The sequence below is a fragment of the Zingiber officinale genome, chromosome 11B (genome assembly GCF_018446385.1).
Source record: "Zingiber officinale cultivar Zhangliang chromosome 11B, Zo_v1.1, whole genome shotgun sequence".
NCBI classification, from domain to species: Eukaryota; Viridiplantae; Streptophyta; class Magnoliopsida; order Zingiberales; family Zingiberaceae; genus Zingiber; species Zingiber officinale.
Window position 1 is genome coordinate 38,554,781 of NC_056007.1, and position 72,089 is coordinate 38,626,869.

At 37.5% G+C, this 72,089-nt stretch overlaps 1 protein-coding gene, 1 long non-coding RNA gene and 1 pseudogene across 2 annotated transcripts; all 3 read right to left on the reverse strand.

The window, feature by feature from the left end:
- Positions 1-5,565: 5,565 nt before the first annotated feature.
- LOC122033499 lies at positions 5,566-7,680 on the reverse strand. The gene is made up of 2 exons (XR_006126563.1): positions 7,053-7,680; positions 5,566-6,911 (listed from the first exon to the last, which is right to left on the reverse strand). It is a non-coding gene; the product is annotated as an uncharacterized LOC122033499 (long non-coding RNA).
- A 38,305-nt stretch (positions 7,681-45,985) lies between these two features.
- On the reverse strand, positions 45,986-51,494 carry LOC122034847 (eukaryotic translation initiation factor 3 subunit C-like). The gene is made up of 4 exons (XM_042594212.1): positions 51,297-51,494; positions 50,161-50,213; positions 48,250-50,076; positions 45,986-47,163 (listed from the first exon to the last, which is right to left on the reverse strand). Exons 2-4 carry the CDS (start codon positions 50,182-50,184, stop codon positions 46,189-46,191), a joined length of 2,826 nt encoding a protein of 941 aa, XP_042450146.1. The 5' UTR covers positions 50,185-50,213; positions 51,297-51,494; the 3' UTR covers positions 45,986-46,188.
- A 7,000-nt stretch (positions 51,495-58,494) lies between these two features.
- LOC122035473 lies at positions 58,495-58,612 on the reverse strand (annotated as a pseudogene).
- Positions 58,613-72,089: the final 13,477 nt, after the last annotated feature.

Genomic DNA, 72,089 nt, shown 5'->3' on the forward strand with positions numbered 1-72,089 from the left:
CAGGCCGCCGCAACCAGCCTCCGTCCGACTCAGCCTCCGGACGGGATCAGTATTGATGAAGCGTAAATTGATCTGTACATGCATCACGAAGAAACCTATGAATGTCTTAAAGGCTAGATGCAAGATAGAAGGAAGAACTAAGAAGAAGTCAATTTCTTCTTTTGAAAGAAGAATTTGATCAAGAGACTTATGATCTTTTGAACACACTAAAATTTTTTGTTTTCTTTCCTGCTGCTTTCTCTGCTTAATCTTCTTCTTGTTGGGTATTTCCAAGACTTATGCTTTTAGTCGTTGGAATTATACTTGTTACAACAAGAAAATATTTGGAGTAAGTCTTCTTGCTTTTATGTAAAGAATTCTTGTTAAGAAAAAAAACTCTTCTGCCAATGGGTACAAGACTTCTCCTATTTATACTAGTCTATGCTTCAACTAGTTCTATGTACTTGCAACATACATGTATCTAAAATTAAATGAAATACATGCTTTGATTACTAGTTCATGAATCTTAGTCATGAATCCTATTTATTCTAGACATTCATGCATATGTCTTGTACATTCATTTATGGAAAAGCATTAATCTTCAATACTCCTCCTTAATGTTTTTCCCTTGATCAGATCATGTAATTCGAACATGATTTCGAAGTTGCTCGATTTTTCCTGAGCTTACTGCTTTAGTAAAACCATCCGCTAACTGCTCATTTGTGTTGATGAACTTCAACTGAATTTTTTTTTATCACTTACGAGATCTCGTATGAAATGATGTCGAAGTTCAATATGTTTCGTTCTTGCGTGAAAAACTGGATTCTTTGTCATCGCAATAGTAGAGTTATTATCACATAAAATTGTTGTAGGGGCCTCTTGCTTTTGCTCAACATCACTTAAAATTCTTCTTAGCCAAACATCTTCACAAGCAGCATCGGTGGCTGCAATATATTCGGCTTCTGCTGATGAGAGTGATACCGTCTTCTACTTCTTAGATACCCAAGAAATAATTTTCGAACCCAAGCAAAATATATATCCGGATGTACTTTTGCGGTCATCGAGTGATCCAGCCCAATCGCTATCGGTATATCCAACAAGTTTATTTTCTTTTTTTTTGACATACTTGATACCAAGCTTTCTTGTTCCTTGAAGATATCTCAAAATCCTTTTAGCAGCTGCATAGTGTAGCTTGCTTGGTTCGTGCATAAACCTTGAGATCAAGCTGACAGAATATACAATGTCAGGTCTTGTATTTGTCAAGTAGATCAATGAGCCGACTAAGCTTCTGTATATTTTTGCATCAACTTTTGCTGCTCCATCATCTAGCTGCAACTTCTCATTAGTTGCCAATGGAGTTGAGATTGATTTGCAATTGCTCATTTGAAAATTTCTTAATACTTCGTCAAGATATTTTTCTTGAGACATAAAAATCTCTCCTTTGGATTGTCGAACTTGAATCCCAAGAAAATACTTCATGAGACCCAAGTCTGTCATCTCATATTCTTTCATCATAGCTTCTTTAAATTCTTTCACCATATAAGGATTAGTACCAACATATATCAAGTCGTCGACATAAAGGCACACAATTAGAAAATCTTGCGCACCTTTCTTTACATATAATGATGGCTCATTCCGACTTTGTTCGAATCCTTGTGATCGAAAATAATGGTCAATCTTGCTATTCCAGGCCCTTGGTGCTTGCTTTAAGCCGTATAGTGCTTTCCGAAGCCGGTAAACTTTTTCTTCTTTTCCTTCGATAACATAACCTGCCGGTTGCTCCACATAAACTTCTTCCTTCAAGTCACCATTGAGAAACGCGGATTTTACATCCAATTGATAGATCGGTAACTCCAATTGTGCTGCAACAGCGAGAACAATTCGTATCGTCTCCATGCGAGCAACTGGTGCAAATGTCTCTGTGAAGTCAACTCCAGGTTGTTGAGAATACCCCTTTGCTACTAGACGAGCTTTATGTTTGTGAATTGAGCCATCTTCCTTGAATTTTGTCTTGTAGATCCATTTAACCCCGATCACATTTTTTCCTTTGGGAAGATCTATGAGCTCCCATGTTTTGTTTTTTTCAATGCTGATAATTTCTTCGTTCATTGCCTCGTGCCATACTTCTTGATTTTCAGCTTGCCCATAAGTTTGTGGCTCATATGTAAAAAATGCGACATCACAAGAATCATATATGTCTCTTAAGCTTCGAACTTTTCTTACAGGGCTTTCTGACTCTGGATAGATATCTCTATTACTTGATGTACTTGCACCTTCACTTGTGTTTGATTGATCAATCGTCTTTGGTAAAAAAATAGGCGGTGTTGGCTGAGATACAATCTTCTCTTTATCGCCCCAATTCCACGACTGCATTTCATCAAAAATAACATCTCGAGAAATTATGAGTTTATTTGTCCTTGGGTCCAATAATCGATACCCTTTGGACTCGTCGCTATAACCGACAAAAATAAGTTTTTCTCCTTTTTCATCAAATTTTTCTCTTTGCTGAAATGGAATATGAGAATATGCGATGCAGCCAAAAACTTTAAAATTATTCACCTGTGGCTTCCTCTGAAGCCATGCCTCATATGGAGTCTTATTTGGAACTGCTTTTGTTGGTGACCGGTTCAAAATATACACAGCTGCATTTACAGCTTCTGCCCAAAATGATTTTGGAAGTCCTTTACCCGCCATCATGCTACGAGCCATCTCCACTATGGTGCGATTTTTCCTCTCAGCGACTCCATTTTGTTGCGGGCTGTATCGAACTGTCAACTGCCTTTGGATCCCCTTCTCTTTGCAATAATCCATGAAGGCATTTCCAATAAATTCTCCTCCACGATCTGTGCGAGGAATTTTTATTTTTCTCCCACACTGATTTTCTACAAGTCTCTTGAACTCCAAAAATTTCGGGAATGCTTCTTACTTTTGGTTGAGTATGTAGACCCACATCATCCTGGTGTAGTCATCCACGAATAAGAGAAAATACTTGTAATTGTTGAGAGATGGAGTTTGCGTTGGTCCGCAAATATCTGCATGTACCAACTCGAGAGGGACTTTGGCTCTATAAGATATTTTTGGAAATGGTAGCCGATGCATTTTGCCGAAAATGCATCCTTCACATGGTTTATCTTGGTATGGAAAATTTGGAAGCCCAAATACCATTTTCTTTTTTTTTAGTAAATTTAAACCTTTGTAGCTCAAATGTCCATACCTCAAATGCCAGATCTTATGATCTCCATCCGTCATGCTTTGAAGTGCACCTTTCTCGGCTAATGGCAAGTTTAGAGGAAATACTTTATTCTGACTCATCTTAATTCTTGTCATCGTGAGTTTCTTCTGCTTGTCAATAATGACACAATGATCATTATTGAACTCCACCTTGTAGTTTTTCTGCAAAAGCTGGCCAACACTCAATAAATTTTGAGTTAATTCCGGCACATACAGGACATCTTTAAAGATATTGTCTTTCCCTTCTTTTGTCTAAATAGAAACCGCACCTTTTCCAATAATTTTAAGTGCTTTGTCATCTCCAATCTTTACCTCTGATGAAAATGATTCATCGATATCCACGAACATCTTCTTATTTCCAGACATATGGTTGCTGCAGCCGCTGTCCACATACCAAATATTCTCAAGTTGCTGTTGAGAATTTAAGCATGAATAAAATACCTGATCGGCTTCATTTTTTTCAGAGAAGTTTGTCTCCTTTGTCTCATCCTCATCTTGAAACCAACAGTCTTTTTTTGAGTTATTTGCATTTCTGCACCTTTTGCATCTATTCCAACAACTTTGAGTGTCATGACCATTTCTTCGGCATATGCGACAATAAGAATCTGAATCTTGATTCTTGAATCGCGAGCTAGAGTTACCTCTTCCTCCTCTACCTTAACCACGAGTATTAGAATTTTGAAATCTGCCACGACCTCTTCCTTGCGATGCTCTTTGTGCCGATATATTCTTCTTCTCTTGCGGGTTGTCTTTCTCTTTTTGAGAAACATTCATTTTTCCTTGAAAAGCTTGTTCCAAGGTTTGAGTAGAGAATCTGTTCATCCTCTTTTCATGGGCTTCAAGAGAACCCATGAGTTCATCCAAAGACAATTTTGATAGATCTTTGGATTCTTCGATCGCTGCAACTATATGCTCAAATTTCGCTGGCAAACATCGTAGGACTTTCTCTATAATCTTTTTCTCTTCTAGAGTATCTCTATATCCTCGAATTTGATTTATAACTGTTAAAACTCTGGAGAGAAAGTCTTGCACATTTTCGGAATCCTTCATGCCCAAATTATCGAAATCTCGCCATAGATTTTGCAATTTAATTGTAATTACCTTCTCATGGCCTCCGAACTGATTTTTTAGAATTTGCCAAGCCTCTTTTGCGGTCTTAGCACTCGTAATGCGCGGAAGAATTGATCGGCTCACCCCTTGATGCATAAAGGACAAGGCTTTTGCATCCTTCGTCTTGTTCTCTTTATGCTCTTTTTTCTGCGCATTTGTAAATGCCGCAACCTCCTCCGGAGTATGAGCAATATACCCCTCATCAATAACATCCCATAATTCGTGAGACACGAATACGGTCCTCATAAGCACGTTCCATAATTCAAAATCTTGACCAACAAAGATGGGGATACCTTGTTGGGAATATGTGAACGCGAGTTCTTGGTTGCTTGTAGACGCCATTGATAAATATGCGAGAGATATTTAGAACAAAAACCTTTAGCTCTGATACCACAAAATATGTTGGGTATTTCCAAGACTTATGCTTCTAGTCGTTGGAATTATACTTGTTACAACAAGAAAATATTTGGAGTAAGTCTTCTTGCTTTTATGTAAAGAATTCTTGTTAAGAAAAAAACTCTTCTGCCAATGGGTACAAGACTTCTCCTATTTATACTAGTCTATGCTTCAACTAGTTCTATGTACTTGCAACATACATGTATCTAAAATTAAATGAAATACATGCTTTGATTACTAGTTCATGAATCTTAGTCATGAATCCTATTTATTCTAGACATTCATGCATATGTCTTGTACATTCATTTATGGAAAAGCATTAATCTTCAATACTTCTGAGCTGTACAAGTTGCAAGTATTGCAAGACTTGTCACTAAGGGCAAAACTAATTACAAAAAATGTATACAAAAGCAACTTATAGTATTAAACAAGCCTCGTTATAGCTGCTCTTACACCTTGACTGAAGCATCTGTGCGATATCTACAGACAATAGTAGTAGAATTTGTTCTCCAACATTCATTAACTACCAGAAAATATATATGGATGAAAAAATGCAACAAAAGAAAAAGGATGATCAAATAATCAATTATCTTTATGTATCAGAAGATAAGGCAATTATCACTTTGGTAGATTCAAACTTCTATTTACATGGAGGGTAAATGGACAATGGATGTTCAAACATAAAGAGAGTGTATAATCACAAACATGTTAGCTGATAAAGAAATGTTCTAGTATTTACAAACTACATGAAATGCCTTTTATTTCATGTACAATAATTATTTAAAAGAGTTAAATCACCCTCATGTCTCACATAACTGGGATTAAAGGACTAAAAAAATTGAGAATTAATACCTTGACCATTATTATAAGACATATCATTTGCTGAAGCATGGGGAGCATCTGAACTTTTATTTGCTTCAACTGACTTTGACACGAGTAAAATCATTTTTCTTGTGCATATGTAATGGCTAAAAAGCTTCATATAGTAAATTTGAGTAAAGAATAACTGAGCCAATAACTAGAGATAGAGTCAGCGATGCAAGAAAAAAATCAGGCAACTGTTTTACTTGAAAATATCTAAGGAAAGCTACTCCCCTGGTATCAACAAAAAGTAAAAGATTCAGTTACCAAAACAAGAGTCAAAAAATGTAAGTAATGATGCAAACCATTTCAAAGCAGAAAAAAATTAATCCTCGGGCAAACTCTTGAGGCCAATGTTGATACACATGCATGAAATAGTTTAGGGATAAGTACCAGTAATGACTTTACAGAGAACTATATAGAAGAGGGAATCTCTTATGAACACTTCTAAGATGATGAAACAAACACTATAAAACCTTGTAAGAAGATGAAACAATTTTTCCAGCCATGCCTGAGGTATATTAGTGTAATTATGGATCCACCCCCGTTGAAAAGGGAACGAAGGTGGATTGTTCAGATGCAGGCGAGCCTGACACATGTTCAAACCCTGGCATTGGTTCATGAAGAACAAATCATGAGGGGATGATGGAAAGATGAAGCTATTTATTGCACCTAACTGGAACCATGCCAGTTACCAGCCAAACTACAGCTGTCATAACCATGCCAGTCAAGCTATTTATTGCACCTAACTGGAAAGAAACCATGAGGGGATGATGGAAAGATGAAGGTCGATTTGCTTGGTAGGAACCCATGTTAGAATCAGCTGTCATCTCTACCAGCCAAACTCCAAAGCAACAACCTTTCACACTTTATGATCTTATCATAACATACTCCACGTTAGCAAGTTATGCAAATAACAAATCTAAATAGTACTATGTGCATGACATTGGTATAAAGATGTACTGCAGAGTGATATCCTTATTCATCAAGCTAATATATATCATCAAATAGAAGAAAGACAAGCCATAAGTCAAACCTGAAAGATAAAGATGTATCACACTAGGCTTAGTTTGTTAAAGAAACATACCAAAGAATTATATCATACTTCTCTGTGCATCCTTGCAAACTCTCAACAAAATTTTTCCAACGAAAAGAAACTCTCTTGAAAAGTTCTTCAACAGGAAGATGGGACTCAAAATCATATGCTTTTACATTTGAAGGATCATCTCTAATCAAATGGTCTACATGTATTGAATCATGTGTTCTCGAAGCATCCTTGGATTTATTATGACCATATGTCGTTCGAGCTAATTATCCTACTTGCCATCCTTCTCCTTGTCAATCAAGAAGGAAAATAAGTAAAAAAAAGTAAGAAAAGAGCAGTGAAATTGGGGGAAAAGGGATCTGATTGGAAGGTAGCTCATATTTGAAGGGATAAGCTGACCCATTAGAGTAATCGGAATCACCCAACTTACCATCCTTCTCCTTACCAATCAAGCTCAAACTCCTCCTAAATCTAGGCACTGCCACATCAGACCAAACCTTGAATCCCACCTCCTCAGCTCCCCTTTCACCGACATCCTCAGGAGACACCACCTTGGAGGCCCTCTGCACCAGATCATCGAAGACCTAGAACCTTCTATCCAAGTCCACCACGACCATTGCGTCCCTCCATTATTCCCGGTCCTGCAACAGTGCTTGGTTTATCCTCGCCTCTTACAAGATGAAGAAGAGCTCCTCAGAGAAGTCGGGGGGATTTTGGTGGCAGCGAGGTGGTGGCAAAGCTGGAGGAGGGGCGGGAGGCCACTGGCGATGGCGAGGCTATGGGAGAGGGCTTCGGTGGTGGCATGTGGGGCGAGGAAAAGAATGCAGAGGGGAAGCTCTCCCCCTCCCAGTTCATCAAAATGCAAAGAGCTAGGCGAAGAGAGCATAGGTTAGATGGAGACGTGTTTTTCTACTTAAGGTTCGGGAAGACGTTTAGGCATAGGTTTAGGATGGAAAACACAAAGGCGTTTGAGGGGTTCGCCTGCATAGATGAGGTTCACTAGTGTGAAGAGATCAAGAAAGAAAAATGTGAAGTAGGTGAAGAGATCGTAGGTTGGATGAAAATGCTTAGGGATTGAGAAGGTAAAGGGGGATGCGGCGGTAAAAAATTTCGAGGAGAGGGAATGAAAAAATGTGGCAGCAAAAAGTGGCGAAGAGGAAAAAGGTGAAGGAAAAAAAATAATGATATTCAACAACACTTAATAGACAACGGTTTTCAAAAATCATTGTCGTAATTCCAAAAAAAACTACATAGACAACAGTTTTCAAAAACTGTTGTCATAGCCTTTAAAAATCATTGTCATAATCCCAAAAATGTATAAATAGACAATGATTTTTAAAAATCATTGTCGTAGGCAAAAAAAAATGCTAAAAGACAATGATTTTTGTTAACCTCGTTGTTAAAAGAAAAAAAAACAATGATTTGGCATAAAACCGTTGTCATTTGAGTATTGTTGAATGAGGATTTTCTTGTAGTGTTTTTGTGAAAGATTTTCCAAAAATCTAGATAAAAGTCTTTTATAGTGATAAAAATTTTCAATTTTTTTTCTCAATGATTAAAGTTAATTTTAAAATTAATTTTATCAAATCTGGTCTTTTTTAATAATTAAAGTTTTTTTAAAAAAAAAGGTATTACCTTATTTTTAATGTGATCAAAGGAGGAGAATTAAGGTTAAGTCCAAGGGGAGTTAACAATGTTGTTATTGGGTTATTTGCATATTCTTTCACTTGCATTTAATTGTTTTATTTTACTATTTTTTTACCCCAACTGAACTTGGGTTGGTCACATAAAAAAGGAAGAGATTATAAGTACTCTGTGGTAGTTTTGGTGTGATCAACTAAGTCAAATTAGATCATATGTATTTGATCTTTGTGTCTAAGTGAGTAGAAACTTAGGAGCACAAGAAGTCGAGTGAAAGACATAGCTAGCGAGAAGGATAGCACGGAAGAGAGTCGACAGGCTCGATGCGTCCGAGGGATAAGATGCTGTGGAAAAGTACGTTGCAGATGAGAAGGAAGAGCGCAACGTTTCTGAGAGATGAGAAGCTAGAGCGAAAGATTGCTCGAGGAGAGAAGGTCGGAGTTGGATTCAGGTGAGCTTAATTCTGGAAGGCCAGAGGATCACCCAAGCGACCGGAGAAGGAGGCGATGACTAGAGAAGGCATCGGAGGTCAGCACATGGCTGACCTATCCAGTCACCCAAGCCACTTTGGTGCCAACCAAGGTGCCTCGTCAAGTGGATCATCATTAGGTCCACATTAGCGGTTGCCCGAGTGCCTAGAGCAAGTCGGGGGCCCGGGAGTGGATAAAAAGTTATCTTTGCACCGTTGGGAAGGTTGTTGCGTGGAGATAGACTTTGCCACACTGGGGGTGCCCAAATAGGGTCCAAGCGCTCAGATCGTGCCACATCAGTAAATGGTCAGATTTGACTAATAGGCTATAAATAGAGCTCTGGTCTTAGTAGTTTGAAACAACACACTTCTATACTTCGAATTTCATTCTGCTTTTCATTTTTGAGCTTTATTTTCATGTACAAGGCTCCTCTGCCTCCTACATTTTATTCGAGAAGGAGATCTTCATAGTGAGCCTACTTTCCTTAGAGTAGCAATCTTCTAATTGGAAACTAAGTAAATTTATTTGTCTCGTAATCTTCTTATTTCTATTATCTTTTTGTTAAGTGTGTAATTATTTCACCCCAATTGTTTGAGACAAGTGTGAGTTTTCTTTGTAGGACAATTCACCCCCTCTTGCCTGTCGTACATGACCTACACAATGGACTCCGTCTTATACACCACAACATAATGGTGTATTTGAAAGGTGAAACTGGACTTTGTTGGACATGGTTAGGTCAATGATGAATCATGCACGTCTTTCCAAATACTTTTGGAGTTATGCACTCAAGACAAGACAGCTGTTTACTTGCTAAACCAAGTCTCGACTAAGGCAATCTTTGCTACTCCATATGAAATATGGACTAGTAAGAAACCTCATCTATCTCATTTGAATATATGGGGTTTCCCTATTTATGTGAAGAACACTGTGTCAGAAAAACTAGATGCTAAGTCTAATAAGTGTCTATTTGTTGGTTACCCTAAGGAAACAAAGGGTTATCAATTTTATAATCCCTTGGAACAAAAAGTATTTGTTTCTGTTGGTCCTTTGCGGCCAGCTAGAGGAGGTGAATATCCTGAAATCAAAAACCAGAAATACCTTTCTCAATCTTTATAAGCTTTATTAAACACTTGCATAAATAGAATTAAAAAGCTAATGAAAAAGAGAAAGAGGCACAGATTTTTTACTTGGTTTGCAATCAGTGGATTGCTAATTCAAGATGTTGAAAGCTCACTAAAGTCTCCTTTAGGTGGAGAAGTCTCTTACAAAAATTAAAGCACCAAATTACAAAGCTAATCTCAAAGTAGATTGTTTACAAGTATTGTATTTAGCTTCTAGGATCAGGGTTATTTTATAGCCCTGATCGGGGCACCTGGAAGTGTTCCAGGCGCCTGGACGTTGATAGAATTTTATCCTCTTTATAATGGATCGCACCATATCAAGTTTCGATAAGGTTTTTAGTCCAAGCGCCCAGATCAAAGTCAACCTCGGTGTTGAATTTTTTTATCTGGGCTCTCGCTCCGGCTCCGCTCGGTTGGGTGATTTCGGCCATCCAGAATAGGGCTCACCCAAACTCATTTCCGTCCTTCTCTAGTAGTCTCCCACTGTGGCTTCTCGTCCCTCGAAACCTCCGTGCTTTTCCTTCTCATCCGCCAACGTACTCTTTCGTAGCACCTCATCCCTTAGATGTACTAAACCCGTCAACTTTCTCCCGTGTCTTTCTTCTCATTAGCTGCGTCTTTCACTTGACTTCCTGCGCTCCTAAGTTCCTGTTAGTATTAGCCCTAGTACCAATTATGAGATGATTGTAAAGGGCTCATATTGTATCATATATCATTATTAATAAAAGGCAAAAGGTGGTTATTATATTTATTGTAGTTCAGTGCAGATTGAATAAATATAATAATGTCATTGGGTAGTAGGTTCTTATCTACAATATATCAATTGGTTGAATTGATAGTGAGATATTGTAGAGAACACTACTCTTAACTATTTCTAGTCGAACATTAATATACAAGGACAATATTAATACATTGAGACTAGCATGTAGGTCAACGGATGACTTGATCTCATAAGTCATGGATATGAGATATCAGGTTGACACATGGGTATATATTAGAGAATATATACTGAATGATCCGCCATAAGAATGTTTCATGGATCGTCGTATGAGTGTCATAAACATTCTCATGTGACTATTGGTATGAATAGTCCTTAGACCTGAAATCACTACGGTTCCCTACATAAGAAGTTATATACTTTGGTATCGTCAAACGCCACCCATAACAGGTGGACTATAAAGTCGATCACTGGGTATGCAATGAATTATGCGGAGGGATGTGAGTGATGTAGATGGGATCTATCCCTTCCATATGACAGAAGTGATATCTGTGGGCCCCTTGGTTAGTAGGACACAAGAAAGCATGGTCATGCGTAAATAAGTCAATATGAGATATTGAGCTTATTTGATTAAGTGTGTCTACTTGGAGATGAAGAAACGCAAAGATTGATAAGAGGATGGCACGGTCTATGCCTCATTGATCAATCTAGATATCAAGGATAAAGGGACCAAGTCATACATAATGATAGCCACGGACAGGTTAGGTTAGATCTCGACTTTCTCGTCACTTGGGTAGCAATGATGCTTTGCTAGATGTCACTCATTATTTAAGTATCGTAAATGTTGATTTGGGTACATTGCCAACGTTACGAGAGCCTATAGGGTCACACACAAAGAACAAGTTGATATGGAGATGAGTTCATGTGATGAATTAATGGATTAAGTGTAATCCGAATTTGACTCATTGAGTTAGACTCAAAGGGATCCAATTATTGGATTAAGTTCAATTGCATGGGAATCAATGGGTTATACTCATTGGGTGAACTTGAGTTCACAAAGGAAGTTGAATGGTCAAAATTCAACCATTGGATTGAATGGTTGATTTTGAGCCATTGGATTAGAAGATGAAAGGGTGGAGACTCTTGGTATACCATGGGATGGTTATATAAATCATTTTGGTAGTGATTTTCATTAGATGTGAATGTGAAGAGACCCTTGGCATTCTTCTTCTTCCTCCTTCCCTTTTCTTGGTCGAGACACACATATAGGTTGCTAGCACAACCTTGTGTGTTTTCCCTCTCCATCTTAATTTGTTTGTGAGACAATCAAAGACAAGACTTGTTCGTGTGGATATCGTAGAGGCATGAACGCTTGAATGTGCTGAGATCTGCATCTAAACAAGAAGAGGTTGCTGTCGGGATTGCGAAGGGCACGCATCAAAGGTATAATCCTATCATGTAGCTTAATATAGATTATGAATAAAAACTGTTTCTTCCCTTCGCATGGATCTGCTGGACAAGAGGATCTAGTAATTTTTCTGCTGCGTTTCCGCGTCTTTGGTGCACTAGATCCCAACAGTTCCTGCACACTTAGACACATGACATCAAAAAATAATATAATCCAACTTGATTTGGTTGATCACAACAAAACTATCATGAGGTATTTACAATCTCCCCCTTTTTAACGTGAGCAACCCCATGTTAAGTTAAGGTAAACTTAACACAAATAATAATAGGAATGGAAAGTACATATTTTGCATTTAAGAAAAAAAATGTGCAAAAATTAATGTACCCTCTCCCTAGACTTAACCTCTAGTTCTCCTACTTTGAAACATTAAAAATGAGATATTCCATGAAAATAACTTTAAAACAAATTTAAATCAGAGTCTAAAGGATAAAAATAAGGTGATTATTATCCAGAAAAATCATGAACTTTTAAATTTTAAAAATATAAATTTTTATAATTTATAAACCAATAAAAAAAGAATTTTAAAATTATTTTAAATTATTTAAAAATTCTAAGAATTTTTCTATCTATTAAACTTAAATATCCAAAGTTGAAATAAAATTTAAAAAAAAAATTGAATTAAATTTAAGCAGTAATAATTTTTTTATATATAAAGATTCATTTTCACTAAAATTTTCTTAAAAATAGTTTCTGAGCTCAAAAAATCATAAGAAATTTTTTGATAATTGAATAGAGGAAGTATTTTTACAAAAAAAAAATGAACTTTCAAAATTTTAATTTTAAAGAATTTTTAATATTAAAAATTTATATTTGGATAAATAATTCATAGAAATTTCACAAACAGTTAAAAAATTTTGAAAATATTTTCTTAGATAGAGAAAATGATAAAACTTCATAGAAAATAAATTTATAAAAAATAGCACTACAAGATCTTTTTAAATTGAAAAATATAAATTTTGTTAAAAAATTCATAGAAAAAAATACAACTGTCAAAAAATTCAAAATTTTTCCATTTATGAGAAATGAAAGTTTCTTTCTCGAAAAATAAAATTCAAATAATTTCTAATAGAAACCATACAAAGAAATTTATTTGATAATTCTAAGCAAATAAAAAGTACGATATGCAAAAAAAAAAATATGCATGATTTTCTAACCCAAAATAAGTTCCTTTCAAACGGATTAATTAATTTCTTTTTATGAATATACTTTAGTGATAATTTTCTAATTTGGCCCTGATGATATCTAAAATGCCAATTTAATATATTATAAGTTCGAGCTTGTTGAACATGTGAGTATGTAAGAGTTTTTATTTCAATTTTCAAATTTTCATTTCCATTTTTCATTTTTTTTCTTGCCGAAATTCTCTAATCGACAAGACATTGCTAAAGTTCATTTTAACTCATTGTTTTTTTTATTATTTTTTATTTTCTATTTCTAATTTGTAAGAACTTTTTGACAACATTTTTATAAATTTAAACAATTTATCCAGAGGTAGGAATCGTACCTGACTTACCTTGTCGATCTCAGACGCTCCCCCTGAAGAGCTACTTTCCTCTGACGTGGCTCCCCCTTCATCGATACTTTCGATGTTTATTTCTGATGAGCTTGCTTCATCACCTTCTTCATGACTTTCCATCAATACAAGTCCAGTGTAGGCTTCGATTTCTGATTCTGATGAAGTTTTGTCACATGTCGCCTTTAGGTTCTTGTGTCTTTTCTGGGCCACTTTTTTGTTTTTTCCTTGTAGTTGTTCTTGTTCTTCAGTTTGCAGTTGTCATTGATGTGCCCTTCTTCATTAAAGTGGTAGCATCTTACCTTTCTTTTCCTTCTATTACCTTTTACTTGATTAAACTTATTAGTTTTAATAAACTTTTTGAATTTTCTTACCATAAAGAATGTTTCATCATCATCGAGAGTCGTTTCGGATTCTGTTTCATTCATTTTTGCCCTTAAGGCAATGTTGTGCTTGGGCTCCTTCATCAAATCTGCACATCTAGTTTCATGCACTTCAAGTATAGAAAATAATTCTTCTAATGTACTTAATTCTAGATCCTTAGAGATGTAATAAGCATCTACTAAGGTTTACCATTCAAGATTCATCAAAAATACGTTAAGTGTGTACCTTAGCAAATCTCGATTGGTTACCTTTTCTCCGAGATTCATGAGTACGATGATGAGTTCCTTGATCCTTGAATGAAGGTGTGCGATGATTTCACCTTCTTCTAGCCAAAGGTTGCTGATCTAGTTCCAAAACAGATCTCGTCGACAAGTTTGGCTTTGATCGTACCTTCGTGTAGCTCCAGGAACTTCTCCCAAAACTCCTTTGCTGATTTGTAGGCGTCGATTCGATTGACTTCTTGTGGAGATAGTAAGTTCAATAGATGGAATTCGGCTCATCCATTTGCTACTAATTCTACTTGCTCCTTCTTGGTCCATTGATATTCTTCGTTATTTTTTAGAGGTACAAAACCATATTTTAATATTAGTAATAAATCAAAATCTATTTTGAATAATACCTCCATCTTTCTTTTCTAAATTGCAAACTCCCCCTCAAACTTTGATGAGTAGATACTTGGTCCGACTATCTCTTATGCTTCAGTCGGCGATTAGTCCTTCTGAAGCGCCCTTACTCTGATACCACTTGCTGGTCCTTTGCAGTCATCTAGAGGAGGGTGAATAGCCTGAAATCAAAAACCAGAATTACCTTTCTCGATCTTTATAAGCTTTATTAAACACTTGCATAAATAGAATTAAGAAGCTAATTAAAAAGAGAAAGGGACACAGATTTTTTTACTTGGTTTGAAATTAGGGGATTGCTAATCTAAGATGTTGAAATCTCACTAAAGTCTTCTTCAGGCGGAGAAGCTTCTTACAGAAGTTAAAGCACCAAATTACAAAGCTAAACTCAAAGTAGTTTGTTTACAAGTGTTGTATTTAGCTTCTAGGATCAGGGTTGTATCTATAGCCCTAATTGGGGTACCTAGAAGGGTTCGATGTGTCTGGACATGGATAGCATTTAATCCTCTTCATAACGGATTGTGCCACGTCAAGTTTTGATAAGGTTTCTGGTTTGGGCGCCCGGACTAGGTTCGGGCACTCGGACCAAAGTCAACCTCTGTGTTGACTTTTTAATCTAGGCTCTTGCTCTGACTCCACTAGGTTGGGTGATTTCAGCTATCTGGAATAGGGCTCACCTGAACCCATTTTCTACCTTCTTGAGCAATCTTCCGCTCTGGCTTCTCGTCCCTCGGAATCACCATGCATTTCCTTCTTGTTCTCCAGCATACTCTTCCACAGCACCTCGTCCCTCAGACACACCGATCCCGTCGACTCTCTCCCATGTCATCCTTCTCACTAGCTGTATTTTTCGCTCGGCTTCCTGTGCTCTTAAGTTCCTGCACGCTTAGACACAGGGCATCAAAATACAACAGGACCTAACTTGACTTGATTAATTATATCAAAACTATCACGAGGTATTTACAATTTCAAGGCATGCGACATTCTTAGATAAAGAGTTTCTCTTACAAGAAACAAGTGGAAGTATGATTAAACTTAATGAAATTCAAGAAACTCCAATAGACACTGAAGAGATGTCTGGTTAAGAACCACAATCGATTACTCATAGTGTTGAACCATTAGTTGAACCTATAGTAATATAACTTCCTCGTAGATCTCATAGGATACGCAATATTTTTGAAAGATATGGATTCTCATAAGTGAATCGAATGACGTGTTACTCATTAAGGATGAGGAACCTACTAATTATAAAGAAATTATAAAAAGTTCAGAAAGGAACAAGTGGCTTACAACTATGAAGTTGGAAATGGATTCCATGTATGAAAACCAAGTTTGGAACTTGGTGGATCCACCTAAAAGCATTACGCCTATTGGCTGCAAGTGGATTTTCAAGAAGAAAACTAACATGGGTGGTAATGTAATTACCTACAAAGTAAGATTGGTGAGAAAACCTTTTTACCAGCAGATATGCTTAAATCCATTCAGATACTCCTGCTCTTATCAGCTCATCATGATTATGAGATATGATAGATAGATGTGAAAATAGCTTTCCTTAATGGAAACCTACTCGAGGATGTATATATGATACAACCTGAAGGTTTTACATCTGTTGATAAAAATAAAGTATGCAACCTTCAACAGTCCATTTATGGATTGAAGCAAGCATCCAGGAGTTGGAATATCTATTTTAATGAGGTAATCAAAGCGTTTAATTTCTCACAAAATCCTGACAAATCTTGTGTATATCAAAAGGTTAGTGGGAGTATAGTCGTATTCCTAATATTATATATTGATGACATATTACTCATAGGTATGACGTGCCAGTTCTACAGTCAAATAAAGTTTAGTTGTCCAAGATATTCTCCATATAAGACATGGGAAAAGCAACTTATATCCTTGGGATGAGGATCTATAGAGATAAATCGAAAGAGTTGCTTATGTTGGATCGTAAAGAATCGATAGAGGAGGGGGGTGAATATCGAAAACAAAAAATCTTCATAAAGAGTTAAGCAGCGGAAAAAGAGTAAGGAAAGGAAGAGCAAGGCTAACACAAGTTCTTTTACTTGGTTCGGAGCCTGTGTCGACTGCTACTCCAAGGCCTGCACACAAGGGTGCTTTCAGTGGGCAATTACTAATAATTAGAAATCAAACGTTACAATGAAATTACAGGAATTATTAGTAAAGAAAATACCGACAATTATGAAAACTAAGACAGGAAGAAATAAAACTTGTCGGTGAGCTTTTGGCAGCATCGCAGGAGCACTAAAGATCTTATCGTGAGTTGTGTTTTGAGCTTCAGCCTTGACCCTCCTTATATAGGGGGTTCGGGGCACCTGGAACCTTCAGGGCGCCCTGGTGATGACGTAGTCGAGCCAACCAGTGAGCTCCACGTGCCTCAATGACATTGGAGATAAAAGTTCGCCTCCAGGCGCCTGGGTACCTCCCGAGCGCCCGGACCATATTTTTCAGTAGACTCCTTCCTGCAAAAAAAATGTTAGTCCGAGGCACTCATATATACTACAAAATAGATTATTAGCATAGTTTATAATTCAATAGAAAGAGTATGACTTAGATTCCATCTTTCCGAGATCGGAATCTAGTCATGATCTCAATTTAGAGTTCCGAAATGGTTCTAAGTTGGATCGACGCCTAAGTTCCCTTCCTGGGAATGCGTCCTTACAGTCACTCCCCTCCAGTGATTTACCTTTACTTACCTGCCAGACGTCCGGTCAGTCCTTCGACCAATCTGGACTTCTCACCAGCTATCCAGTTAGCCCGTCGACCTAGCTGGACTCGTGTCAAACGTCCGGCCAGCCCGTCGACCCGTTTGGACTTCGTACCAGCTATCCCGTCGGCCCGTTGACCTAGTTGGGCTTCGTGCCAGACATCCAGTCAGCCCGTCGACCTGTCTGGGCTTCTCCTGCACACTCGATCAAAGTGTTAGATCAACAGTAAAACTAACTTAACCTATTGTGTCATTCATCAAAACCTGGGTTAAACCGTTAGTGCTAACTGTACCAACAATCTCCCCCTTTTTGATGGAAAAACAACTTGGTTAAGTTAGTGAAGAAAAAAAAAACATTAATAGGTTTTTAAGTTAGTTTTTTTATTTTCAATTTATTTTAGCTAACTTAACCACCTAACACTCCCCCTTTGGCATTCATCAAACACAAACATATTATAAATACAGAAAAATTACAATACAGAGTATGGACAAATACAAGAAACAAGTCAGATTGACTTGGGGGAGTTAAAATAATTAAGGATTTTACTTTAAAGAGTATCTCTTAAACTTTAGAAAAATAGCTAAGCTATAAAAAAAACTAAGTTTAGAAAAATAACTTAGTAATAAGTTTGCAGATTTTCAACAGATAATTTTGCAACCATAAATTTATAAAGGCTAATTTTCAAACATAAGTGTATAAGTTCCAAATTTCAAAATTAATTTAACTTTTAAGATAAGTTTGAACGTGAAGCATTTTTCAACCATAAATTTTATAAAAGTAATTTTACAAAAAGTCAGATTTAATGTTCAAAATCTAATTCTTCATAGTTAAGTTTGTGAAATCAAATTTGTAAAACTAAGTTTTTATTTTATTAAATTAATTTTCAATATTTAAGTTTGAACAATCATAGTTTCAAAACTAAGTTTGTAACATTCAATTTTCAAAACCAGTTTTCAAACCAAGTTTATAACATACACTTTTCAAAACCGAAAACCAATTTAATATAAGACTTGGTTTTAGAAAGGTTAAAAACATTTTTAAAAGAATATTTTCCAACACCAAATTTCAAAAATATTTTTAATAAAAAATGTGAAAATAATTGTTGTTCCCCCTGAACCTGATATTGTTAAATCTGTCTAACCAGTTAGTTACTTACTGACTATTCAGAGGATAGCAGCTTTCACTAGGTTCAAGTTACTTTAAAACAGTTTTAAAGTTCCTAATCTATTAGGCACATCCCTAATTTTCTACGTAGATTGCTAAATTCACTTTCAGAGAGTGGTTTAGTGAATATGTCAGCTAAATTAGACTTTGACTCAATGTACTTGAGTTCAATGTCTCCTTTAGTGACATGATCCCTGATTAAGTGATGCCTAATTTCAATATGTTTGGTTCTGGAATGATGCACTAGTTTTTTTGTTAAATTAATTGAACTAATATTGTCAATTAACACTTTTACATTTGTAAGGTTCAAGTTAAAATCTTTTAAAAGTGTGCATCATCCATAGTAATTGTGCAATGCATTCTCCTATCGCTATGTATTCTGACTCAGTTGTGGATAGCGCAACACAGTGTTACTTTCTACTGAACCAGCTAACAAGTGATGGACCTAGTAGTTGACAACCACCACTTATGTTTTTACTGTCTAATTTGCACCAGCATAATCTGAGTTAGAGTACCCTATTAATTCAAAGTTATTAGTTCTAGGATACAAAATACCTACATTTGTTGTTCCTTTAAGGTATCTAAATATTCTTTTAACCTGAGTTAAATGTGATTCTTTAGCACAGGTTTAGTATCTAGCGCACATACTAACTGCAAATAAATATCAGATCGACTTGCAGTTAAGTATAGTAGGCTACCTATTGCACTCCTATAATATTTTAAGTCAACCGGTTTTCCATTTGGGTCATTATCTAGGATTGTGTTCACGGCCATAGGTGTTTTTATCTCTTTAGTATTTTCCATTCTGAATTTTTTAAGTAATTCTTTAGTGTAGTTTTGTTGATAAATATAGTTTCCTTCATTTGTTTGATTTGTAATCCTAGAAAATAAGTTAATTTTCCTAATAAACTCATTTTAAATTCTGAATTTGTTGACCTAAAGATGATATCATCTACATAGATTTGGAGTATGAAAATATCCTTTTGTATTAACTTAACGAAAAGGGTTGGGTCAATTTGACCTTGGTTGAACCCTTTAGAAATTAGGTACGAAGTGAGTCTTTCATACCATGCTCCAGGGGCTTGCTTAAGTCCATATAAAGCCTTCTTTAATTTAAAGACATAATCAGGGTGTTCTAGATTTTCAAAGCCAGGTGGTTGTCCTACATAGACTTCTTCTTTTATCAGTCCATTTAGGAAGGCTGACTTAATATCCATTTGGTACAGTCTAAACCCTTTGTGGGCTGCATAACTAAGTAACATTATAATGGACTCTAGTCTAGCCACTGGGGCATAAGTTTCATCGTAGTCAAGTCCTTCTACTTGACTGAATCCTTTAGTAACTAGTCTAGCTTTATTTCTTGTGATTTGCCCAGTTTCACTTAATTTATTTCTAAATACCCATTTTGTTTCTATTATCTTTTTATTTTTGGGTGGTGGCACTAAATCTCAAACTTCATTTCTTTCAAATTGAGCTAGTTCTTCTTGTATAGTAATTACCCAGTCTGGGTCAAGTAGCAACTCAGCCACTATTTAAGGTAGCTTCGGTCAGTTCCACTTAGCCAAATGCACCAGGTCGAAGCCATATCTTCCTAGACATGCATAGACTAAGCTTCCCTAATGTACTATCATCCAAAACTTCACCAGTATCATTTTTCAAGTTAAACTTGAGTCCCCTTCCTAATTGGTCCTAAGTACCCTGCCGGGTAGATTAGTTTGGGTTACCCTTCCGGGTAGGTTAGTTTTGGAGGTGCCAGCTATTCTGGAGCCTCCCCTGAATTATTGGCCTTTTAAATTAATTTTTAGTTTTAGGTTTATGTTTATTTCTTTTATAGTTATACTTTACTTGATGATAGTCTAAGTTTTGGTGAGTTTTAGTATACTTGGGTTTTGAATTTTTTAGTCTAGGTTTGATTAACTTTACATAATATATTTTGTCTTAGGTATGTAATATTGATTAAGTCCTACTTGCGTGGTTAAGCACGCTTTCGGAACCCAAGCTTTACTAGTTGGTTTGTGTTGGGTTATTAATGATTTAAATGTTTTGTTTGAACTTGACTTGTAGCCAAGTCCAGTTTTGTTGTAAGTTGCTTTTTGGTTATTTAAAATTAGATTCAAGTTTTTGGATCTAGTTGTAAATTTTTCTAACATTCCTTTTAAATTGTTAATTTATATTTTTAGTGATGAATTCTCTTTCTCAAGTGTTAGATCTTGAGTTGGATTGTTATTCGTCATTTGTTCCTTGAGATTTTGATTTTCGAGCAATTCATTTACTTTTTCTAATTTAACTAATTTATTATTCAAAAATGAAATAATTTTAAAGAATTTTTTATTTAAGTTGAGATATACCCCTTCGGGACCTTCGGAAACGAGTACGGACTCGTGGCTCGATTCGGGTTAAGACCCGTCTTCTAATTCGCCTTCCGACTCAGCTTCGTAGGTCATTAGCGCAAGATGACTCTGGTGCTTCTGATCTTCGGCCTCGGATTCATCCGAGGAGGTGTCGTCCCACGTCGCTTTGAGGGCCTTCTTTTTGGTCGTCTTCGGTTTGTCATTCTTCAATCTTAGGCACTCATTCTTGTAATGGCCCTTCTTGTTGCATCTGAAGCACGTTACATTCCTTGATTCTGTTGGAGAATTGATCTTCTGAAGGTCCTTCGTGCTGAAGCTCTTCTTTCTTCAAGTCCGAAGTCCACTGTTCCGGGTCTAGCGGAATTCCGGAGTTGTCAACGGGTGTTTTGTAGGCTTTCGTGACGCTGAGCCACTGGTCAAAATCCGTCTTCAAGTAAATCTCCATCCTTTTCTTCCAGTACAGAAAGTCATCCTTGTTGAATAGGGGAGGACACACCGTACTGAAACCTTCGATCTGAGACATGATGACCCTGCACACAATAAAGCAGCAACAAACACAATTCCAAGACTTGGTCTTGGATTAGTAGTGCGGGGAGAATTAAGAATAAAGAGAACCAAAATGGTGTTGCACCAATTTAGATTTAATTGTAACGAAAAAACTTTCCAAAAAGGTAATAATATCAGTTTGGAATTATGCGAAAAACTGAAAAATTGGAAGAGAAAAAATATTGGAAAGAAATGTCACCCCCTTGTCTGACTGGTGGTTGCACCAAGTCAGAGCAGTACCTGCTCTGATACCACTTGTTGGATCGTAAAGAATCGATAGAGGGGGGTGAATATCAAAAACAAAAAATCTTCGTAAAGAGTTAAGCAGCAAAAAAAGAGTAAGGAAAGGAAGAGCAAGGCTAACACAAGTTCTTTTACTTGGTTCGGAGCCTGTGTCGACTCCTACTCCAAGGCCCACACACAAGGGTGCTTTCGGTGGGCAATTACTAATAATTCGAAATCAGAGTTACAATGAAATTACAAAAATTATTAGTAAAGAAAATACCGACAATTATGAAAACTAAGACTGGAAGAAATAAAACTTGTCGGTGAGCTTTTGGCAGCATCACAGGAGCACTGAAGATCTGATCGTGAGTTGTGTTTTGAGCTTCAACCTTGACCCTCCTTATATAGGAGGTTCGGGGTGCCTGGAACCTTCAGGGCGCCCTGGTGGTGACGTAGTCGAGCCAACCAGTGAGCTCCACGTGCCTCAGTGACGTTGGAGATAAAAGTTCGCCTCCGGGCGCCTGGATACCTCCCGGGCGGCCGGACCATGTTTTTCAGCAGATCCTTCCTGCAAAAAAAATGTTAGTCTGAGGCACTCATATATCCTGCAAAACAGATTATTAGCACAGTTTATAATTCAATAGAAAGAGTATGACTTAGATTCCGTCTTTCCGAGTGCGGAATCTAGTCACGATCTCGACTTAGAGTTCCGAAATGCTTCTAAGTCGGATCGATGCCTAAGTTCCCTTATCGGGAACGCGTCCTCACAGTTACTCCCCTCTAGTGACTTACCTTTACTTACCTGCCAGACGTCCGGTCAGTCCTTCGACCCGTCTGGACTTCTCGCCAGCTATCCGGTCAGTCTGTCAACCTAGCTGGACTTCGTGCCAAACATCCGGTCAGCCCGTCGACCCATTTGGACTTCTTGTTAGCTATCCGGTCAGCCCGTCGACCTAGCTGGGTTTCGTGCCAAACATCTGGTCAGCCCGTCGACCTATCTGGGCTTCTCCTGCATACTCGATCAGAGTGTTAGATCAACAACAAAACTAACTTAACCTATTTTGTCATTCATCAAAAGCTGGGTTAGACCATTAGTGCTAACTGCACCAACAGCTTAGTCTTTCATAGTCTATGTATATAGATAGAGTGGTAAAATGGTTTAGCATATCTGAATCCAAAAAAAGTTTCATACCCATAAGGCATAGAATTCATCATTCAAAATCTATGTATCCGCGCACAGAAGATGAGAGGATTTGCATGAATAAGATTTCCTATGCATCTACGATAGGATCTATCATGTATGCTATGTTATGTACAAGGCCTGATATATCATACCCTTTAAGTGTCATGAGCAGATACCAGTTATATCCCGGAATGGATCATTGGGTGATTGTCAAGATAATCCTTAAGTACTTAAAAGAACTAAGAATATGTTCTTGGTATATGGAGATGGTGATATGGTTATACGCGGGTATATGAATACCAGCTTCCAGACAAATAAGGATGACTTCAAGTCCCAATTTAGATACATATTCACATTGAATGGAGTCACAGTTAGCTGGAAGAGTTCCAAGCAAGACACCGTAGCAGATTCTACCTATGAGGCGGAATACATTGCAGTTTCGGAAGCAGCAAAGGAAGCGGTTTGGATCAAGAAGTTCATCACCGAACTAGGAGTGGTTCCAACCATTGTTGAAGCATTACTAGTCTATCACGACGACACTAGAACCATTACACAAGCAAAGGAACCTATGTCTCACTAGCGATCCAAAGATGTGCTTTACTATTATCATCTAATCAGGAGATCATCAGTAGGAAAAAAATACAACTCGAGAAAATTTCCATTGAAAGGAGCCAAGTAGATCTTTTGACAAAGGCTCTACCACAAAGCAAGTTTGAGACTCAAATCCAGGCTTATGATTTAGGACACTATGGCAATTGACATTAGGCCAAGCGGGAGTATATTATGTTTGAGAGATATCCTAAGGCAATCGCCTGATGGTTTGTTCTATTTATTTCTATAAATAAAGATTCACTATTTGAGTGCACTTTACTTATGTGTTTGAATGGTCTTAAACTTATTTACTTAATGTTTACAATATGATTCATAGCATAAGAGAACTTATGATTGGATCACAACTAATGAGTGTCTCTACATGTGTAATTATGAAAGTATTAAAATATTCCTTAATCAATGAATTGATGTATTTGGACATCATCAATTCTATGAGATTAGCACGGGTTATACTCCTCGGTCTAACCAAGCAGCTGTTACTTACTAGTTAGAGACATTAGGATGTTAATAGTTAAATGTGGATGCTAGTTATGGTAACTAGTTTATTGGAGTGACCTGTTGTAAGGCTTCATATAGTTCTCTACATATATGGATATATCTATGAAGTACTTTCTGGAGCTTGAGTACAAGTGTCCTTTAACTTGAGGTATTCAAATTACCTTGATAATGGAGGCTTATACTTTGACATCTTAAGTAAGTATCTTCTTGGAGATGTGAACTCGGGATGATTGGATATAAGTCGAAGTGCCTGAATGTGCTTGAATAGCCCATAGAGGATTCACCGCTTCTTATTAGGAGACGTATACCTTAGGACCACTTGTTAGGTTTATTCCTCAAAGTCTTTGTAAAGCATCACATGTTAAGAGTATGAGACTCTTAGACACATGTAGGACTAATTTGAATCCATATGATGAGAAAAAATTACTTGGGCTAATTGTGACATAGTCAATCTAGTAACAATAGACATATATGTTGGGTTTTTCGGGCCGCGAAAACCGCGTTTTCGCATCGCGGAAACTCCGAATCACCCATGCCACTAGATCTATTGCGAAGGATAGATTTCAAAAATTTACATGTACGAGTTTCTACTTAGATCTACTTCTAGATCTACATGAAGAAAAGGTTATACCCTTGAATCGCGCCCTTCGTGAATCCCGCTCGTCTAAGGTACCGGATCTCTAGACCGTCAAGCGTACAGTCCTCTAGAAGTATCCACACGAACAATCCTTGATGGAGAAGACCAAACAAAGGTGTGCTAGCACCTTGTCTTGTTCGGCTAAGAGAGGAGGAGAGGGAGAAGAAAGAACTCCAAGAGGAAGAAGATGTGAATGCACTTGAATGAGAAAAATGAATTCACTTCCCATTCAAAAGTGGCCGGCCACTTCCCAAGTGTAACCCCCAAATTTTGCATTAAGTGCAATTAATGTGAAGTCATTAAAGAGAATGACTTTGTAACTTCCATGAGGTGGCACCCCATGATGATGTGGAGTAACATCATTAGTCCACATCAATGTCAACTCACCAATGAGATGGCATAAAGTCAAGTCAAACTTGACTTTTATCTTCCTCTCAAGTCAAGTCAAACTTGATCAAATCTCTTTCATGGTTGATCTAATCTAACCATTTGATTCAAGCCAACTTAATATAATGAATCTAATTCATTAAATTAAGTTGATCTAATGAGTCATAATCTAAATTAGACTCATTGAATACATGAATCAACTTGAGTCCAACTCAAGTTAGCCCAATTAGGATTACTCTTAATCCAATTTGATTCATCAAATGAATCTAATCCTCTTGGTTCATCATATGAACCTAATCTCCATTTAATTGTCCTTAGTGTGTGACTCTATAGGTTCTTGTAACGTTGGCAATGGCCCTAAACCCATTTAGTAGCATAAGTAATGAGCGGTATCTAGCAACACATCATTACTACCCAAGTTACAAGAATGTTGAGATCCAACATCACCTTGTGACTACTAATTGTGACTCCTCACAATATATGACAAATGTCCTTCTATCCTAGACATCTAGATTGATCAATATGAGGCATAGACCGTGTCATCCTCTAATCAATCTAAATCTTGAACTCCAAGTATACTCACTAAGTCAAATGAGCTCAATATCTCATATTGACTCATTTGGGCATGGCCATGCACTTCGTGGTCTCACTTTATCAAGAACATCGATGTCTCTCCCGTCATATAGGAGGGATAGATCTCATCTACATCACTCACATCCCTCCGCATAATTTGTTACATACCCAGTAATTACCTTTATAGTCCACCCAGTTACGGGTGACGTTTGACGAAACCAAAGTACATAACTCCTTATGTAGGGAACCATGGTGACTTCAGGTCTAAGGACTAGTAGTCATACTAATAGCCACATGAGAAAGTATATGGCACTCATATAACGATCCATGATACTTTCTCATGGTGGGTCATTCAATATACATTCTCCAATGCATACCCATGTGTCAACTTGATATCTCTATATCCATGACTTGTGAGATCAAATCATCGAGTTGACCTACATGCTAGTCTTATTGCATTAACATTGTCCCTGAATGTTAATACTCGACTAGGAATGATTAAGAGTAGTGTTCCCTATATCATCTCACTATCGGTTCAACTAACCGATTGATATAGGTGAGAACCGTCTACTCAAGGACGTTATTATACTTAGTTTATTTGGCACCAATACAAGTAAGTATAATAACCAAAAACCAAATGCCTTTATTTATATATAGAATATGATACAACAAGTCCAAAATACAATCATCAAATGATTGGCTCTAGGGCTCTAGCTAACAATCTCCCACTAGCACTAGTGCCAATCAGTGTAGGCTCTAAGCCCAAATGACCTAGTGTGACCATCATGCTTCCTCTGTGCCAAAGCCTTGGTCAAGGGATCTGCGATGTTAGCCTCTGTAGGTACTCTGCAAATCTTCACATCTCCTCTCACGATGATCTCTCGAATGAGATGGAAGCGCCGTAGTATGTGTTTGGTCCGCTGGTGTGAGCGAGGTTCCTTCGCCTGTGCTATAGTCCATTGTTGTCACAATAGAGCTCAATAGGGTCAGCAATGCTAGGAACCACCCCAAGTTCAGTGATGAACTTGTGAATCTAAACTGCCTCCTTTGCTGCCTCTGATGCAGCAATATACTCGACCTCTGTCGTAGAATCAGCTACTGTGTCCTGCTTCGAACTCTTCCATCTCACAGTACCACCATTAATGCAAAACACGAACCCTGACTGCGATCTATAGTCATCCTGGTCGGTCTGGAAGCTAGCATCACTGTAACCCTTTACAGCTAGCTCATCATTGCCTCCATATATCAAGAAATATTCTTTAGTCCTTCTTAAATATTTAAGAATATTCTTGACCACTATCTAGTGACTTTCACCTGGATCTGACTGGTATCTGCTCGTCATGCTCAAAGCATACGAGACATCAGGTCGAGTGCATAGCATGGCGTACATGATCGATCCTATGGCTGAGGCATAAGGGATCTGATCCATGCGGTCTCTCTCCTCTCTATAAGAGGGACCTTGAGTCTTTGAAAGACTCAAGCCATGTGACATCGGCAGAAATCCCTTCTTAGAGTTCTGCATGGCAAACCGTAGGAGTCCCTTGTCAATATATGTACTCCAACTTAGGCCAAGCAATCTCTTAGATCTATCTCTATAGATCTGTATCCCTAGAATACGAGATGCCTCACCTAAGTCCTTCATTGAGAAGCAACTCCCTAGCCAGGTCTTGACAGACTGAAGCATAGGGATGTCCTTCCCAATAAGCAGTATGTCATCCACATACAATATGAGGAAGACAATTATGTCCCCTACAACCTTCTTGTAGACACAAGATTCATCTTCGTTCTTGATGATACCAAACTGTTTGATTGCATCATCGAATCAAAGATTCCAGCTCCGAGAAGCTTGCTTCAGTCCATAAATGGACCTATGCAGCTTGCATACTCTGCTAGTATGCTGTGGATCTACAAAACCCTCAGGTTGTGTCATGTACACATCCTCGAGTAGGTTTCCATTCAGAAATGTGGTTTTGACGTCCATCTGTCAGATCTCGTAATCGTGGTAAGCTGCAATAGCAAGCATGATCCGAATGGACTTAAACATCGCTACTGGAGAAAAGGTTTCATCATAGTCAATACCATGAATCTGCTTGAAACCTTTAGCTACCAAGCGACCCTTATAGATAAGTCTATCCATGTCAGTCTTTCTCTTAAAGATCCACTTACACCCAATGGGTTTTACTCCTTCAGGTGGATCAACCAAAGTCCATACTTGGTTGGTGTACATGGATTCCATCTCGGAGCTTATGGCTTCTAGCCATTTCTTGGAATCTGGTCTCATCACAGCATCATGATAGGTGGTGGGCTCATCCTCTATGAGCACAATGTCATCATGGTCAGACAAGAGAAATGAGTATCTCTCAGGCTGACGACGTAACCTATCAGACCTGCGAAGAGGTATGTCTACTTGAACTGGTTGTTGTTCCTCAACTCCTTGTGGAACTACATCATCCACAACACTTTGTGATTCCAGTTCAATTTCCATCGAGGCATCAGTGCTATTGTTCGCATCTTGAACTTCTTCAAGATCAAACGCGCTCCCACTAGTCTTTCTAGAAACAAAGTCCCTTTCTAGAAAGACCCCAGTCTTTTCCACAACTACCTTGTGCTGACTAGGAATGTAGAAGTAATATCCCTTAGTTTCCTTGGGATATCCTATAAAATAGCACTTGTCGGATTTGGGTCCTAACTTATCTGAGACTTGACGTCGAACGTAAGCCTCACTACCCCAAATCTTCATGAAAGACACCTGGGCATCTTTCCCAGTTCATATCCTATATAGTGTCTTTATCACGACCTTGGATGGAACTCGGTTGAGTATAAAAGCTGTCGTGTCTAGAGCATAGCCCCAAAGGTATGTCGGAAGATCTGTGTGACTCATCATCGATCGTACCATATCTAATAGGGTATGATTCCTCCTTTCAGATACACCATTCCACTGTGGTTTTCCAGGAGGAGTGAGTTGGGATAGAATCCCACACTCAGCTAGATAGTCACGGAACTCATGGCTAAGGTATTCTCCACCTCGATCGGATCGAAGTATCTTAATACTCTTGCCAAGCTGGTTCTCTACTTCATTCTTGAATTCTTTAAACTTTTCAAAGGATTCAGACTTATGTGTCATCAAGTACACATAACCATATCTACTGAAGTCATCAGTAAATGTGATGAAGTACCTATAATCGCCTCTAGCCATGTATGAGTCCTAACAAATCAGTCGCTCTTTCGCTGTGCCCACTAAAGGGAGTCTTGGTCATCTTGCCTCGTAGGCATGACTCGCATATATCATATGATTCAAAATCAAATGAGTCCAGCAAACCATCCTTATGGAGCTGGGATAAGCGCTTGTCATTTATATGACCTAAGCGACAGTGCAAGAGGTAGGTTTGGTTCATGTTATTTGACTTGAACCTCTTGGTATTTATGTTATAGATAGGGCTCTCAAGGTTTAGAATATAGAGTCCGTTTATCAGAGGTGCACTATAATAGAACATATCGTTTAAATAGACGGAACAACATTTGTTCTTTATAGTAAACGAGAAACCTTTCTTGTCCAAACAAGAAACTGATATATTGTTCTTAGTTAATGCAGGCACATAACAACAATCGACTAACTCTAGTACAAGCCCGGAGGGCAGAGATAGACAGTAAGTCCCTACAGCAACAGCAACAACCCGTGCTCCATTGCTTACTCGTAGGTCCACCTCGCCCTTTGTCAATGCCCTGCTATTTCTCAGCGCCTGCACATCAGTACAAATGTGTGAAGCACATCCAGTATCTAATACCCATGATGTAGAAATAGATAGATTGACTTCTATAACATATATACCTGAAATGGAAGTCTCACTTCGCTTCTTCTTAAGATCCTCCAAGTATACCTTGCAGTTCCTCTTCCAGTGCCCGGTCTGACCGCAGTGGAAGCAGGTAGCATCCTTGGCGACCCCTCCTTTAGGCTTCAGTGCCTTGCCTTTGCCCTTGTCTTGGGACTTTCCCTACCATCAGAAAAGTGTTGGGCTTAGCCTTCTTAAGGTTCAGCTCAGCAGTTCTTAACATGCTAAGCAGCTCGGGCAGTGGCTTGTCAATCTCGTTCATATTGTAGTTTAGAACGAATTGACTGTAGCTATCCGGTAAGGATTGCAAGATCAGGTCAGTAGCCAGCTCTTGGCCAAGAGGGAACCCCAACCTTTGTAGGTTCTCTATGTACCCAATCATTTTGAGTACATATGGGCCCACTGGAGCCCCGTCTGACATCTTGCACTGAAACAGTGCCCTTGAGATCTCAAATCTCTCATGCCTCGCTTGTCCTTGATACAGTTGACGAAGATGTTCAACCATATCGTAAGTGCCCATTAACTCGTGTTGCTTCTGAAGCTCAGAGTTCATGGTCACGAGCATTAGACAAGACACATCTAATGTGTCATCTTGATGCTTCTTGAAAGCATCTCGGTCAGCTCGTGGGGCAGTGGCAGGAGGAGCCTCCGGAATGGGCTGCTCCAGAACGTACAGTTTACGTTCTTGGGTGAGAACTATTCTCAGGTTCCTGTACCAGTTCAGGAAGTTTGCTCCATTGAGCTTGTCCTTCTCGAGGACAGATCGCAGGGAGAAGGTGTTCGTGTTCGACGTCATGGTAATCTACAACATAAATAAAAGCAAAAATAAATATCATATTCTTAATCATTTAATTAGGCCTTTAACTAAATGATACTCCCACTGAATTCTATAATTCATGTGGGACAAGATGCACATCATACTAACCCTTGAGTTAGCTTTGGCTAATACGCCCAAGACTTAGTATAATCGGTAGGTAACGATTACCAATTACATCTCTATGCAACTCTTGTTTATAGGATCAAAATCCGCATTTATATTAAAACTCGAGTTAGCTTTGGCTAATACGCCCAAGAGTTAATATAAACGTGATTTTGACCTATCTACTAACCATTGGATAATGCCTATAGTTAAACTCGATCCAATTGAGTTAACTAGTTACTCAATATAATTGAGTTGTACTCACCCATGCGTTGATAGGCGGGACCAAAATTGTTCCTCCGTACCCTACCAAGATAGTATGTGTTGCTCTGCTTTGGCAGATTCAACAACAACATGCGATCGAGGTAGTGGTAGGTATCACGGCATGATAGGCATTATGAGTTGACGTGATTTAGATCTAATCTAAATGATGATGCGTATCAAATACTTGATTTAGATCTAATCTAATCGTGAAGTGCATCATGTGCACGATTTAGATCTAATCTAATCGCTAGGCACTAATTAACTACTTAATTAAACATGCATCACATACATATAAACAATTAATTAAATTATTTTGTGATTGTGTCATGGCCCTACTACGATCTTCTCAAGCCAATGAGAAGATCGGATGGTCAACCTAAGGTCAACAGCTTCTCAAGCTTCTTCCTTTGACCACCACGTGTTGATCGCGCCCTCCTCGTAACTCCGTCTCGAGTGGACCTTCCACCGCCTCAAAATTTACATTACATTTTGAAACTCGAGTTACATTCGAGTCTAAATCTAATTTACAACAAGAATAAAAGAGAAAGGCACGACGCACAGGTCGCGAAAAAAAATAAAATAAAAAGAATAAATACAGCACGCACATCACATAACGGCACGTAGGTTGTATTATGAATTACAACACATTTCCAAATCCAATTTGGGTCGTTTGGGCCATGACTATCACAAAATTAATATATAATTCAAAATTATATATTTCTATAATTTTCTGTAATTTTTTTTATAATTTTACAATTTTTGCGGGTACAATTTCCCGGCGGTTCCGTTTAGCGGTTTTCGGGCGCAATCGCAGAATGAATCCCCTTGCGGGGCCAGGGGGAGCGCCCCTACCCGCGATCTAACCATCATGAGGGTTCCTTTGCAATCTAACAGCGCCTTAGCCCACTGTCCCAAAAAGATTTGGGGCGAAACCAAGCCGTTTTGGAAAAATCTTCCCGGTAGCGGAAGCCTACAAGTGCCGAAACACTTGTGCTTCGCTTCTACGAGAAAATTACCCATAAAAACTATAAAAACCCTAAATTTACAGAAAATCACAGAAGCTATTTTTTTTTCATAAAATCAAAAACAAACTCATACACGCCTTCGCACGTGGCTCTGATACCACTGTTGGGTTTTTCGGGCCGCGAAAACCGCGTTTTCGCGTCGCGGAAACCCCGAATCACCCATGTCACTGGATCTCGTGCGAAGGATAGATTTCAAAAATTTACATGTATGAGTTTCTACTTAGATCTACTTCTAGATCTACATGAAGAAAAGGTTATACCCTTGAAGCGCGCCCTTCACGAATCTCGCTCGTCCAAGGTGCCGGATCTCTAACTTCCGTGATCCTTCAATATCAAGTTGGTACATGGATATATATTAGAGAATTTCACCATAAGAAGTTTCATGGATCGGTATATGAGTGGTATAAACATTCTCATAATGACTGTTAGTATAAATATTCTTTAGACCTGAAGACACTACCATTCTCTACATAAGGAGTTGTGTACTTTGGTATCGACAAACATCACTTGTAACAAGGTGAACTATATGTTGATGTAGTTTTGCACTAACGGTCTAACTTAGGTTTTAATAAATGATAAGTGAGTTAAGTTAGGTATTTTGTGATCTAATTACTTTATCGAGTGTGCAGGAATTGACGATTCCAAAGGACCAAACACCAGGCTGAAATCCAGCTAGGTCTGCATGACCAAATAGCTGGTGCGAAGTCCAGATAGGTCAACGGGCTGACCGAATATCTAGTAAGAAGTCTGGTTGGATCGGCGAGATCGGACAACCGGCAGAAGTCCAGTTAGGTCTGCAAACCGAACAACTGGCATGAAGACCTGATGGGTCAGAAGACTAGTCAACCAACTGCAAGATGGTAAGTAAAGGTAAGTCACTGGAGGAGAGTGACTTTGTGAGGACACGTCTCAGTTGAGGGACAGTAAGTGTCGGTCTAGGTTAAGTCCATTTTGGATCTCTAATCTGAGACCATAACTAGTTCTTGGTCCTGGGAGGACAGGAGCTAATTGCTACTTCTTATTTTCACTGTGTTAACTTTGTTTTATAGGTTAGATGTTTTAGTTTTGGACTAACACAACTTGTAGGGCAAAAATGAGCAAAAAGCCTTCGAATGAACAGTACTCGAAGGTGCCTTTGCACTGTTCATGGAAGGCGCCTTCAATGGCTTGAAGGTGCCTTCTAAGGGATAAAATTTGGATCTCGGTGTAGACAAGGCACAACAAAAATGGGATAAAGTTTCTCTCATTAGAGGCACCTTTAACACCTATGGAAGGAACCTTCCATGCCCTATTTAAGGCAATCTCGACCAAGTTTCAAAAAATAACTAATATATGAGCTTCTACGCATCCATTCGAGGTTCCGACTGCTTTGGCATCCTGTTGCGACTCTGCTGCGAAGGTGTTGTGCCTGACTACTACTCCGAGGACTTCCGATTACGGCCGACACATCGACATCGACACTCGAGCGCTCTCACTTCAATTCATGTGTCGGTAACGGAAGTTTTTTTTGTAATTAATTATTGCAAAAGAACAAATGCAGGGTGTTGCATCGACATCGACACTCGAGCACTCTCACTTCAATTCATGTGTCGGTAACGGAAGTTTTTTTGTAATTAATTATTGTAAAAGAACAAGTGCAGGGTGTTGCACTTGTTCTAACTTTCTTTGTACTTGATTATCTCTTCTGGAGATACCAGAAGAGGCATTTTAGTGGATTAATCATCGATAGGTCCACGGGACCTGGATCTTGGAGTAGGAGTCGCTGAAGGCTCCGAACCAAGTAAAACTGATTGTATTTTCTTGTATTTTTTTTTCTCAATTTCCCGCCATGTACTTTAATTTCAAAAAGAAAAAATTTTCAAAACCACGTGATTCACCCCCCCCCCTCCCCTCTCACGTGCAACTCGATCCAATAACTGGTATTAGAGCAGGTTCTGCTCTGAATTGATGCAACCACCAATCAAGCCAAGGGAATTCTTTTATTTTCTTTTCGAATTTTAGTTTTTTTGTATTCAATTTGAATTGGTAGAACTTACCTTTTCAAATAACGATTTCTCATTCAGTTTTAACTCAAAGTTGGTGCAACACCACTAGAGTCCTTCGAAATTTCTTATTCTTCTTCTCAAACTCTGCTAATCCAAGACTTAGTCTTGGTACCTTTCTTTAGTTTTCCATCTGCAGCTCAAAAATAGCCCAAAACAAAGGGTACAATACCACTCGTCCCCCACTCTTCAATGGGGATGATTTCCCATACTGAAAGAAGCGGATGGAGGTGTACCTAAAAATTGATTTCGACCAATGGTTCAATGTCACCAAAGGGTACAAGGCACCAATTGACAATGCCAGAATTCCAATAGACACAGAAAAATGGAATCTAGAAATGAAGAAGAGAACCCAGATTGATTTCAAGGCCCTCAACACAATCCAGTGTGGGTTAACAAAGGAGGAGTTGAACCGTGTTGGCCCACACGAAAACGCCAAGGAGCTATAGGACAAACTCATAGAACTACATAAGGGAACCAACGACGCAAAAGTAACAAAAAGCGATCTATATTTAAATAAATTATTTAATATAAAAATAAAGGAAGGTAAGACTGCTAGTCAGCTGCACATAAGGATAAAAGATATCCTCAATGGACTTCACACAATCGGTCACCAGATGGAGAACCGGGATCTTATAAGGTATGCACTAAACGCATTTCCTCGAAATGTACTTTGGGAATCCATCGTGGATGCCTATAAGATTTCGAGGAACTTATCTAAGTTAAAGTTAGATGAACTTTTTTGTGAATTGGAGCTACACGAACAGACTAACGCCAAACCCGATAAAGGTGTTGCTTTTATTGTAGGAACATCAAAAGAAAAGACCAGAACCAAACCAGAACTTGAAGTTGAGTCTGACCAAAACTCAGATGATGAAGAATACCTGGTGAACCTGGTAAGGAAGATGTTCACCAGGAGAAAGAAGAATTTCACAAAAAGGGACCTGCAGAAGATCAACTCAACCTCAAACTCCAGCAACAACAACACGACGTCACATACTTTGGATGCAACAAAAAGGGGCATTACAAGAACGACTGCACAAATCTAAAGAAAAAGAAAGCCCTCTAGGTGACTTGGGACGAATCATTTGCAGAGGAATCAGATGGTGACTAATCAAAGCACACCAACTACCTCGCGTTGATGGCTTACGGACCAGAATCGGAAAGCGACTCAGAAGATAGATTCGAACCGAAATCAAGCCACGAGTCCACACTCATTTCCAAAGGTTCTGATGAGGTACAATTTACTTTAAGCAATTTTTTTTAAAAAAAATAATAGAATGTTTAAATAAAAAAATAACTATGTTTGAAAATAAAATAAACAAACTAAATCTACAAAATAAATTACTTAATGATCAACTGAACTCAAACTCAACAGTTAAGTCAATTCAACCTGAAATCATGACTCAAGTTGCAAAACTTGAGGAGGATAATTCCAGATTGAAAGGCGAAATACTTGAACTAAAAGAACTACTTTACAACTAGATCCAAGTACCTTGACATGATACTTGGATCACAAAGAGCTATATACAACAAGTCCAGTCTCGGATACAAATCCAACTCGACTAACAAAATCTTTATATCACTTATAGATCAAAATAAGAAACTAACTAAAGCTTGAGTTCCGAAAGTGTGTCTAACCATGCAAGTAGGACTCAATCAATTTTATGTACCTAAAAATGAAATCTAATATCTAAAATCAAATCCAGCTAAAACTATAAATTCAAAACTGAACCTAAAAAATAATTCAAAACCAAACCAACATAAAAAGCTAAATTCCAAAATAAAACTAAATAAGTTAAACCTAAATCTAAAAGGTAAAATAAAGTCAAACTCAAACAGATAAAATAAATTCAAATCAAATAACTTAAATTACCATCAAGCCCACTATAATTATAAAAGTAATCGACATAAACCCAAAACTTAAAAAGATCAATAATTTAGGGGGGGATTCCAATTAGTTGGCACCTCCAAAATAATAGTTTACCCGGCTGGGTAATTAGGATTAGTTAAAAATGGATAAAAATTTAACTTGATTAATAGTACTGGTGAAGTTTTGGATGATAGTAGGTTAGGGAAACTCTATCTATGCATGTATAGGAAGATATAACTTTGACCTAGTGTGTTTGACTTAGTGGAACTAATTGAAACTGCCCCTTATGAATCCTAACTGGTTAGACCAGAGTTTTGTTATTAAATTCAGTGGATAAAACTATTTGAAAAATTTTAAAGGCATGATTACTCTAATGATGTCCAGGTGACTTACCATAACTTAGAAGTTTATCCAAAGAATGCTCATTTATTAAACCCAAAGCTAAACTTAATCTAACATAAAGTTAAACTCAACCCTAAAATTTAAACTAATTTATCTCACAATATTATAGGATCTCCTGATTGAAAATATAGATCAGGTGAGATGACTAAGGATTTAATTCAAAAGAAAATAAAATAAATTAAAATTATAATAAAAATAAATTAAATTAAATTTAAAACTTAAAATTAAACTTAAAAATCAAACTTAAATGAAAAATTAAACTTAGACTTAAAATTCAATTTAAAACTCAGAGTAAATTACAGTTAATAAATTGAATTGATAATAACATCCCACTTTTGTAGGAAACTAAGTGGATATTAGATAGTGGTTATTCCAGACATATGACTGGGGATCACACTAAATTCACTCAACTCACGTACAAAAGCTTAGGAATAGTTGCCTTTAGAAATAACGACAAACTTAAGATAATTGGAATAGGTAATATCAAACTCAAAACTAATTTTATTGTTAAAAAAAAGTATTACTTGTTAATAAATTCAAATATAATTCACTTAGCATTAGCTAATTGTGTGATTCAAGATATAAGATTAGGTTCTTATCTTATGAATGTCTAATTAAGCACATGGATAACCCTAGCATAAACCTAAAAGGGTTTAGGAAGGACAATATCTATGTAATTAATCTAACCATCTCTTCACTTAAGTGTCACCTGACGCAAAAGGAAGAAACCTAGTTATAGCATAGAAGAATGTCCCACACAAACTTTAGAAACTTAACAAAATTGAATGGCTTAGTTAGAGGTTTACTAAAATTACCTAACTTAGGTTCAACAATCTGTAATACTTGTTAATAAGAAAAGCACACCAAATCAATCCACAAATCAACTAATCAAATTCAGACTAATTCAATATTAGAATTATTACACCTGGACCTGTTTGACTCTCATGGAATCAAATCCATAAATCAGAGTCTCTATTGCCTAGTATACTCAAGATTTACCTGGGTAAAATTCTTAAAAAATAAAGATGAAACATTTGAAGTATTCAGTAATTTTTACAAACAAGCTAAAAATGAAAAGGACCAAAAAATAAACGAATTAGAAGTGATAATGGAGGTGAATTTAAGAACAATAACTTTAATCTATTTTACCTTGAAAATGATTATCATCACGAGTTTTCATGCCCTAAAACACCCCAATAAAATGGAGTAGTAGAAAGAAAGAATAGAACCTTACTTGAAACTTCCAGGACAATGCTAAATGAATATCAACTTTCAAAATATTTTTTGGCAGAAGCAGTTAGCACTGCCTGCTATGTATTAAACAGAATCACAATAAATAAAAATTATAACAAAACCTCATTTAAACTCTCTTTTAATAAAAAACCCCCCAATATTAAATACTTTAAAGTGTTTGGATGTCCATTTTACATACTAAACACAAGAGAATACTTATAAAAATTTAACTCAAAAGTAGAAAATAAAAACTTTGTAGGATACTCATTATATAGTAGAGGTTACAGAGTATATAACAAAAATACACTAAGAATTGAAGAAACCACAAATGTAAAGTTTGTAGAATCTACTCTTAACTTAGAACAAACTCAGGATCAACCAATTGAGGTTATAAGAGGCAACACTAGTCAAGGGGGAGTAAGTGAAAATCTAAGTCAAGAATACGAAGAAGAACATCAACCACAAGAAAATGAACCAACTAGAACAATAAGGGTGAACCCAAACCATCCACTTGATCAAATAATTGGTGACATAGAACTAAGAGTCTAAACCAGATCAGCTTTTAGAAACCTAAGCCAAATAGCTTTAATCTCTAACATCAACCCCAAAATAGTAGAAGATTCATTAAGTGATCCAGATTAAATCTTAGTTATGTAAGAGGAACTGACTCAATTTGAAAGAAATGAAGTATGAGATCTAGTTCCACTACCATAACATAAAAAACTAATCGAAACAAAATGAGTTTTTAGAAACAAATTAAATAAAAATGGCAGTTGTTAGAAACAAAGCCATATTAGTAGCAAAATCCTTTAGTCAGGTTAGGGGACTTGACTACGATGAAACCTATGCCCCTGTTGCCAGACTTGAATCAATTAGAATGTTATTAAGCTATGTGGCCCATAAGAGATTCAAATTATATCAAATGGATGTTAAGTCAGCTTTTCTAAATGAACTAATTAAGGAAGAGGTATATGTAGGCCAACCTCTAGAGTTTGAAAACCTAGAGCACCCTAACTATATCTTTAAACTAAAGAAAGTCCTTTATGACCTAAAACAAGCCCCTAGAGCTTGGTATGAAAGATTGACCACATACTTAATCTCAAAAAGCTTTAAACAAGGTCAAGTAGACCCAACCTTATTTGTCAAAATAGTAAATCAATATTTCTTTATAGCCCAAATCTATGTAGATGATATAATATTTGGGTCAACTAATTCAAAACTCCTACAAGAATTCATAACATTGATGAAATAAGAATTCGAAATGAGTCTAGTAAGACAACTAATATTTTTCTTAGGTTTACAAATTAAACAAATAAATGAAGGAAATTACGTTTATCAACAAAAATAAACACTTGAATTACTTAAGAAATTTGGTATGGAACACTCAAAGGAAATTAAAATTCTAATGGACACTAATATAACCCTAGATAGTGACCCAAATGAAAAACCTATAGACCTCAAATATTACAGAAGCACTATAGGAAGCATACTATACCTAACTGCCAGTCAACTTGAGATTCTATTTGCAGTTAGTATGTGTGCACTGTACCAAACATGTGCTAAGGAATCACACTTGGCCCATGTTAAAAGAATTTTTAGATACTTAAAAGGAACATCCAACATAGGTATGTGGTACCCTAGAACGACCACTTTGAACTCATAGGGTTCTCTGACTTAGATTATGCATGTTGTAAATTAGATAGAAAAAGTATAAGTGGTGGTTGTCAACTACTTAGCCCATCACTTGTTAGCTGATTTAGTAGAAAGCAATACTGTGTTATATCTACCACTGAGGCAGAATATATAGCAATAGGAGAATGTGTTGCATAACTATTATGGATGATGAACACCCTAAAAGACTTTAATCTAAACCTTAAAAATACAAAACTTCTAATTGACAATATTAGTTCAATCAACTTATCAAAAAATCTAGTGCATCATTCATGAACCAAACATATCGAAATTAAACATCACTTCATCAAGGATCATGTAACTAAGGGTGACATTGAACTCAATTACATTGAGTCCAAGTCAAACTTAGTTGACATATTTACCAAACCCCTCTCTTAAAGTGAATTTAGCAATTTATGTCGATAATTAGGAATGTGCTTTATAGACTAGGCTTGCCGTTTTCAAAACATTTTCCAAATAATTTGCAAATTTTAGAAAAAATTTCTTACTTTTTAAAATTTCCCATTTCTTTAGAATTTTAAAATTAATTTTAGCATTAGTCTAGATAAGATCCATAGAAAGCATATTCCTATAGATCTAGGACTTGAACATCTCACAAACACACTAGGCTTACCTTTATTGTGTATTCACCAACTTAGAACAGTGTGAGATGTATAGGTAGATTGCCTTAACTTAAAGATGCTTATATTTATGCATCAACACAAGTTTGGACCAGAAATATCAAATTACAGTAATCAGGTTAAGTAATCCATCTTAGTTAAATACTAACTGGACACACTTACTTAAATTAACTAACCAAGTAAATATTGTTATCTTCTAATAGTTAGTTAGTAACTACTGGCTAGACATGAAAGGACATTTTCTAGAAGTTTAAATATCAGATTTAGGGGGAGGATATTTAAAATAAATTTTCAAAATAATTTCAAGTGTCTTTGAAAACTACTTTAAATATACTTTTGAAAAATATTTTCGAAAACACACTCAACTTTTCCAAATTTTTTTTTGAAAAATCATGCTTCAGATCATGTTGACTACATTTTGTGAGTAGGTTCAAAAGACTTATCTTCAAATATTTTCAAGTTCAAAATTCTTAATAAGGAATTATGAAAATATTCTCAAATTCTTGTTTAAGATTCTTTGAAATTCCTTATGCACAAATTCTTTAAAACTCATTTCAAAATACAAAAGTACTTTTCAAACCACTATTATGCTATTTTTGAAAATTACCTTGAAAGTTTCTTCAAAGCTATTTAAACTTTAAACTTTGAAATTTGTAAAAGTTATCTTTCAAAACCTAGTATAAAACTTCAAAACTTTCTGTGCACAAAATTATGATATTTTAAAAAAAATACAAGTATGAAAGCTTCTTTTAAGATTTATAAAACTCTTTAACTCCTTTCCCCAATAATCCTGAAAGTTTTTCTTGTATTAAGAAAATTTTATTATTCTAATTGATTACTTTACTTATCACATAGTTTTCTGTTGACTCATTTATCTACTCATATTTTTTTGATGAATGTCAAAAGGGGAAGGTTAGGAGTTAAGTTAGAAAACAAACCAAATCAGAATAACTTAACTCTAAAAATGATAAAGAAAACAAAACCAACTATCTCATTTTTTTTGTGTGTCGCTTCTCTTAAAATAATTTTATGTGTATTTGTTATATATTTTTCCTAACTTAACCCAGATTGTCATTGTATCAAAAAGGGAGAGATTGTTGGTGTAGTTTTACACTAACGGTCTAACTCAGATTTTGATGAATGACAAGAGAGTTAAGTTAGATATTTTATGATCTAATTTCTTTACCGAGTGTGCACGAATTGACCAGTCCAAAGGATCGGACACTAGGCTGAAATCTAGCTAGGTCAGCATGACCAGATAGTTGGTGCGAAGTCTAATTAGGTCAACGGGCTGACCGGATATCTGGCAGGAAGTCCGGTTGGATCCATGGGACTAGATAACCGGCAGAAATCTAGTTGGATCTACGAACCGGAAAACTAGCATGAAGACCTGATGGGTCAGAAGACTAGTCAATCAACTGCAAGATGGTAAGTAAAGGTAAGTCATTGGAGGAGAGTGACTTTGTGAGGACGTGTCCCAGTTGAGGGACAGTAGGTGTCGGTCCAGGTTAGGTTCATTTTGGATCTCTAATCTGAGACCTTGATTAGTTCTTGGTCCTAAGAGGACAGGAGGTAATTAATACTTCTTATTTTCACTGTGCTAACTTTGTTTTATAGGTTAGATATTTTAGTTTTGGACTAACACAACTTGCAAGGTAAAAAGGGGCAAAAAGCCTTCGGATGAATAGTACCTGAAGGCGCCTTCAAGCATTGGAAGACGCATTGTTCATAGAAGGTGCCTTTAATAGCTTGAAGGCACCTTCTAAGGGATAAAATTTGGATCTTGGCACAGATAAGGCACAATAAAAAATGATAAAGTTTCTCTCATTGGAGGCACCTTAAACGCCTATGGAAGGCGCCTTCCATGCCCTATTTAAGGCAGTCTCGACCAAGCTTCAAAAAACAACTAATATATGAGCTACTACGCGTCCATTCGAGGTTCCGATTACTCCATCATCCTGCTGCGCTCGACTACTACTCCGAGGACTTCTGATCGCGACCGGCACATCGACATTGACACTCGAGTGCTCTCACTTCAATTCATACGTGTTAGTAACAAAAGTTTTTTTTGTAATTAATTATTGCAAAAGAATAAGTGCAGGATGTTACACTTATTCTAACTTTCTTTATACTCGATTACCTCTTTCGAAGGTACCAGAAGAGGTATTTTAGTGAATTATTCATCGATAGATTCATGGGACTTGGGTTTTAGAGTAGGAGTCACCGAAGGCTCCAAACTAAGTAAAATTGACCATGTTTTCTTATGTTCCCCCCCCTCGTGTGCTACCCAATCCAACATTATAAAGTCGTTCACTAATATGCAATAAGCTATGCAGAAGATGTGAGTTATATAGATGGGATTTGTCTCTTCTATATAACGTAAGAGATATTTGTGGCTCCCCTGATTAAATAAGGCTACTGAAATATATGGTCATACTCAAATAAGTTAATATGAGATATTAAACTTATTTGGTTAAATGAGTCTATTTAGAGATAAAAAAACACATAGAGTGATGGAAGATGACACAGTCTATATCTCATGAATCAATATAGATATTAAAGACAAAAGGACTGGGCTATACAAGATAATGATCATAAATAGATTAGGTCAAATATCATCATTCTTGTCACTTAGATAACAATAATGCATTGTTAGATGTCACTTATTATTTGTCTATCTAAAATAGTTTTAGAAACACTATCAACATTATGAGAATCTATTGGGTCACACACAAAGAGCATGTTGATTTGAATATTAGTTTATTTTAGTTGACTAAAATAGTATTGGTTTGAGCCTTAAGTCCGAAATTAGTTTTAGACCTTAAGCTTATTGATTTAATGAGTTAATTCAATATGCTTCCTTTTTCTTTTAAGGCCCAACCCAACTATAGAAACTGCTAAGAGAAACACTAATAGTCATCTCTTTAAAGAGGATAAAGAATGTAAAGAGCTAGCCTTTTCTTTAAAGAGAGCAAAGAAGGTGAAGAGTTAGCCTTTTCTTTTTGTTATCTTAAATAGTCATCTCTTTAAAGAGGGAAGAAAAGGTGAAGAGTTAGCATTTTCTTTTTGTTAACTTAAATAGTCATCTCTTTAAAAACGGCAAAGAAGGTAAAGAGTTAGCCTTTTCTTTTTGCCATCTTAAATAGTCATCTCTAGCAAGAAGGTAAATATGGGTGAGACTCTCCAATTCCTAAGTTTGTGAGATGAAATAAAGGATGTGCTCGTGTGGAAACTGTAAAGGCGTGGACATTCTAATCATGCTCAGATCAGCCTGAGTAGCAGACTTTCGAGGGTTGTTCACGCATCAAAGGTAACAATCATATTCTCTAGAGTAGTCACAAGAGTAGTTTTGCATTCGCAGGATCTCTAGAGGATCCATTTCCATTGTGTTTTAGTTTGTTTTTTGCCTATAGATCCCAACAGTTAGAACAATTTAGTTTTGTTTTGATGTGTTGTCAAACAAATTTAAGTTAGGTACTATTGTATTTTAATCTGTATGTTTAAGTGTGCAAGGACTTAGGAGAGCATATAGACACCCGATGGCTAAGGAGCATCGGAGACGGTAAACCTTGGCAGAAGATGCAAGCAAGCAAGAAGGATGACACAAGAAAGGAGTCAATAAGCTCTATGCATTCGAGGTATGAGGAGCTGTAGAAAGGTATTTCAGCATAACTAGAAGGACGTACGGGGAAGAGTTGGAAGGGCTAGGTGCATCCGAGAGACGAGGAGCTTTAAGGAAGATTACGCAAGGCGATCGAGACAAAGTGAAATGGTCAAGTCTAAGGTTAACCATTTCCAAGCGATCGGAAGTTCTCCAAGCGATCGGGGTCATCACCACGTCAGCAAGAGCCATTGCTAAAAAAATCAAGACGGAGTCCACATTAGCAAGCCTCTAGGCGACTGGAGAGCCTTTGAGTGATCAGAGAGTGAGGAGTCATCCAAAACCATTAGAGGACCGTTGCCAGCGTGGATCACTTTTCGATGAATACAAGCAATCGAGGAGCCTCCGGTTGACTAGAGAGTGCCACGTCAGCAAAGGGTCAAATCGAGATGAAAACTATAAATAGGACTAAAGCTCAAAGAACAAATACAACACACATTCGAATACATTGTCTTTCAGTTCTATTATTTTCTTTGTGCTCAATCGATGTAAGAGGTTTCTCCACCTCTAGGCCATTTTTGTATTTGTAAGACTTTCTTATTTCTTGTTGTGTTCTTGCAAGAACAAGTTTATAAGAGATTTTTCTGTCTCCAGAAAGTTTTCGAGAAGGAGAAAGTTCTTAGTAGAAGAGATTGCTAAGAGTGGACTCTTGGATTAGTCGCCTCAAGAAGCCAGATACCAAATAAATCAAGGTGTTGTGAAGCAAGGTTTCCGCTATGCATTCAACAACAAGCACAAAGCATTGAAGAGAAGCGATCAAAGCTATAGCTCGCACGAGTCCTAACAAATGGAAATCCAAATAGACCAAAGATCAAATACTTGACAACTAGAAATCCAAGTAAATCAAGGACCAAATATTTGATAGATTGAAGTAGTAGGTCATTGAGAATGAGATGTTTAGCAAATAAGGAAGTCCAAGTAAGTTAAAAATCAAATACTTGATAGCTAGAAGTTCAGTCAACGATCAAACACTTGACTACTAGAAGTTTAAGTCAACATCTAGGTATTTAATAGATTGAAGTTTCAGTGAGTCATAAAAGAAGAAATATTTGATAACAAGAAAATTTAGAAATAAAGTCTGTTGACGTGAAAACCCAAAAGTAAGATTTTTTTGGCATATGAAATCCCAAAAGTGGGACCTCTTAGGAGGTAACTTAGACTTGGTAAGAACTCGATCTTAGAAATGTCTCAGAAGATGATCTAATCAGTTAAAGAGTGAATTCAGTTGATTGAGACTTGAGTCGGCTAGGTAGTCGACTAAAGCAAGTTCGGAATAAAGTTGTAGTGTCCACTGACCAATCAACTCTGAGGTAGGAATAAAGTTCAGAATAAAAACTGAAAAAGGCTAAATTCATTCTCTAAAAATGTGCATCAAAGGAGCAATGGAAAACCATGGACAGTGCTCTAATTGTTCTCTAATTCTTTATCTTAGTATTAATTCTTCTGATCTAATTTTCATCTGAATTTCATTAGACTCATAAACCGCAGAGTAGGAATTAAAAAATCTAAACCATATAAAGTTCCTTGTTTAGCATTGTTTCTTGTATTTATTTTTCCACTAGGTACTAATCATAATTTTATAAGCAACCAAAGGACATAATATGCAACTAATTTAGAAATTACGATAGGTAAGACTTTACTCGGCAACCTTTATTATATTGTAGTACTAAAGGTGCCTAAATTTAAATTGATAACAAAGGTATACTTTTCCTTTATTTGGGTTCCTACTTAAAAACTTTGTTTGTGATGCTGATAGCATCTAACTATAGTTAACTTTACCAAATCAGGCACTAAAAAGTTACTTCATTTTACACCAGAGGCGAGCATTCGAAAAATTGCAAAAACGATAAATGAGCGAAACCAAAGTCAAGCCAAAAATAAATTAAACCATTGAACTGATTGTTCATGACTTGATATTTTTTTTTATCAGTTTGAATTTGATTTAACTTAAATTTGATTCATTTAAACATTTCCAAGTTTTTAATTTAATCTTATTTAATTATTCAAAATATTTGTAATTTTAAATTTATTTGATGAATTATTAAATTTAATAATTTATTCTTCATTTATTTTTTTTTATCTATTTATGATGTTAATAAGAATTTTATTGATTATTAAGAATAACAAATTTTGTAAACAATATTCAATCCTCATTTATGAACAGCTTCTTCATTTACTTTAACAATTTATTTTACATGTATTAAACGAAAATAAATAAATTTTTATTGACAGCTAAATTTGTCATGAATCCTCTATTGTCCCCATAGAAACTCTAATTCAAGTTGTGATCCGCACCACATTTGTCATGAATCCTCTATTGTCCCCATAGAAATTCTAATTCAAGTTGTGATCCGCACCACCCACCTTAATGGTCCCACACGATCAATCACACCATCTAGAGGATATTTTTCTAGACTTGGCTAAAATTTGACCCCTTACCATTATAGCAATATCAAAGCACCAAGAAATTTCCTCGGATGGATCTAGTGGCTAGCGCATGAAGTGTTGTCATAATAAGATCTGAGGTTCGAATCTCGACAAAACCAAGATAAATACCTCCTTTATGTGTTAGTCACTATTCCAAAGGTTAATAATCACCCGTAATTTATCACCTCCATGATAGACTTAGGACAGATTGACGGAGACACTGAGGACGAACGTATTCATCTTTTACCACAATATCAAAGCATCATAAAGAAACGGCATTTGTAACATTCGACCAATCTATTATCTCATTTTCCAATGTAAGAAAGACAGTGAAGCAATCCTAACAATTGAATAGATTGTCACCACCATACACCTAGAGCTTTAGGATTATCAGTTAAACCATCAAGTAATGCAACTGTTAGAATACAACGCTGAGCATGCAACACTGCCAATGAAGTCCTAAAGCACTCATCCATAACTGAAACTATTAGAATGCAACACTGCCAATGAAGTGGTTTTAAGAAAGCGACCCAAAAAATTGAGAAAGAGAACCATCACTGAGCATGTAGGATTGTAGCTGAATTACATAGGTAAACAAATGTCACTTGCTAAACACAACAATGCAAAGTCCTCATTACCATCAGCTGCAAGCAGATCAAAAGACAAACAAAAATGCCAAATAATTAGCTTTTATGGAACGCAAAGAGATAAGTCGTTGGCCTGGCCAGGACGTAGTTGATCTTAAATTCTACCAGCCCTGCTTAGATTCACCATCCCTGCAGATCCCTCCACTTGTGCACCTCTCAGAGCTGATGCATGGTATGATGTCCGCCCCGTACCCCCATAATACCCTCCGGCACCCCGTGAACCATGTCCACTATGATCTCTCTGAAACCCTCCACCAGCTTGTGCCGAACCTCCAGTCCTCCCACCATATCCTAGGCGGCCTCCATAACCACCACCCTGCCTGCCTTGCGAGGCTCCTGAAACATAATTATCTTGCCACCTGTTGGATGCCCCAGAAGTAGCATAATCCATACCTTCTCTTCGCTTTGGTGGAAGTCCCTCGATCCCCCCGCCAGTCCTTGCCTCAAATGCCCTCTCATTGTTTTCAGCTAGAATTATAAGCTTATCGGCCATCTGAAAGAGTAGGCTTTGGAGCCGGGTTTGTTCCAAGTTGTGGAAGACAATGCACTTTGTAGGCTGATCCCAGCTTGCTTGCAATTCCTCCATAACCATCATCTTACTAACAATACTGTGGACATGAGCCTTAGAGAGGTCAAACATAGAAGTAAGCTGCTCTAAGCTGAGAGTATCGTAACAGGATGAGTATGCAAAGAGGTAAGTTCGGAGAGCCTCTTCCTTGATCTTGGACTTCACCATCTCTAATACGCTTTCTCGGTTCCTGAGAAGCTTCCAGATGTCAAGAGAACTGATGACGCCAAAAGCTTTATGGCAGTCTCCCTTGCTAAGGGCTCTTGTAGCGGCCATGACATGATCCCTAACATTCTCAGGAGGACCCACAAATGTGTGGCGCTCATTTACTTCGAGAAGTCTCCTAAATGTCTTGCTAATAGGCTTACGCTTTGGGTCATATGCAGCAGCCGCCATGTTGGGGACCTCAAGAAGCATTGCAGAGATAAGATGAGTAGCTTCAAGGAGCTCAAGGTTAATGTGCATGTGGTATGGCATCTGCCTTCTCCTCTCAGCCTTCTCCTGATGAAATAAATTATATATACATATTATTTTCATTGCATAGAAGTTGAATAATACAGGAGATAAGAGGTAAGGTCAATCATGGTCGAAAATATATTGCCTGAATGTTGTTTGGATGCAAAAATAAAATCACAGAGGTAAGGTCAATCATGGTCCTTTGTGCTGACACCCAAAGGAAATAAATTGTATCACTTAATCACCAAGAATAAAAATTGTTATGAGCAGGATATGTACAATGAGAGGAAAGCATTACAGTGGAACAGCACAATAAATTTTGTATATTGAGGTAAAAGTGGAACCAAAATTGGAAATGTATCTTTTACACAAGTTCATGCAACCACCAATTCCTTGTCCACTCTTGTATGGAAAGCCAATTAATGGCTGGCATTTAGGTACATATTTTTCTTTCCAGGAAACAAGATTTATATGTGATACATCTAAATGTACTAACAATATATCATAATAAAGTAGTTAATAGACAATAAAGCGAGGCAGCACTCAGTTCAAAACATACATTGTAACAGAATTAATGCATGAGAAAAGTTCAAGAAAAAACAATAAAAAGGATCCTCAAAAAACCCAAAAAATAGAATTTTACATTACCCAATCTCAGCGACAATAAGATTCTGATGGTATATGTATCTTGATTAGTTAAACAGTAGCTCATGATTTATTCTAGAAAGGAATATCAATTCTTTTTCAATGTTATTTATAAAAAAAACTTCAATCAAGCATGGCAGAATTATTCATCAAAAGAATTATGGAACCCAGAGTGTCAGTTATTCTTTATATGGACTAAGCAGTACAAAAAAAAAGCAAGGAAGAAATGTCCAGGCAGGTGGACTCATAAAATATTAAGAAACATTCCATCTAACATATATGTCAAAAGATAGATATTATCTAACTATTTATTGATATAAATTTCACATGTTGCAGGAAAATTACATAATATTAGTGTAACATTCAGATGACAAGTGAACAACCAGTTAAAAAATTATAGTTACCAGTATCAGTCTGTTAAAATTAACAAGCGAAAGACAGTTTAAAACAGGTAAAAAGTGACAATAAGATAAGAAGACAAGTTACCTGCTCAGGAGTTTTTTCATGGTATCGATTTTGGGAGAAGCCTTGAGCCAGTAACTCTTTTACTCTACCACCTTGATACAGTTCAAAGAGGCAACCATGGGCTTCCTGAATCAAACCTGCCCTGAAGGCACAAAGTCCAAGTTGTGCCATTACTCTATTAAACAAGATTTGAGAAGATATATCCATGAGTTGAATGCCATCCTGCAAATGGCTCATTAATAGAAGATCCCGAGCAATAGAGAACTCATCAAAAATAGCATGATGATATATATCACACAGCATAGCCCTAGCCTTTGTTCTTTCGTCACCATAACTGTAGATATGAGATACCAACGCATCCACCAATGTCCTACTACTCTCTGGAAATGTAGGCTTCCTTGGCACAAGTTCAGGAATTGAGATAAAAACTGGTGGTCCTCTGTTTTCCTCTATAGACTGCTTCTCTTCACTCTCATCACCATCTTCCAAACCCTCTTCTGTCCCAGTTTGCTCTGCCAAGTTCCTCATTGCATCATAAACTTCCTGAGGCTTATAATATACAAGCTCAAGTCTGCGCAATGCTACCTTAGAAGCTGCTTTGAAGTCCCCAATCCTCTCCAAATAGTCCTGTACATTCTGTGCAATCACAAAAAATAAGGGCTCATCCCTAAGCCTCTCAACATACTCTCGAGTATACGGATCAATACACTGCAAGCTCTTGAAAAATTCTGAATCAAGTCGCTCAAGGAATGCAACCAAGTTTCCCCATACACGGACAGTTCCATTATAATCTGCACCCTTCTGAGTCTCATTCTCCTCAGGTTCAACCATGTCATCAACTACAATATTAGGATATTGCTCAAGGATATCAAGTACGAGAAGCATGTTACCAACACACTTCTTCCAGACATTGATGGGCATATGCCCAAGTAAGCTTGGATTGATGTCAAACTGTGATGATATGGCACTAAATAGAATCTCTAGTTTCTGGGCAGGTGTTTTGGCAACACGAGTCAAAAAAGTAAGCTGCTCAACCTGCTCTACTCTCCCTGTTCCCTTTTTGCCTCTAGCTGCCACAATCTCTTTGAGCTTCTTGTTAACAATATCCCATGTGATCTCACTTGGGTCCTTCATGAACTGCTTGTCCATAAGTTTATCCTTCTTGCTCGTCTTTCTCTGCCAGGCTCCACCACCCTCCTCATCACGATCATCCTCATCCTCATCATCCTCATCATCATTCTCTTCATCAGACATGACAATCTTCGATGGATCTTCCTCCGCCTCTGACTCCTCATCCTCATCCTCATCTTCATCTTCAGCCCCTTCATCCTCACTTTCTGGCTTTTCACGATACTTTGCTATCAGCTCCTCATACTGCTTGTTATTTTTCTTCAGCTTCTGCTTCATTGAGTTAAGGGCCTTAGCATTGCTGCTGCTCATCTTCTTCTTAGCATCCTTATTAGCTAAGGCCTGAGCCAAGAAATCCTCCAGCATCACCAGGGCCTTAATATAAAGATTTGGCACCTTCACAGACTCTGTCACACGAACAACCTTCTCAAGCTGCTTATTGATCTTCTCAAAGCTCTCCTGCAAACTAACCCAGTCATTTATCTTCATAGCATTCTTCATCTGATCAACAGTGGAAGCCATCTCATCAAATCTTTTATCACGAGCTGACTTGATCACTCGGTGCTGGCCATCTGAATCATCACTGTCACTGGCTTGATCTCGAAGGTACCTGCTCCTAGCTGTGGCCCCGGCATTATCACCTGCAGGTTGCTCTGCATCACTTCCATCTTCATACTCACTGTTTTCCTGTTCCTCCTCCTCAGTATCACTATCACCACCCTGAAGCCAAGAATTTTCAATGACAAATCAAACATGCTAAACGGAGTTACTTGAACAAGAAAATAAATAACAACAAAAACACACCTGTGTCCAGAAACGTGAAGCCATTTTCTTGTTGATTCCTTCTAGCCCAAAACCTTGAAATTCCACATAAAAGGTTATTCAGCAATACACACACTACCAAATTAGTCATTAAATGTAAAGGCAGGTAAATAAAAAAGTAATATAATGCTTAAATTAATAACTAGGAACATTATCTCTGTTAAAAACAAAGAATGAGCAGATCCATCTTATCTGTAGAAGAGAGTAAAGCAAACAAGAGAGATAAATACATACAACAAGCCATAAATCTCTTATGCCAATGAAAAACAAATTTTAAACAGGTAAGCAATGTGCAAAATAGTTAGTATCAGAAGGGAACATCAAGGTAGAACAGGAAATGCAATTGGTATTAGAGATTTTAGTACAAAATTTCGTGAAAAGTGCAATTCAAAAGTACTAGGTGGTACAACCTATGCAACCCTAGTAGCTGAGATGAGGTGACTCTATCTAGGTGCAAGGAAGGTATGCCTATTCACTAGTATAGAAGGGAGATGTAACTCATATAATCAAATTTTGAAATTGTGTGCCACACTTCACATAGTAACACCCTGCACCTCCCATTGTTTGCATAGCCCTAAAACCTTTTAGTGCCTGGTTGCACCTAATGCCTCATGAAACACTGGTTAAGTACTACTTTGGCATTGTAGATTTTAATGAGGCAGTTGATTGCAAAATATTACAAGTCTACTTGTAAGACTGCAAATACTTTCACCCTCCGGGGAAATAAAATGACAAAAAATAATAAAATCCAAATAGAAACATGTAGCATTATAGTCAATTTCTAGAACAGTTTCTCACCCCTTCTGTTATTCATGAAGTTTTTATTTATAACAACAGCTAGTGATCAGAAGATCAGCAACACGATGAAGACTGAACGCATCTTTCAATAATAAAATAATTAATTGCAAGTAAAAAAGGATCAGCTATCAAAATATGCAAAACAAAACCTTAGTTCACCTTCCACATAAAATTTAACACTCTAACCATCATGTTTAATGCTACTCAAATTTCACAAAAAAAAAATTGTTTATCCAAACACTAATCTAGGTATAACAGACAAGAATAAACAGAGCAAACAGAAAGCGAAAATACAAAAAGCACGCTTTTACTGCGCATACACCGTGAAGTAGAAGATATCGGAACGAAGGACAAAAGGAAAATCAAGCAGGTGGCTTGCGCTGGTTGAGGTCCGGCGGAGAGATGAGGGCAGTGCTCCGGCGGAGGCGATAACAGAAGTGAAAGGACGAGACAGAGGCGGCGATCCGGCAGAGAAGGAGATGGCGTGCGGCGGATCCTTGGGCTAGGGTTTGCTTTATTGCTTACTTGCCGAGCAAAACAACCGACGTAAGAGTATGGGTACGGATCCTCATATGCAAAATCCGAATCCGTATTCAAATAGTGGAGATGTGATCCGGAAAATTTGAAAACTTATGAAATTTTATATAGAGGTATCCGTGTAGGAGTGTAAATAAATCAAATTATTTGAAATTTGATTTGATAAAAGTTTGTTTAAGCTTATTTAATAAGACTTGTTAAGATAAACAAATCAAATTCAAGTTTCACAATATTCAGCTTGTTAGCTCGTGAATATATTCGTTAAGCTCATAAATCAACTTTTAAATAAAATAATAATAATTTTAATATTGAATTTATAAATTTTATACTCTACTTAGGAACATATATACAAATATATTAAATTTATTTATTAGAATAAAATTATAAATTTTAATAAGAATATTATAATTTCCTCTAAATATATAATTTAATTTTTAATAAATATTTAAATTTATATATATCTTTATTAAGCTCGTTTAGGCTCGATAAAAACTCGAATAAGCTGGTGAACCATGAATATATTCATTAAATAAAATTCGAGCTCGACTTGGCTTGATTATAAACGAGTCAAACTCAAACAATTAAGAGTTCGGCTTGGCTCGGCTCGATTACACCCCTAATCCAACCATCGGAGATAGACAATTTATATATATTAGTTTGTTTCATAACTTTCTAGGATCGAATGAGTGCGATAGGGGAGGGTAAAGAACAAGTTCGGTTACTTGGTTCGGAGCCTAGGTCGACTCCTACTCTAAAACTCGCGATCCTTGATCGCACCGATGGGCAATCCACTAAGACTCTTCTTTTCGAAACCTCGGAAAGAAACAGTGTGTACAATATGCAAGAATATAAGATGGTAACAACTTACTATCTTATGTGAATTTAAGTACAATGTAAGCTTTATAAAATAAAAGTATATCGACACTAATATGGAAGATGATGCTCGGACGGCGCTTGAACGAGGTAGTTGCTTGCGTGAGTTGTAAAGCAGTAGCACGAGCAGCAACTAGCACGGAGATGAACTTCAAACCAAAACCGATTTCATTTTTCGTTACACAGCCTCGAACCTCGAGCTCACTTTTATAAGAGTCGTCGACGTTCAGTCGACCGATCCCTAGGTTCGGTCGACCGAACCAGCTCCCTTCCATCTTCGCTGAGATCTGATGCTGATTCGATCTTCGACATTTAATGACATTAAAGTGTTCAGTCGACCGATCCCCTTGTTCAGTCGATTGAACAGAGATCCTTCCTTGTTCGCCGAGATCTAGAATTAATGCGCCATTAAGTGATGATTGTTTAGTCGACCAATCCCCTGGTTCGGTCGGCCGATCAGTCGCTCTTCCTTCTTTTCTTCTACTCGATTTGAACTGTGCTGAGTCATCAGAGTTCGGTCGACCGATCCTCTGGTTCAGTCGACCAATCAAGCTTTGATCGGACCCTGCTCTATTTTGGTCTGGACTGATATCTAATTTGAGTTAGCCTTGTTCAGTAGACCGATCATTGCTTTCGATAGACCAATCAGGCTAAACCTGCAAAACAGTGTTAGATAATAATTTTGCAAAACAGATATTAGTACAGTAATAATATATCTAATGCATGAGTAATAATAATAGACAGTTCAACTATCTTGATCACAACTTGGAAACCTTTCCGATATCTTCAGTTGGATCAGCGACTTTAAGTTGTTCCTTTCAGGAACATGGCCTCATTGTCGCTCCTCCAGTTGCATAGCTCAACTTACCTGCCAAACATTGGTCCTCCAGACTTGTTTAGACTTTGCCTGCTCAATGTTTGATCGTCTGATCCACTAAGACTTTTCCTACAATACTACATTAGCCAACAATAATAATAGTAATACAGAATACTATGGTAAACGTAAACTTAGATTTATCGAAATCCACTGGTGCTTGGAGTTCACTCATCCAAGACTTTTCGTTACCTTAGGTTATCTCCCCTAGGATTTTCACCACCTGGCTTCACTCACCAAGACTCAGTATTTGGCTACCTAGGGATTAGGTCCTCTAGACCTATCGAATCTGTAGGACCGTTGGGCCGGCTAGAAGGGGGGTTGAATAGCCCTGAATAAAATATAGACAACCCTTCCTCGAACGATTAAGCTAACACTTGAAAAGTAGATTAAGCAGAAAATAAAGCATAAAAACGAGGCACCGGATTTGACTTGGTTACAACCGGGGAGGTTGTTAATCCAAGGAAGATGGTTGCACTAAGAACTCCTTCAGGCGGAGAAGTCTCTTACAACGTTTAGGCACAGAAAACAGAAGCTTAACTACAACTAAAGCATACAAGTGTTTAGAAATAGAATGATCGTGATTGTTGAAAAGCTTCTGGACCAAGGCTATATTTATAGCCTTGGTCGGGGCGCCTGGAAGGGTTCCGGGCGCCCTGGGGGGGATAAAATTTATCCCCCAACGGTTGGATCGAGTCAAAGCTCGATCCTGTGAAAAAGTCTCTTCCGGGCGCCCCGGAGCCAAAAGTCAACCCAATTGACTTTTGGTCTGTGCTCTCTTCTCCGGTTCAGCTCGCCTCTGGTCCGGGTCTTTCTGCTCTGGCTCCGTTTGCTTGGGTGATCTCTGACATCCGGAATAGGGCTCACCCGAATCCATCTTCCGGTCTTCTCGAGCGTGCTTCCCTCCGGCTTCTTGTCCCTCGGAATTGCCGCGTGTCCCTTCTCGTCCACCAGCGTACTCATCCGCAGACTTCGTCCCTCGGTCGCACCCTGTGCCGACCTTCGCGCTAGCTGCGTCTCTTGCTCCCCGAGCAATCTTCCGCTCCGGCTTTCGTACCTCGGAACCACCGCGTGCACTTCCTTCTCGTCCGCTGGTGTACTCTTCCGCAGCACCTCGTCCCTCGGACGCACAGCGCGCCGTCCTTCTCGCTAGTTGCGTCTTTCGCTCGAGTACCTGTGTTCCTAAGCTCCTGCACACTTAGACACAAGGTTAAATACACACAGGACCTAACTTAACTTGTTGATCACACCAAAACAACCTTGGGGTTCCAACAATCTCCCCCTTTTTGGTGTGATCAACCCAAGTTAAGCTAGGGAAAAAATAGACATAAAACATAAACTAACTTATATTGCAATTAAGTGCAATAAGAAAAAAAGATTAAATTCCAACAGAAAATTTTTATTTTCAATTTTCTCTACCTCCCCCTAGACTTATACTTCTTCTTCTCCCCCTTTGATCACAATAAAAATGGGGTTTAAAATTCTAAGGGTTTAAAGACATAGAAAATTTTGAAAAGTTATCTGTTAAAATATCTCTAAGTCAACAATAGCTTTTTGAAAAGTTTCTAAGTTAAAAAAAACTTTCTAAACCCAAAAGACTTTTATGCAAGAAAATTTAAACATTTTAAAAAATTTCTATGCATTTATTTATTTATTTAGTTCTTATTTCTATTTATCAGAAAGTTTTAAATTTCCATTTTAACTTATCATAATTTCTTAAATCAATCTTTTTTAGATTTAATGCCACAAAAATTATACTTGCAGAAATTTGTATCATGTTAATTTCTATTTGAATTTCAATTTCATAGAAATATTCAGATGGCATAGATTTTAACTTGATAAAATTTTTCGACAATATAAACAATTCTTTCGGCAATGTGCAAAATTCGTTTGAAGGAATATTTTGTAATTTGCAAGAATTTTTTAACAACAAAAATTCTAATTTACAGGAATCTATTAACAATAGATTTCTTAATCCGAAAAACTTTTTCGATGACTCAATTTTTAATTCGTAAAACTTTTTTGAGAAGGTAATTTGTAATTCGAAAAAATATTCGAAGAAAGTTTTCGACAATTTTTCTGATTTGCAAAATTCTTTTGACAAAATAATTTGTGATTCGTAAGAATCTTTTGTCAAAGCATTTTGCGATTCAAAGAATTCTTTCGATGATTTAATTACTTGTTCAGAAGGTGGAGACAATACCTGACTTACCTTGTCAGTAGTTGATTCTCCCCCTATCGATTTGCTTTCTTCCGAAGTCTCTCCCCCTTTATCGATGATCATCTGGGATGAGCTTGTAGCTTCGGGATGTACTGTTGGTGCAATCGACCTAGGTTTTGATGTGTGTGTCAAAGAGTTTAAGTTAGGCTTTCATATGTATTTGATATGTGTTTGAGTCTTGCAGGACTTTGTGGAACACATGAGAACTTGGTGCGGCCAAGTGTGGGAAGCTCATCCAAGGGCTCGGATCGTTGAGTCGGTGAAGGGTGGTGTGGAAGACATCCGAAGGACCGCAAGACGAGGAGTAATGGAGTGGAGCCGAGGGAAGTGGACTTCAAGGCAGCGTGAAGGATGGCACGGAGAGGAGCCGCGGGCTCGGGTGCATCTGAGGGACGAAGGCCGAGGAAGAGGACTTCAAAGGCGACTCCGAAAAGGATGAGAGGAGTGAATGTACTAGGACCAGTCGACTGGTCATGGGACCAGTCGACTGATCCAGCTTCACAGAATGCACAGAAGCATTCTGTGCTTGTCGACTAAGGGGACCAGTCGACTGGTACATGACCGTTGACAGAAAACAGGCTCTAAAGAGAGCCGTTGGCGTTGCCTAACGGCTAGCACCAGTCGACTGGTGCATGGACCAGTCGACTGGTGTCAGGGTTTAAGTTGATTGGTGATCAACTCTTTCCTCTTATTTAAGGGGAGCTTTGGGGCATTGAAGGGGTTACTGATACTCATTGTAAACCTTCTGAATCTTACCCAAAGCTTCCAAGCCAACTCTCTTCCTTCTAACCCTAAGTTTCATCTTGTAAAGAGGAAGAGAACTTTGTGAGAGGTTTGCTCCACCGAGAAGGAGAAGCTTTAGCCGGAGATTGCCGGGGACTGATCTACCAAAGGATCAAGGGCTCGTCCACCTCAAGGACACGTCGTGGAGTAGGAGCAAGCAATCTCCGAACCACGTTACATCGAGCGTGTTAGCGTTTGTATTCTCGTTTGTGGTTCATTGTTTTAGTTTCAATATTTCCGCTTGTGCAAACTAACCTTTTGTAGAGAAGAAATCGATTTGGGGGTGGCCTAGCTATATCCAACCCCCCTTCAAGCCGGCCACCGATCCTCCAACATGTCTTTGACTGTTGGGGCTGTCTCGGTAATTTCTTCCGTCTCGGATTCTTCTGATGATGGCTCGATGTCTATTGAGGGGACGACTTCAACCAGTTCTTTGTAGAGTTTTAAGAACTTTTCCCAAAGTTCTTTTGCGCTTTTATATTCTCCGACTCTGTCGAAATCTTTATTTGGTATCACGCTTAGAATGTGAAACTCTGCCCGACCGTTTGCCATAAACTCGTCGCGTTGCTTCTCGTTCCAGAGGCGTATGTCGATCTTTTCTCCGTTTGCTTTCTTTGGTGCTTCATAACCAGTTTTCATTATTAGAGAAATACCAATATTAGAGTTAAGAAATATCGTCATTTGTTGCTTCCAAGAAGCAAGCTCCCCCTCGAATGCTGGTGGGTAGTCGCTAGCTCCGGCCATTGTTTTGTTGCTTTAGACGGCGGTTAGTCCTTCTGAGGCGTACTCGGCTCTGATACCACTTGTAGGACCGTTGGGCCGGCTAGAAGGGGGGTTGATTAGCCCTGAATAAAATATAGACAACCCTTCCTCGAACGATTAAGCTAACACTTGAAAAGTAGATTAAGCAGAAAATAAAGCATAAAAACGAGGCACCGGATTTGACTTGGTTACAACCGGGGAGGTTGTTAATCCAAGGAAGATGGTTGCACTAAGAACTCCTTCAGGCGGAGAAGTCTCTTACAACGTTTAGGCACAGAAAAAAGAAACTTAACTACAACTAAAGCATACAAGTGTTTGGAAATAGAATGATCGTGATTGTTGAAAAGCTTCTGGACCAAGGCTATATTTATAGCCTTGGTCGGGGCGCCTGGAAGGGTTCCGGGTGCCCTGGGGGATATAAAATTTATCCCCCAACGGTTGGATCGAGTCAAAGCTCGATCTTGTAAAAAAGTCACTTCCGGGCGCCCCGGACAGTTCCGGGCGCCCCGGAGCCAAAAGTCAACCCAATTGACTTTTGGTCCGTGCTCTCTTCTCCGATTCAGCTCGCTTATCCCCCAACGGTTGGATCGAGTCAAAGCTCGATCTTGTAAAAAAGTCACTTCCGGGCGCCCCGGACAGCTCCGGGCGCCCCGGACAGTTCCGGGCGCCCCGGATCCAAAAGTCAACCCAATTGACTTTTGGTCCGTGCTCTCTTCTCCGATTCAGCTCGCCTCTGGTCCGGGTCTTTCTGCTCCGGCTCCGCTTGCTTGGGTGATCTCTGACATCCGGAATAGGGCTCACCCGAACCCATCTTCCGGTCTTCTCGAGCGTGCTTCCCTCCGGCTTCTCGTCCCTCGGAATTGCCGCGTGTCCCTTCTCGTCCACCAGCGTACTCATCCGCAGACTTCGTCCCTCGGTCGCACCCTGTGCCGACCTTCGCGCTAGCTGCGTCTCTTGCTCCCCGAGCAATCTTCCGCTCCGGCTTTCGTACGCGCACTTCCTTCTCGTCCGCCGGTGTACTCTTCCGCAGCACCTCGTCCCTCGGAAGCACAGCGTGTCGTCCTTCTCGCTAGCTGCGTCTTCCGCTCGAGTACCTGTGTTCCTAAGCTCCTGCACACTTAGACACAAGGTTAATTACACACAGGACCTAACTTAACTTGTTGATCACACCAAAACAACCTTGGGGTTCCAACAGAATCCACCTGACTTCCACGATCTACCGAGATTTCTCTTGCTTCAGTATTCGACTATCCAGGGATCAGGTCCTCCAGACCTATCGAATCCATATGACTTCCATGATTTACCGAGATTTCTCTTGCCTAGCCTACAACTAGGACTTCCCTTGTCTAACCGCAGTTAGGGCTAGTCACTCGGTTGACTTCCCACCCTTGCCTAGCCACGACTAGGACTTCCCATGATCAAGCTCAATTAAACATACTTAAATATATTTGTCGGACATTAAAACCTTGGAGGTTGATTGCACCAACAAACCCTTCCTTATAAAAAATTAATTTAATTTTTTATATCAGATATTAAATTGATAAAAATAGATACTATACTTGATCTTAGCCAAAATACTAAAAAATATATACTTTCTAACATTACCGATCTAAGGTATTTATAGAGCTTATCCTCTTACGGTGTTATCGATACTAAGATGTGGGACTAAAGAAAACTATGAAAATGCATATTTTTATAGAAAAATAATTAGATAAAATTACTAATAAGTCTTAAAATTATTTTTAATGCGAAAAATATATTAACGTAATTTTATTTTGAGCTTCACCAAAATTAAAAATTAATTAGTAAAGAGTCCCGATTTTTAATAAAATAATAAGATATATATATATATATATATATATATATATATGTATATATATATATATATATATATATATATATAACACAATTATAAATATTTAAAATAATAATTAATTTAAGTGCAACAATATGTAAACGTACCTGGCACAATGTTTGAAACCAATTGATGCTGGTTTCAAACTAGCACCAATGATAGTGGTGCTGGTTTGCACAAATCAATACCAACACTAACATAGTGTTAATTTGCATAAACCAACACCGACAGTTGGTGCTGATTTACCCAAATTAGCACCAATGTGCGCAAATCATCACCACACTGGTGCTAGTTTGCGAAAACTAGCACTAACGTGATGCTACTTTGCGTAAATCAACACTAGTTTAGCGTTGATTTACGATGGTGCTAGTTTGCGCAAACCAACACCAAAATGGTGCTAGTTTGTGCAAAGCAGCACCACGTTGGTGCTGCTTTGTTGTTGATTTGTACAGACCAGTACCAACATGTTGGTGCTGGTCTTTAAAGATCAACACCAGTTTGGTGTTAGTTTGCGCTGGTGATGGTTTGTGCAAAGAAGCACCAATGTGGTGCTGATTTACACACGTTGGTGCTGCTTTGGTGCTGGTTTGTACAGACCAACACCAACGTGTTGGTGCTAGTCTTTAAAAGCCAGCACGTTGGAGCTGATCTTTAAAGTTCAGCTCTAATGTTGGTGTTGGTTTGTAGAAACCAATACCATTTTACATGTAAGAAAGATAAGAGAATTAGAAACTAACATAACTTTATATGCAGGAGAGAGAAGAGAATTTTACATGTAAATAAGAGAGAGTAACAAAATTGGATCAAAGCCGCATCAGATGGGCACGTAAGTTGTCTCCCATGGTCGTCCATATCAAGATATGCAGGGTAAAATTTGAAAACTTGTTGATTTTTATATGGAGGTATCCAACCATTCGGAGATAGACAATATATACATGAAACACAATATATACATGAAACCACAAGGATAAATTCTTGATATGTAAAATTTATCTCTCTTCTCTACCTTTTTCTTTTATTGTATCTTTTGGTGATGAAAGTAGAAAGATACCGATATTTTTTTTGTTTCTATTTAAGTTATCCCACACGTTAACTATTAATTGGCATTTCCTAATAAATAAGTTTTAATAATCATTTTTTTGGATAGCTTTGGTAGGGATGTATAGTTATAAACAAATTAAAAATACAGTGAAAATTAATTCCTCCATGGATTCATGCGATTACACAAAACTATTTGTTACAACCTTTGACATCACCCCAAATTATTCATTTATTTCCTACACTCATTAGCGCACAACAGAAATACAAATACAAAAGCTAATTAAAACAAAAAAGTAAACCTAACACGTTGATTTAACATGGTTTGGAGATTAGAGCTCCTACTCCACAACATGCCCGTAAGGTGGACGATCCCTCAATCCATCGGTAGATCCATCCCTAGCAAACTTTGGCTAATGAACGACTCCTTCTCGGTGAAGAAAAATCTCCACAATCTTGATCACGAATACTGGGATCACAAGAGCTTAGAGATTCTAATTAGGAGCTAATCACCTCTAATTTAGTCACTCAAGTCAGTCATCCCAAAATCCATTATATAGAACATGAGAAAAAATATCTAAACTATTTTTCTGTTATAAGTCGACTGACCTCTGTGGAAAATTGACGGTTATACCACAACGGCTCAATACCAATTGACTAGTGTTAGGACCAGTCTATAGGATCGTAAAGCGCTAGAGGGGGGGTGAATAGCGCTCGTGGCTAATTCGTTCGTTTTGAGTAAATACGTAACGAAAAACAAAGATAGACAACGCAAACACCAAGAATTTACTTGGTTCGGAGCCTGTGGTGACTCCTACTCCAAGGTCCGCACGTGAGAGTGCTTTCAATGGGTAATCACTAATCAATTGGAAATATTACAAATAGAGTTTTACAAGTAATTAGAAATTTAAAGAATACCGACAACTTTGTATAAGAAAATCTTCAATAGAATCGTTGTTGGAACTTTCGAGTGTCGTAGAAGCATTTTCTAAGCAACTCGAAGAAGCGAACGTCGTTCGTTGTGTTGTTCTCAAGCTCTTGGTCAAAGTTGCTTTTATAGGCTATTCCGGGCGCCCAGAACCCCTCCGGTCGCCTAGACCACATGGCTTGGCCACTCCGTGAGCTCCACATCAGCTTAACGATAACTTTTTAGTTTCGGGCACCTGGACCGATTCCGGGCACTTGGACCAGCTCCGGGCACCCATACTAGCTTTTTCCAGTCCCTTATTTTCTGCAAAATAAAGTTAGTCCAGGCAAAAATAATATATCTAAACTAAAATTTGTCAGTCTCTAACTGTCCGGTTTTGACTTTGAATTTCATCGAAACTCTAAGTTGAACCGACGCCTACTGTTCCCTCTTTGGGGAATGCGTCCTCACCTACTCCTCTCAGGAGAGGTTACCTGTTGCGAGACCGATCCTCCAGACCGACTGGACTTTTGTTCAGCTCCCGAGGTTTCAGGTCTTCATGCTGGACGTCTGCTCCACGACCCGTCCAGACTTCCACCCGGTCTGCGACCACCAGGATTTCAACCTAGAGTCCCTGACTCTAGGATTTTGCATGAAGCACTCAACCCGCCAAGACTTTCCACCTAGGGTTACCGCCACCTAGAACTTAGGGTTACCACCCCCTAGGGTTTTCCACCTGCCTAACCGCAGCTAGGGCTTTTACATAAGAACCCTTAGGACTTTTCTATAATCTCATTCAAACTTGTTAAACAACAAATAACCTTAACTTTGAACCCTTTGCCATTATCAAAACTCAGGTTCGATTGTTTGATGCTTCCCACACTAACAATATCCCCCTTTTTAATTACGGTAACAAAATTTAAAGTTAAGTAAAAAATAATGCAATGATAAAGAACAAAAATGTAATGTTAAGAAATGTAACATAAACACAATTTTAAAAATTGCAACATTTAGAACAACAATCCTTGTTATAGCTCCCCCTTAATCACTTAACTTAATTTTTTTCTTAACTTTAGAATTTTCTAGCTTCTCGCCCCTTTGACATATATCAAAAAAATTAGATACTTTAGTATAGAATATGGAGAAAAATTTATGAAGTTTAAAGATTTTAGCTTTAGTTTTTTAAAAAGATATAGGTAAGCACTTCGCATTAATGTGGGTGTGGAGAAAGACACATTGAAAGTACTTAGTTTTTTTTTTAAACCTTAGTTAAATAAATATTTAAACATGACTTAGGGTTTACCAAAAATGATTTTGAAAAATACTTAGCTAAATTAGAAATGTTTTTGAAAAAACTTAGCTAAAATTTAAACTTTGAAAGGATTTTGATAAACACTTAGGTTAAAAATAATTTTATTAAACCCAAAGAAAAAATAAAAACTGAACTTTCTTTTTTAAAAATATTTTTAATTTAAAATTTTGAAAAAGAATACTTTAACTTTCAAAGATATTTAACTTGGCTTCTTTCATTCCCCCTTGATTAATGTCAAAAACTTCTTTAAGTTTTAGAGTCCAAGCATGAGTAACAACATATTTTCAAACTTAAACATCTACTTTTAAACAAATGTCTAACCTTTACCTACTAGCTATTTACCATGAGGCAGTAGCTTTCACTTAGTTAGTCAAATTAACTAAGTATTCCAGTTAGTTTGACTAAGCATGGATAACTTAACTTGATTAATTTAATTTTGATATTTATTGCCTAGACTTATGTTAATGCACAGACATAAACATTATGAAGTCCAAGCAGTACCCTATGCATCTCACACCATTCTAATTATTTTTTCATACACAAGCAAGGTAATCCTAGTGTGCTTGTGAGATGCTCTGATTGAGACCTAGGGGAACATGCTTTCTAGGGGGTAGATACCTAGGCTAAGTCCAAATTTTGAAAAAACTAATAAAATTAGAATTTTGAAAATATTTTTCCTAGAATTTTAAAACCAAGCTGATTTAAAAAATAGCAACAATAAAGAGGAATATTTTCAAAAGTAAGCTCTATTATACTAAACGCATCCCTATTTGTCTTCTAAGTGCACTGAACTCAAGTTTAGGTAAGGGTTTTATGAAAATATCAGCCAGGTTTTAGTTGGACTCAACATAGTTAAGTACAATGTCACCCTTAGCTACATGATCCCTTACAAAGTGATGTTTTACTTCTATGTGTTTAATCCTTGAGTGGTGGATTGAATTTTTGGTTAAGTTAATTGAACTTATATTATCAATTGAAATTTTTATATTTTTATATTCTAATTGATAGTCCTTTAAGGTATGCATCATCCATAATAGTTGAGATGTACATTCCCCTATGACTATGTACTCTGCTTCAGTAGTGGATCAAATAACACAGTGTTGCTTTCTGCTTGACCAATTTACTAGGCACCGACCTAGAAATTGACAGCTTCCATTTGTACTTTTTCTATCTAGTTTGCACCTAGCATAGTATGAGTTAGAATAGCCAACTAGGTTAAAAATGTTAGTCCTAAGGTACTAAAGTCCTACATTTAGGATTCCCTTAATGTATCTAAGTATTTTTTAATTTTAGTGTCTTTTTCTTTTTCTATTAATTTGCAAAAAGATTTAAAGATTTCATAAGTCCCATCTTTTATTTTTAGAAATTTTACCAAAGTAAATCTTGAGTAATCATCAATTATAACTAGGTAATATTGGTTTTTGCTTAGTGACTTGGCTCCATATGAATCAAATAGGTCTAAGTGTAGGATCTCAAGATTGAGTTAGTTCTTTTTAGGTTGGTTAACTTGTGGGTTGGCTTAGTTCGTTTACCCTGTTGGCAAGCATTATAGATTGTATTTTCTAAATTTTTAATTTGGGTAAACCTCTAACTAAGCCATTTTGACTCATTTTTTAAATGAGTCTAATATGAGTGTGACCCACTCTTTTGTGCCACAATTTAGTTTTCTCTTGTTGTGTCAGGAGACACTTTAGTGAGGAGGTTGGTAGGTCAATTATATAGATGTTCTTTTTCCTAATTCCCTTTAGTGTAATTTCAGGATTTTGAACATTTTTAATTAAACACTCAGAGTTTAAAAATGTGACTAAGTACCTAGAGTAATATAATTGACTAATGCTAAGTAAGTTAAAATTCAATTGATCAACCAATAAAACTTTTGAATAAAAATTGGAACTCAGTTTGATATTACCTGTTCTGATTACCTTAAGTGTTCTGTCGTTGCCGAATGCAGCTGACCCTAGATTTTTAAATTTTATCTTGGTGAACTTCAATCGGTCTCCAGTCATGTGTCTGGAGCATCCACTATCCAACATCCATTGGTCCAAATCATTATGTTTCTACACATAAAGTATTGATTTGGATCCAATTTTAAAGGATTGTAAGATAGATTAGATTGGGTTCAACCCCTTATTTTTTATCTCACCCAATCTAGGTTTTTAAACTGACCCTAGATTTTTAAATTTTATCTTGGTGAACTTCAATCGGTCTCTAGTCATGTGTCTGGAGCATCTACTATCCAACATCCATTGGTCCAAATCGTTATGTTTCTACACATAAAGTATTGATTTGGATCTAATTTTAAAGGATTATAAGATAGATTAGATTGGGTTCAGCCCCTTATTTTCCATCTCACCCAATCTAAGTTTTTAATTATGTTATTCCTATGGGTGACTGTGAGATGGTTGATTGAGTTTTGTGTTTAATTGAATTGTTTAGGACTTATCAAGTTAATTAGAATTAATAAGTTAAGTTAAGTTATGAATTGATTAGATTTAATTAATTTATTTTTAAAATTTATTTACTTAAGATTTATTAATTGATTAATTTATTAATTGAGATTTATTTTATTAATATTTATTAATTGATTAATTTATTTGCTTAAGATTTATTAATTGATTAATTTATTAATTGAGATTTATTTGATTAAGATTTATTAATTGATTAAGATTTTTTAATTGATTAATTTATTTGATTAAGATTTATTAATTGATTAATTTATTTGATTAAGATTTATTAATTTTCTAAATTTTGCCTAAGTCCATCTCATCCTTTTCTAAATTATCAAACAGGGAACCTTATAGGTTTTTGTGAGATGGTTAATTTTATCTTTAATTTAGATTATCATCTAAGGATTGATTTACAATAGAGTTAGACTAAGGTTTTACAGTTAGTCAATTAAATATTTATTTCAATAATTGGCTTCCAAGCTGTGGCGAGACACTAGGCCTTCTTGGGTATGAGATCATCCACCACTTCTAGATAAAGCCTTTCAAAGAAAGTAGATATTTAATTTCTTTTCTGAAACTCCTAGGTCTAACTAGTCAAGTGTAAACCAAGCCTAAGTCCTTATCTACCCTAGTCTAAGCATGTATAGTGAAAGCAGTAAAGTAAGCATTAAACAAATCTATCTATTGATAAAAATAGTCTTTCTATTAGCTCCCCCTGGATCATAGCCTCGATAGGGTCTATCAAGATAGTGGATTTGATCCTTGGGGACCCAATATTGACCAAGTCCAACTTGATTAATTAAGTTTGTCTTGGAGACCCATGCTTGGACTAATTTTCTATTTGTTCTATTTACAAGTGATAAATAAGATCTGCATTTTTGTTTAGCCTTAAATCCAAGTCCGGATCGATTGTAAACAGCTCTTTATTTTTCAAGAATTAGATCAAGATTCTTGGAACCCAAAGTGAATCGTTCCAACGTGTTCTTAAGTCCTTTAACTTGAGTTTTCAAATTAGAATTTTCTTCCTCAAGTTGTTGGACTTGGGTTGAACTTTCATTTTGAACTTGCTTAGTCAAAGGACTTAGGTTAGTCTCCTCCTTAACGATTGTTACCTCCTTTTGAAGTGACTTGACTTGGAGGTTGGATTTGGCTAACTTACGCATGAGATAATTAACTAAATTATGCAATTTATTTATTTGAGAAATTCTTACAGTGGAGTTAGACCCTTCGAAAACGGATACAGATCTGTGGCTTCTCTTAGATTCTGTTTCCGACTCGCTCTTGGTTTTTGATTCGTCAACTTGTTCCCGGACCGTAAGCACAAGGAAGCTCATCTATTCAAGCTCTTCATTAGAGTCTTCTGAAGAAAACTCATCCCAGGTCACCTACAGTACTTTCTTCTTCCTTTGTTTCTTTGTTTCCTTTTAGTTCGGACAGTTGGCTTTGATATGTCCTTTCTTGTTGCAACTGTAGCAGGTTACTTCGGGCTTCACTTTTGGACTTGATTGCACCGTCTTGGACTGAATCACTTTCTTGATGTCTTTCTTGGTGAACCCTTTCTTCTTTTTGTAGAGCTTTCGTACAAGGTTGATGAGTTCGGCTGCTATCTCGTTGTCGTCATCTTCTGAGTCCGGTTCTTTTTTGGACTCGGGTTCAGTTCTATGCTTTACTTTTGATTCCCACGTTCTGCTCATTCCTGCAATCAAAGTAATACCTTTCTCAGCCAGAGTAGTATTAGTTTGTTCATGAAGCTCGAATTTAGAAAATAATTCATCTAATTTGATTAATAACAAATCCTTAGACACTTTGTAAGCATCTACCATGGATGCCCACAAGGTGTTCCTCGGAAATACATTTAATGCATACCTGATGATGTCGCGATTTTCAATCTTCTGTTCAATCGCGTGGAGTTCGTTCAATAGATCTTGTACGCAAGTATGAAGTTGGCTTGCTGACTCACCTTCCTGCATTTTTGTATTATATAATTTATTTAGAATTAAGTCTCATTTGCTTACCTTTTTGTCGGATCCTCGTGCAGCTCGATTAACTTTTCCCATAACTCTTTCGCGCTTGAGAACAGGCTGACTCGGTTCTGCTCTTTTTTTATTAGATCGCATTGTAGAGTGCATGTTGCTTTAGCGTCAGCCTCAATTTTCTTCATCAATGTTGTGCCCCAGTTCTGGCATGACACTGGCTTTCCACTGCCGTTGAGTGGAAGTTCAAGACTAGTTTGGATGATTATCCACATCTTGACTTACGTCTTGAGGTGGTACTCCATTTGGCTCTTCCAGTAACCAAAATCCTCGCTAGAGAAGAGGGGAGGGCATGCAGTGCTATACCCTTCTTGGTGGGTCATTTAAGAAGAAACCTCGCACACAATAAAAAGAGAGAAAAAGTTTCAAGACTTGGTCTTGAGTTAGTAGTGCGGGAACAAGAGAATATAATAAAACTCAAGTGGTGTTTGCATCGACTTCGAGAAATGAAAGAACTCGATCAATAAAATATATTTGAAGGCCGTAATTTTACCGATTCCGATTGACTCCAAAAATTTAAAAAAAAATACCCCGAAAAGAAAAAAATTGCTTGAATGGTGGTTTCACCGATTCAAAGCGACCCCGCTTTGATACCAATTATAGGATTATAAAGCGCTAGAGGGGGTGAATAACACTCGTGGCTAATTTGTTCATTTTGAGTAAATATGCAGCGAAAAACAAAGATAGAAAATGCAAACACTAAGAATTTACTTGGTTCGGAGCCTGTGACGACTCCTACTCCAAGGCCCGCACATGAGAGTGCTTTCGATGGCCAATCACTAATTAGTCAGAAATATTACAAATAGAGTTTTACAAGTAATTAGAAATTTAAAGAATACCAACAACTTTGTATAAGAGAATCTTTAGTAGAATCGTCGTCGGAGCTTCCGAGCATCATAGAAGCGCTTTTTGAGCATCTCGAAGAAGCGGAAGTTGTTCGTTGTGTTGTTCTCAAGCTCTTGGTCGAAGCTACTTTTATAGGCTATTCCGGGCACCCAGAACCCCTCCAGGTGCCTGGACCACGTGGCTCAGCTACTCCGAGAGCTCCATATCAGCTTGGCGATAGCTTGAGTTCCGGGCGCCCAGACCAACTCCGCCAAGATCATACTTAGAAGTCACACTTGGACTTATATTGCCAAGATCACACTTGGATTTACACCGCCAAGACTCCCACTTGGACTTTTCTTGTTCTACCTGTCACTTGCACACTTAATAACACATATCAAATACAACAAATAACCTAACTTAACTTTTGTTCAAATATCAAAACCTAGGGTCACACTAATTGCTCCAATAATTTCTTCCTTTTTGATGTTTGACAACTCATTTAAGTCAGGGAAACATATAATACAATAATATGCAAATAAATATGCAATCTACTCATGCATATATCATGAAACCTAATCCTAGGCTCCCCCTTCACTTAAGCTCCCCTTCACTTAAGTTTCCCCTTGAGTTAGGATTTCCCGCAAAAGTATTTAGGTGCCTACTTAAACCTAAACTTCTCCCCCTTTGCCATAAATCAAAAAGAGCACCAACAATATCTCAATTATTAGACTCTTTAACCTCTAATGACTATAATTATCATGTATTAATCGCCTATAAGATTACATACATATACATTATCCTTTTGGTCATTTTCTATTGTTAATAAATAGTTTCATAAGTCCCAATCGACTGCCATAAGTCCCAATCGACTGCCATAAGTCCCAATCAACTGGCCTCATCAAAATAACCTCATAGAATCATTCAGTGTTCGATGAATAATATTACCAGTCCACTGGTATCTGAGCCATTCAACTGACACATATATTTTTAGCCCAAACTACATTCTGAACCCAATTTTAGAAATGCATCAATAATTTCACAAACCTCCAAAAAATTTTAAATTTTATGGAGAGATATATTTTACTCTTGTCTACTTGGGAAAAAATATTTAAAAATATATTCATCAAAGATCCCAAGATTGACATAAAATTCAAAACCATCAAAATAGTTCAATTAAACTTTGACCCGAAGTCCTAGTTGTATCTCCCTCTTGAAGTATCTGCCCATACTAAACCATAATATATCCCTAGCATTAGTTTATATGATATCTATACATCTAAAACCAATTATCATGCAATATAAACTCCATTCATATTCTCATGCATGAATCTCATCTTCCTATGTGCTAACCAACTAGATTAGAGATTCAAGTTCATTTCAAACCTCTTTGGCATATTTTATGACCCATTTAGAATCCCAAACAAGGTCCACTTGAGATCCATTGACCATAGATCCCAATTTAACTCTTTGAGCTCCCTCTAAAACTCTTAACCCTAGCTATCTACCTAGGTGGCTCATCTAAAAATACGAGGCCACAATGATGCACCTCAAGTGACACTTGGCCTACAAACTATTACGATTTCGTAAGTGCACGGATTCGTCGTCAGTAATATAAAAGATTGTCGAACCCATAAGGACTGGTTATAAGCACTAGTGATGACACACTTAGGATTAGCTACACTATCGATGGTTGTAAGTAATCTAAGAAAAGAGATTAGAAAGCGGGGAATGTGAACTAGCAACGAGAAGAAATCAACCTGGTTAATAAAGAGTTCTAGGAGTTCAGTTTCATTGTGATAGTATTGATGTGTCTTATGCTATCCTATACTCATTGTCCATCAGCATGCATTCGCCGGAAGCTAAAGCAACCATCCTTGAGCACCAAACAAAGACGATCCCTATGAAATCCTATTACAGTTAACCCCTGTCACTAGGGTGCCTCGGTATATCACAAGGACACGACTCTGATTGATGTTATCAAGGATAGAATTAAGAAGTTTAGTTTGGTCTCTTACTTCCTTATGGAGAAGTCGTCTTTCCTTTCAAGGAAATACCCTAGATGTCAGTGAACAGGTTACCCCTGTCACTAGGACCCCTCGGGTGTATGATCTAAGGTATTTCCTCTACGAGGTTGTTAATTCCTACACAATCAATGAACACGACAAAGAGATCGAGTAGTTGAAACAAAGCAAGCGAAATCATCCAATGAATATAAGCGTAACATGAGTTTTACATCAAAACTAATCCACAATTACTCCCTTATCCTAGAACAAGGACTCCACTCCATAGACGCCAGAGAAAAACCTGAAGACATAATGAATCTAAACATACAATTCTCAAAAGAAAAGAGAGAAAGAAGAAGTATGCTTATCCAACGACGATGAGTGATCTTCGAATCCAATCCTTTGCTTCTGGAGTTGATGTGGTGATGAAAGGTCGCTGGATCGGTGTCCTGGACGGCGTGGAACAACACCAGAGTCATTCTCCTCTTGACGGCTCGCCTCCCGGCTCTCCCCCCTTGGAAAAAGGGTTAAAACCCCTTTTATAGGCTAGGGCGCGGTGAGGCGGCACGACCGTGCAAGGATGGTACGACCATGCCCTTTCTTGTCTCTGGATGTGCTGCACGGTCGTGCCAATTGGCACAGTCGTGTGATGTTGGGACTCGACTTCTGGGGACACGGCCGTGCAGGGTTGCACGCCCGTGTGCTGCTTGGTCTCGGTCATGGGGGGCATTGATAACCATGATTTTACTGCATTATTTTGATTCATTTATGCATGGTTTTGATGTTGATTTCATTGTTTAAATCATGGTTACATCACATTTTGTGCATAGTGTGTATTTTTGGACTTAATTGCAAATTATATTATTTTGGTGTTATTTGATGCTAATATTTGATTTTTATTTTTAGGCATCAAAGGATATTGGATTTGGATCTATTTGGACCGAAATTGGGCTCGAATCGGAGTTCAAACGAGAAGATCAAGCTTTGAAGCATTATGGGCCGTTCATCAAGAATAGGACAGATCTGGACCATCCGTTGAAGATCTGGCTGATCCAACCTAATGGGGAGCAGATCTAAGCCATTGATGAAGATCCAGAAGTTTTGATCTAGATCTGAGTTCATCCAGCCATTGATCCAGCCTGATTAATCTGGGCCGTTCATTGAAGATCGGCAGATCTGGGCCATCCAGTGATGATCTGATCGATCCGACCTACGGGAGGGTAGATCCAGACCCTAGATCAACATCAGTACTTTCGGATCATATTTTGGATGACTTTTTACCGTTGATTTAGCCCGGAATCATCTCACCCGTCCGATCAGATTCAGATCTGATTTAAATGAGAAGCTACAGTGCTCCAGCTTCTTTGTCGATCTCCACAGCGCTGTTCTTCTTCGTCCCGCGGCGTTTCTCCGGATTTCGATCCCTTTCCTTCTCCTTTCAATCTCCCAAGCTTCAAACTTAGTGGAGGACTTCTCGGCGGCAACATCCCGATCATTTGGAGCCATCGGAGAGTTTTCTCTCCGGTGGAATTTGGCTCGCGGCATCTTTGATACCTCTGTTCACCTCAGATTTGGCGGTGGACCTCCAAATCCAAGCTTCGATTCCCATCAGCAACATTCGGAGGTGGTCTTCCGGTGTTCCTGAGCTTCACTCGACGTTCATCCGCGTTCCACAGCCTTCCATCAGATCCAGAGGCAGATTTCCAGATTTTCGGCATTTTCTTGGGTTTTGGGATATTCTTAGCTCGTCGGGGGTGGTCCGTCGGCGTTCTTGAGCAATCCTGGAACTGATACACTGTAGAGAGTCTCCACTGAGGTCCGAAATTGGGTGGTCTCGACTTTGGCACTCTTGTGTGACGGCTTGAGTTTGAAGTTTGGTGAGATTGGTTGTGAGTTGGATTGGTTTACATTTTAATTCATTTTGTTATTGTTTTTATAGCTTAGCACAGATTACTTTTATGTTTTGTTATCTTTTTATGCAAGTAGTTAGCATTTCTTCCTTTGTTGAAGCCTAGTTTAATTTTAATTTGTTGCTTGGTTACTTGTTTAGTGTTTAAATTCTAAGTTAGGGTTTCATTTCTGTTTAGATCAGATTTAATTGTGTTTTGCTATTTTATCTTTAGTTTAAGTGTGTGTCGATGGTTTAATCACAACGTAGAGTGACAATACGTTGAGGTTTGATCATTGGTACATAGTTAGGTTTCACTCTTGCTTTAGATTAATTTCTTAATTGCTGTGTTTTTCCTCTGTTTATATTTCAGATTCAAGCTTAAATCCCCCAACTCCATTTTTATATCGAAAACCCCAAAAATAGGAATAAAAAGACAATCCTAGATTACATATCATCGTTGGTTTCTCAAGAGCGATCCTGGGCTCGTTACTACGACATTATTGTTTAATTAAGGTGTTCAGTGAATATATACATTTATACAATTTGATTAGCGGATGTGATAGATTCGTCCTTACCAAATTTTGGCGCCGTTGCCGAGGAGACTTTAATATGCAATGTTTAGTAATTTTAGGATTGTTTTGATTGATTTCATGTTTATATATCCATGTGTTGATTTTATTTATTCCTGAGTCTTCTAATTTTATTTTCTAGTGTTTCAGTGTAAGAACAGGACATTTATGTGACCATGG

What these genes read in the sequence shown, in the direction of transcription:
- LOC122034847 (XM_042594212.1), bottom strand. Translation starts at nt 50,184, where the DNA reads ATGGCTTCACGTTTCTGGACACAG. An exon ending in CTTCACGTTTCTGGACACAG is followed by an intron (nt 50,077 to 50,160) that starts GTGTGTTTTTGT and finishes TCTTGGCTTCAG; the next exon opens with GGTGGTGATAGTGATACTGA. An exon ending in ATGAAAAAACTCCTGAGCAG is followed by an intron (nt 47,164 to 48,249) that starts GTAACTTGTCTT and finishes TTATTTCATCAG; the next exon opens with GAGAAGGCTGAGAGGAGAAG.